This window comes from Rhinoderma darwinii, chromosome 4, assembly GCF_050947455.1.
Source record: "Rhinoderma darwinii isolate aRhiDar2 chromosome 4, aRhiDar2.hap1, whole genome shotgun sequence".
In the NCBI taxonomy this organism is placed as follows: Eukaryota; Metazoa; Chordata; class Amphibia; order Anura; family Rhinodermatidae; genus Rhinoderma; species Rhinoderma darwinii.
In genome coordinates, this window is record NC_134690.1 from 227376270 (window position 1) to 227448358 (window position 72089).

The 72089-nt window shown below is 42.7% G+C and overlaps 1 protein-coding gene across 2 annotated transcripts; it reads left to right on the forward strand.

Annotated features, from left to right (window-relative positions):
• The first annotated feature begins 27741 nt into the window (after positions 1-27741).
• MTRES1 (mitochondrial transcription rescue factor 1) lies at positions 27742-55053 on the forward strand. 2 transcript variants are annotated; one of them, XM_075862228.1, is made up of 4 exons: positions 27742-27846; positions 32660-33129; positions 34405-34477; positions 54777-55053. In XM_075862228.1, exons 1-4 carry the CDS (start codon positions 27817-27819, stop codon positions 54990-54992), a joined length of 789 nt encoding a protein of 262 aa, XP_075718343.1. In that variant the 5' UTR covers positions 27742-27816; the 3' UTR covers positions 54993-55053. The 2 variants fall into 2 exon arrangements, with proteins under 2 accessions (XP_075718343.1, XP_075718344.1); XM_075862229.1 differs by having other exon boundaries at positions 27755-27887.
• The last annotated feature ends 17036 nt before the right edge of the window (positions 55054-72089 follow it).

Consider the following 72089-nt stretch of genomic DNA (forward strand, 5'->3'; position numbering starts at 1 on the left):
CTATTTATACCTGCCTTTCCTGTTCCTCCTTTGCTTGTGATTCTTCTCTGTTTCCTGGCCCTGCTGCAGCTTCTTGAACTACTGATCCTCTGCTTGTGATTGACCTTGGCTTTTCTGACCACTCTTCTGCTTTGCGTTTTTGTACCTCGCTCATCTCCTGGTTTGACTCGGCTCGTTCACCTCGGTTGTTGCTCACGGTGTTCCCGTGGGCAACTTCCCCATTTCCCTGGCTTCTTTGTACCCTTGTCTGTTTGTCTATCGTGCACCTGTTGAGTGTAGGGACCGTCGCCCAGTTGTACCCCGTCGCCTAGGGCGGGTCGTTGCAAATAGGCAGGGACTGAGTGGCGGGTAGATTAGGGCTCACTTGTCTGTTTCTCTACCCCGACATTACATAATCACAAGCCCATATACCTAGTCTACCCTGGTCCCTGACACTACTATGGACCCCCTTGAGACCCTGGCTCAGCAAATGCAGGGCCTCTCCCTACAGGTCCAGGCCGTGGCTCAGAGGGACAACCAGCCTGATGCTACCCTGGTAGTGCCCCTCACCTCACCTCTTGAACCCCACCTCAAGTTGCCTGACCGGTTCTCAGGGGACCGGAAGACTTTTTTCTCCTTTCGGGAGAGTTGTAGGCTCTATTTTCGCTTAAAGCCCCACTCCTCTGGTTCTGAGAGCCAGCGGGTGGGTATAATTAAGTCCCGGCTCCAGGACGGGCCCCAAGAATGGGCCTTCTCCTTGGCTCCTGACGCCCCGTTGATCTTTTCTTTTCTGCTCTCGGGCTCATTTATGACGAGACTGACAAGACTGCCTTTGCCGAGAGTCAGCTGGTGAAATTACGTCAGGGTAAGAGACCTGTTGAGGAGTATTGTTCTGACTTTAGGAAGTGGTGCGTAGCTTCTCGGTGGAATGACCCTGCCTTAAGGTGCCAGTTTAGATTGGGTCTGTCGAACGCCCTGAAAGACCTGCTAGTTAGCTATCCCTCTTCTGACTCCCTAGATCAGGTTATGGCTTTAGCGGTACGACTTGACCGACGTCTCAGGGAACGACGACTTGAACATGTTTGTGTTTTCTCCTCTGACTCCCCCATGATGCCTCCTGAGGTTCCGTTGCTTCGTTCTTCCACGGAAGACTTGGAGGTACCTATGCAACTCGGCGCCTCCGTGTCCCCCCAACAGCGTCGAGAGTTCCGCAGGAAGAATAGTCTCTGCTTCTACTGTGGGGATGACAAGCATCAAGTGAACAACTGTCCTAGGCTTAAGAATAAGCAGCCGGAAGAACTTCCGCGCCTAAGTAACCATCGGGGAGGTCACGTGGGCGCACAGGTATTTCCCGTAAATATGAAACGTAATAAAATCTTGCTTCCCTTTCAGGTCTCTTTTGGTGGTAGGTCTGCTACCGGCAGTGCCTTCGTGGATTCAGGGTCTTCTGCTAATATTATGTCTGTGGAATTTGCTATGTCTCTAGCTATGCCATTGATTGATTTGCCTAAACCTGTCCCGGTAGTGGGTATCGACTCCACTCCTCTTTCTAATGGTTATTTTACACAGCATACCCCTGTTTTTGAACTCCTTGTGGGCTCCATGCATTTGGAGCAGTGCTCTGTACTGGTGATGCAGGGATTATCGTCCGATTTGGTTTTAGGCCTTCCCTGGTTGCAGTTGCATAATCCCACTTTTGACTGGAATACTGGGGATCTTACTAAATGGGGTAATGAATGCATGACGTCATGTTTTCCTGTTAATTCTATTTCTCTCCCTGAGGAGGTGAACACTCTACCTGAATTTGTTCAGGACTTCGCTGATGTTTTCTCTAAAGAGGCCTCCGAAGTGTTACCACCTCATAGAGAATATGATTGCGCAATTGAATTGGTACCAGGAGCTAAGCTCCCTAAGGGTAGGATATTTAATCTCTCTTGTCCCGAACGTGAAGCCATGAGAGAGTATATCCAGGAATGCCTGGCCAAGGGTTACATTCGCCCCTCTACTTCTCCGGTAGGTGCTGGCTTCTTCTTCGTAGGGAAGAAGGATGGTGGTCTTAGGCCATGCATTGACTACCGAAACTTGAATAAGGTCACTGTAAGGAACCAGGATCCCCTTCCTTTGATTCCTGATCTCTTCAATCAGGTTCAGGGGGCCCAATGGTTCTCTAAGTTTGATCTACGGGGGGCTTATAACCTTATCCGCATCAAAGAGGGGGATGAGTGGAAGACTGCGTTTAACACGCCCGAAGGTAATTTCGAATACCTCGTCATGCCCTTTGGGTTGTGTAATGCTCCCGCGGTCTTCCATAATTTCATAAATGAGGTTTTAAGAGACTACTTGGGGGTATTTCTTGTAGTGTACCTTGATGACATACTTGTGTTTTCCAAGGACTGGTCCTCCCACATTGAGCATGTCAGGATGGTGCTCCAGGCCCTTCGGGAAAACAAACTGTTTGCTAAGACCGAAAAATGTGTGTTTGGGGTGCAGGAGATACCGTTTTTTGGGTCAAATCCTCACTCCTCATGAATTCCGCATGGACCCCGCCAAGGTCCAGGCTGTGGCAGAATAGGTCCAACCTGCCTCCCTGAAGGCGTTACAGTGCTTCCTGGGGTTCGCTAATTATTACAGGAGATTTATTGCTAACTTCTCGGTCATCGCTAAGCCTCTTACGGACCTCACTCGCAAAGGTGCTGATCTCCTCCACTGGCCTCCTGAGGCTGTCCAGGCTTTTGAGGTCCTTAAGAAGTGCTTTACCTCGGCCCCAGTGCTGGTTCAGCCCAACCAAATGGAGCCATTTATCGTGGAGGTTGACGCGTCCGAGGTGGGAGTGGGGGCTGTCTTGTCCCAGGGTACCAGCTCCCTCACCCATCTCCGCCCCTGTGCCTACTTCTCCAGGAAGTTTTCGCCCACTGAGAGTAACTATGATATTGGCAACCGCTAACTCTTAGCCATTAAATGGGCATTTGAAGAGTGGCGCCACTTCCTGGAGGGGGCCAGGCACCAGGTTACGGTCCTTACCGACCACAAGAATCTGGTTTTCCTAGAATCTGGCCGGAGGCTAAACCCGAGACAAGCTCGATGGGCGTTATTTTTTACCAGATTCAACTTTTTGGTCACCTATAGGGCTGGGTCTAAAAATATTAAGGCTGATGCACTGTCGCGTAGCTTCATGGCCAGCCCTCCTTCGGAGGAAGATCCTGCTTGTGTTTTGCCTCCAGGTATAATCATTTCCTCTATTGATTCTGGTTTAGTCTCTGAAATTGCGGCTGATCAAGGTTCAGCTCCCGGGAACCTTCCAGAGAACAAGCTGTTTGTTCCCCTGCAATTCAAGCTAAGGGTACTTAGGGAAAATCATGACTCTGCACTATCTGGCCATCCAGGCATCCTGGGTACCAAGCACCTCATTGCCAGAAACTATTGGTGGCCTGGGTTGCTCAAAGACATTAAGGCCTACGTCGCCGCTTGTGAAGTTTGTGCTAGGTCCAAGACTCCCAGGTCCCGACCAGCGGGCTTACTATGTTCTTTGCCTGTTCCCCAGAGACCTTGGACCCATATCTCCATGGATTTCATCATCGATTTGCCTCCATCTCAAGGCAAGTCGGTGGTGTGGGTTGTAGTAGACCGCTTCAGTAAGATGTGCCACTTTGTGCCCCTCAAGAAACTACCCAATGCTAAGACGTTAGCTACCTTGTTTGTCAAACACATCCTGCGTCTCCATGGGGTCCCTGCAATATTGTTTCTGACAGAGGGGTACAATTTGTTTCATTGTTTTGGAGAGCCTTCTGTATAAAGTTGGAGATTGATCTGTCCTTCTCCTCTGCCTTCCATCCTGAAACTAATGGCCAAACTGAGAGGACTAATCAGTCTCTAGAACAATATTTAAGGTGTTTTATCTCTGACTGTCAATATGATTGGGTCTCATTCATTCCCCTCACTGAATTTTCCCTTAATAACCGGGTCAGTAACTCGTCAGGGGTCTCCCCCTTTTTCTGTAATTTTGGGTTTAATCCACGGTTCTCCTCCGTTTCACCTGGTAGTTCCAACAATCCCGAAGTAGATGTCGTTCATCGGGAACTGTGCACAGTCTGGGCCCAGGTTCAGAAGAACCTAGAGGAGTCCCAGAGCATACAGAAAACTCAGGCAGATAGAAGACGTTCTGCTAACCCCTTGTTTGTGGTCGGGGATCTGGTGTGGCTATCGTCAAAGAATTTGCGCCTTAAAGTCCCATCCAAGATTTTTGCTCCCCGGTTTATAGGGCCATACAAGGTCATTGAAGTCCTTAACCCTGTCTCCTTCCGACTGGAGTTGCCCCGTCTTTTCGAGTACACTACGTGTTTCATGCCTCCCTCCTTAAACGCTGCTCCCCGTCCTTGGCTCCCTCGAGGAAACCTCCGGTCCCTGTTCTCACCCCTGAGGGGGTAGAATTCGAGGTGGCCAAGATTGTGGACAGCAGGATAGTCCAAGGCTCCAAGGAGGGGATACGGGCCTGAGGAGAGGACTTGGGTACCTGCCCAGGATGTTCACGCTGGGGTATTGCTCAGGAGGTTCCACCTTCATTTCCCCAATAAACCAGGTCCACCTAGAAAGGGTCCGGTGGCCCCTCATAAAAGGGGGGGGTAGTGTAAAGGATCTGCCAGACACAACTTCTGTGTCGACGCCCATAGGTAATCAGTCTGCACCTGCTTCTATGTCTGTGAGACTGACTCCATCTTCCACCACTCAGGATGGCAGGCTTAGGAGTGGGAGAGTCTATCACAGCCTGGCCAGACGGAGCTAGCTCCCGCCCTCTGTCTATTTATACCTGCCTTTCCTGTTCCTCCTTTGCTTGTGATTCTTCTCGGTTTGTTTCCTAGCCCTGCTGCAGCTTCTTGAACTACTGATCCTCTGCTTGTGATTGACCTTGGCTTTTCTGACCACTCTTCTGCTCTGCGTTTTTGTACCTCGCTCATCTCCTGGTTTGACTCGGCTCGTTCACCTCGCTTGTTGCTCACGGTGTTCCCGTGGGCAACTTCCCCATTTCCCTGGCTTCTTTGTACCCTTGTCTGTTTGTCTGTCGTGCACCTATTGAGTGTAGGGACTGTCGCCCAGTTGTACCCCGTCGCCTAGGGCGGGTCGTTGCAAGTAGGCAGGGACTGAGTGGCGGGTAGATTAGGGCTCACTTGTCTGTTTCCCTACGCCGACATTACACGCGCATCATACACTGATGACACACGCAGCTGTTAAGTGCCTTTTGCGCACGCAAAACGCTGCATTTTTTGCGTGCACAAAACGCACACGCTCGTGTAAATCAGGCCTAAGAGTGTAGTGCTTGGGGTGCCCTGAGTAAATTTTATTTTTCCAGTCGTGTCTCGAGTCTGAAAAGGTTGGGAAACTCTGTACTAGGCTACAGGATCACGTCGGCCTATGCAAGGATACTGTGTGGGCACAATTAGAGGACAAAATACTGTGTCCTTTAAGGGGTTATAATATATTATATGATTACATATTATTATTATACTGTATGGGGGGGCACTAAAGGGGCATTATACTGTGTGGATGCATTATATAGGGCATTATACTGTGGGGGGCATTATACTTTTTTTATGGGGCATTTTATTTATGAAGGTGGTGGGGTGCCAAAACATAATTTTGCACGGGGCGCCATCTATCCAAAGGCTGGCCCTGGACCCAATTGACTTCGGATTGGCAGTTCAGTCATCGTCACAGGTAAAATAACGCTGCGTACATCATTATCTGTTTAATAATTGTAACTGGAAGTTTTGACGGAGCCTCTAACCCAAATGTTACCTGAGTCTTACCCATTTATAACTAAAAGTCTGTTCACATGTGTATCGGACACTCATTGTAGAGGATCTGTCCCCAGTTCTAAGTACCCAAATGCCATATCTCATCTAACGTCACCCTAAGTCTTTGTTCACATCTGCGTCAGGGCTCCGCTCAGGCGTTCCGTCTGAGCTTTCTGTCAGAACGGAACCCTGACTGAAACAAACGAAAACCATAGGTTTCCGTTTGCAACACCATTGATTTCAATGGTGACGGGTCCGGTGGAAATGGTTTCCGTTTTTGATGGAAGCAATACCATAGTCTACTGCGCTATTCATTCCGTCAAAATGACAGAACCCTTGCACAAAGGAGACAAACAAAAAACATTTGAACAACAAGATGCCAGAGGCAGAAACTACCTTATTTCCCAACTACCAATAAATTGTATTTATAATCTTTAATGTGCTATTACAGCAAACGGATAGACGGATACAGCAAACACCGACACCACTAGCGGACTTCTAGGCAGTTAAATTGTTAAATTGCTAGATTTCCCTAATGCCAGCATGTATTAAAATGTAACAGAGAGGGGGGGCTCTCTGTTACATTTTAATACATGCTGGCATTAGGGAAATCTAGCAATTTAACAATTTAACTGCCTAGAAGTCCGCTAGTGGTGTCGGTGTTTGCTGTATCCGTCTATCTGCAGACACAGACGATAGACACACGTGTTCACTGCTGCATATATTGCTTATACAATCGGCACACTGTTACCAACAGGGACTATTCAAACGGCATGCACTTGTGCACATTGGTATAACTACTAACGGCTATTTGACCCTATCCATGCATTGAAAATTTTACCATTTATGTTGGTTTTGTCTGTATGTCTGTTTGCTGTAATAGCACATTAAAGATTATAAATACAATTTATTGGTAGTTGGGAAATAAGGTAGTTTCTGCCTCTGGCATCTTGTTGTTCATTTGTTGTATTAGACCTGTCAACTACCAAGGGTCCAAACCTTCTTCATTAAACAAAAAACATTGGCACCGGATCCGTCACCATTGAAATCAATAGTGATGCAAACGGAAACCTTTTGTTTCCGTTTGTTTCAGTCAGGGTTCTGTTTATGGGTTCCCCTGACGGAAAGGTCAGATGGAACGCCTAAACAGAGCCCTGACGCAGATGTGAATGAAGCCTTAGCATTTTGGTGTTTGTTTTGTCAAAATCGTTTCATCCGTTCCAGAGATTAAGCCCCATTAGTTATATACAGCCACGGGGGCAGTAACAACATTCTTTCTGGGGCGGTGGTCTTCCTGTGTGCAGAGAGAGAATATTGCTACCGCCCCATGGCTTATATATATATATATATATATATATATATATATACATACACATACCAAATATGACATATGGCATTGTGGTTACTTAAAACTAGTGACAGATCCTCTTTAGAGACAACTCTGTGTGTTGTAGATTTCTGTCATAAATTGTAGAAATCTAGCTCAACATGCCGCTCTAATCCAGTAAAATATTGGACACACCAAAGAAAGCATGATATACTTCATTATAGTAAAATGTAGTGCATCTGGCATAGGTCGTGTCCTTCATGTGACAAATTTGGAACCGCTGTCATTTTAACTAATCTGTGCCTATGGGGAACAAAAAAAAAAAAGTAAATGAGAACACAGATGAGACCCAGTCAAACTTATTCAAATCAATGAAAAGTGTCCGTCTTCACAATTTGTTACCAGCCTTGATGCCCACAACATGTTCAGGCCAGTCTGAACGATAGTGAATATGATGAGGGGCATCCCCCTCTGTATGTTGGCAGTGTCAGATCAGTGACCCAAAGTAATTTAACCCTTTAAACATACCACTTACTTATTGAATATTAGAAAAATTGTCAATTTGCCCACTTTGATGCCAGTTTTCATGCCCAGAACCTGTTTGTGCCAGGCTGATCTCAACTGATTTTGATGTGGGGCATTCCTCTCTGTATGTTGGCAGTGTGAGATCAGTGGCCCAAAGTCATTTAACCCTTAAAAAATACCAGTTACTTATTCAAATCCGGAAATGTATCTGTCTAAACACTTTGATGCCAGCTTTCATGCCCAGAACATGTTCGGGCCAGGCTGATCTCTACTAATTTTGATACGGTGCATTCCTCAATGTATTGTGCAACATGTAGAGGGAATGATGGTTGGCACTACCTTTATCTTGCGGCATCACAGGTTCCTGTGCTAACTGGGACTTGTGGTACGAGAGCCTTTATATAGTGGTGCTCAGTGCGTATGAAAGAAAGTCTTTGGCAAATGTCAACATGTAGAAGAATAGACAGCACGGCACTCACCACTTGCAAAAAAAGGTTTATTTTTATTCTATGTTGAGGCAGGCATAACACGGAATTTGAAGACAATAGAGCCTACGACCGTTTCACGTCCTCCAGACGCTTTATCAAGGCATACTGGGCTTCAGTGCACACACACTTAAATACCCACACCTTGCCCCATCAACCACTTCCGCTTCTCACGGCAATGTATCAAAATACAAATATTTGTAGAAGATGCATATTATGAACAGCAGGTTTATATACTGAGTATAAAGTAGAAAACATACCTATTTAGAGGTTTTATTTTAAAAAAAGCAGATAGGTCGTTCCTATCATTCAAACCCAGAGGTCCTAGAGCCTCCGTTTTTATTATACAATTGGCTTCACACAACGTAATAATTTTACATGTCGATCACCACCATCCCGTGGGGTGAACACACGCTGTATGCCCGCAAAAGACAAACACTTGGGATTCCCCCCATGTACTTCATGTATATGGGTTATCAATTTTGGGGATCCCTTTCCTGTACCAATAGAATAAATGTGTTCTCGAACACGTTTAAATAATGGTCGTATTGTCTTTCCTATATAAAGGAATTGACAAGGACAAAACATGGCATGGGCCAGATAATTGGATTTACACGCAATAAGATTGCTGACAATGTTTTATTGCGCCCATTCGGACTATTTTGCCTATGTTCATCTGTCCGCAAAATGAACAATTGCCACATCTATGGTTACCTATTGGGGCTATATCTTTAAGCCAATTACTTATTTTATTTTGAATTGACGAAAAACGGCTTGTAACTAATTCATCTCTCAGATTTTTGCATCGTCTGAACGAGACCACAGGGGGGTGACATGCTTTCTCCGCTAAATCCACATCTGCCTCTATAATGTGCCAATGTTTCCTAATGGCACTATTTATGCGATCTGCTACTGGACTATATTGAAAGTAAAACACAAACCCTATACGTCTATCTTTTTGTCTCCTTTTGAAGAGCAGTGTATTGCGATCCCACTGAAGTGCTCTAGAAAAGGATTCTGATAATATTGCATACCCTCTAGCTCTCAATCTCTTCATTAGTTCCATATATTGTTCTAAGAAAACATTGTGATCACTATTTATTCTTTTTAACCTAAGGAATTGTCCATAGGGTAATGATCTTTTTATATGAGGTGGATGGAAGCTCTTAGGCCTCATGCACACTTCCATCACCGTTTTCTCGGCCGTTTTTGACGGATCCGTGTGTCCGTTTTTGTTTTCGTGTGCACTCCGTCTCCGTTCCGTGTTTCCGTTTTACACGGACGTTTTGCTTCCGTTTTTCCGTTTAAAAAACTGATGTGAACTTCATTTGAACCTGTCACATGTCCCAGGAAACACCCATAGAAAGTTTACAAGAAGTTTTTGGTGCTGTTTTCTGTAGCTTTCAGAGCATAGAGAACAGTTTGAGATGACTCTGCTTGGCTTACTTTGGTTTTTTGGGTGTTTTGGAGTGAAAATATGAGCCTATCTTCAGGAATGAATGTTTACTGTAGTCTGTGAACTTTTGCTCACCCAGCCGTTGCTATGGCAACGGATCCGTCAAAAACGGACGGCACACGGAAGCCTTCCGTGTGCCATCCATTTTTTTCACTGACCCATTGACTTCTATGGGCCACACGGTCATGGAATCACTGAGCAAAGTAGGACATGCTCTACTTTGCACGGAACGGAACAACGGATCCGTTTAAATAACTGAAGTGTGCATGGGCCCATTGAAATGAATGGGTTCAGGGTGCTATCAGTGACAAAAACGGATAGCACCATTAAGGAAAAAAATGAACTGTGCATGAGGCCTTATGGTGTAAGAGGGCATTAGTGGCTGTGGGCTTAGGGAATCCACTTGTGTGCAAACCTCTCTCATCTACTGTGATTTTAACATCAAGGAACTCTATAGTAGCGCCACCAAAATTAGCTGTGAATTCCATATTCAAATCGTTGACATTAATGTAATTAACAAAATTTACGAACTGTGTTTGGGTACCTGACCACACTATTATAACGTCATCAATACATCTAGACCAGTGTCTTATATATTGAATGTAAGGATTATTATTAACATTGTATATTTTTCTTCCCATATGGCCAAAAATAGATTTGCATATGATGGAGCAACGGGGCTCCCCATTGCTATGCCGGTTCACTGATCCCCAAAGCAAAAGGCATTGTGGGTCAGCAAAAAATCAAGTGCCTCACAAATGAAGTTTATATTTTCCTCGCTTTTACCTGTTCTCTCCAAGAAAGATCTGCTAGCACCTAGGCCATCAGTGTGGCAAATTCTGGTGTATAGGCTTGTCACATCAATAGTGGCAAGACTATCACCTTCATCCCACTGGAAATCAATAAGGTTTTGTAAAAGAGATTTAGTGTCTAACAGGTATGATGGAACACTTTGCAATAGGGGGTGTAAATACCAATCTACATAGCTCGATATTGGTTCAGTTACCGAACCTCTGCCCGCCACAATGGGCCTACCTGGGGGATTGACATAGGTCTTATGAATTTTGGGCAGAAAGTACCAGTATGGTTTAACTAGTTTATCTGGTATTAATCTTTGGACGTTGCAAACGACAGCAGGTGCAGTAGGACACGACTCCAACACTAATAGGCTCAGGAATAAGAACACAGCATGGGATACAGGTAGCGGGGCATGGGTAAAAACAGGAATGGGAAAATACTAAGGGACCATTTGCAAGACTGACATGGGATACACTAAAAACGCTCAGGCAAGGATCAGAAGGGCAGGGCTCTTTTTACAGTCCTGGGAATCATGGGCAGTTGATGATGATGTTTGTGCGCACGCTGGCCCCCATGGACGCTACACATACATATCTATAGGACCAGAACCAATCTCAGTGCATATATACAGCCCCAGAACAAAGCTCAGTACATGTATACAGCATCAGAACCAACCTCAGTGCATATATACAGCCCCAGAACAAAGCTCAGTACATATATACAACACCAGAACCAAGTGCAGTAAATATATACAGCACCAGAACTAAGCTCAGTACATAAATATAGCACCAGAACCATGCTCAATACATATTGTGAGACAGTGACAGGTAAAGTCATTGAGGGAAGGTACATTTCCCCTAGAATCCTGTCATATGTATCCTAGGCTCCAGGGAATGAGTAGTTCTTGCAATAGAAAGCTCTAGCTTTCCAATCTCGGCTTAAGGAAAAGCCGGAAAAAGGGCCTGGAGTTGGATTGGAGAAGAGCAGGGCGGGTTCCCCAATCCCTAGTCCATCTCTGTTTGTAGGACAAGGCTGCTGCTCAATTAGCTGCACCTGTAGCCTGTGTATAAAAAGGTGCAGACACAGTGTGTGGGAGTCTCACCCCTGACTCAGACTGGAGACTACTAAGGCTGGAGTAGCCTGTATTCTATGTGAGTAAAGACCTGTGTTACTTTGTGTCCAGTGCCTGGTAGGAAGGCACTCGGTATAGTTAGATAATATCTTGTTTAGTTAGTGTTCAGACGAGCAGGATTTATTTTGTATTTTGCCTTGTTGTACAAGAGGCTGTTTCTTTGACAAGAATAAAAACACAGGCAAAGCCCTGTTATGACTTTTAATGCACGGTGTCCCTGTCTCTGGCTACAAAGAAACCGCTGTACCAACCTCTCCTGATGCTAAACCCTCACATATGGTGGCCGATGCGGGCGTGGTCTTAAAGAGACATAAACCTATTTAAAAGGACTTTTGCTGCTCCAAGTGGAAAATTTCTTGCTAGATGGCAAGGGCCGTATGAGATAATTGAAAAGGTGGGGGATGTAAATGATAAAGTTTACCAACCAGGTAAAAGGAAGACAGTGCAGTTATACCATGTAAACTTAATTAAGCCATGGAAAGAAAGAGAGACCCTCGTGGCAGTAAGTACCCCCTATAGTCCTAACCCAGATGTGTATGTGTCAGAATCCCTCGCAAAGCCACAGAAACAGGAGACAAAAGAGTTTGTGCAGAGAAACACAGACGTGTTTTCAGAACTGCCAGGACAGATCAGTATAATAAAACATGACATTGTGACCGAGCCTCAGGTTCGGGTCCACTTGAAACCCTACAGAGTCCCTGAAGCTCGTAGACAAGCCATATCTGAGGAGGTCAAGAAAATGCTAGACCTTGGGATTATTGAAGAGTCAAAAAGTGAATGGTCAAGTCCCATTGTATTGATTCCGAAACCAGATGGGTCATTGCGTTTCTGTAACGACTTCCGCAAGTTAAATGAGATGTCAAAGTTTGACGCATACACAATGCCAAGAGTTGACGAGTTAATAGAGAGACTGGGCCATTCAAGGTATTTTTCAACACTTGATTTAACCAAAGGCTATTGGCAAGTACCCCTCACGGAGGGCGCCAAAGAGAAAACTGCGTTCATCACCCCGGATGGTCTGTTTCAATATATTTGTTTACCATTTGGGCTACATGGGGCTCCAGCGACCTTTCAAAGGTTAATGGACATACTCCTCAAACCCCATCGTCGGTATGCTTCGGCATATCTGGACGACATTATAATCTTTAGTGATGACTGGGAAAGCCACTTACCAAAAGTACAAGCAGTACTAAACTCCCTCAGAGCCGCGGGGTTAACAGCAAACCCAAAGAAATGTTCCTTAGGCTTGGAGGAAGCACGGTATCTGGGGTACATAATTGGGAGAGGGGTGATAAAGCCACAGGTCAACAAAGTTGAGGCTATCCAAAACTGGCCCCAGCCCTCAACCAAAAAGCAGGTCAGAGCTTTTCTAGGAATTGTAGGTTATTACCGCAGGTTCATTCCAAACTTTGCCAGCACAGCAGCGCCCCTGACAGATCTTACCAAGGGAAGTAAGTCTGTCATGGTCAAGTGGGACACGAAGGCTGAAAGCGCCTTTCAAGAGTTGAAACTGGCCCTGTGTAACCAACCAGTCTTAGTCACTCCTGACTTCAAAAAGGAGTTTGTTGTCCAAACTGATGCTTCTAATGTGGGGCTCGGAGCAGTTCTGTCACAAGAGGTGGGTGGTGAGGAACATCCTGTGACCTATTTGAGCAGAAAACTTACCCCGGCTGAGAAAAACTATAGCATAGTTGAACGGGAGTGCTTGGCAATTAAGTGGGCACTTAAGTCCCTGAGATATTATTTATTGGGTCGTCGGTTTAGGTTGGTTACAGACCACTCTCCTCTTACGTGGATGTGTCAAGCTAAAGAGAGAAATGCAAGAGTTTCACGGTGGTTTCTTACTTTGCAGAACTTCAAATATACTGTGGAACACAGAGCAGGAAAACTGCAGGGCAATGCTGACGCTTTGTCTAGGACACACTGCCTTGTAGCTAAATGTGTCCGATCCCACGGGCTCGAACAGAGGAAGAGGGTATGTGAGACAGTGACAGGTAAAGTCATTGAGGGAAGGTACATTTCCCCTAGAATCCTGTCATATGTATCCTAGGCTCCAGGGAATGAGTAGTTCTTGCAATAGAAAGCTCTAGCTTTCCAATCTCGGCTTAAGGAAAAGCCGGAAAAAGGGCCTGGAGTTGGATTGGAGAAGAGCAGGGCGGGTTCCCCAATCCCTAGTCCATCTCTGTTTGTAGGACAAGGCTGCTGCTCAATTAGCTGCACCTGTAGCCTGTGTATAAAAAGGTGCAGACACAGTGTGTGGGAGTCTCACCCCTGACTCAGACTGGAGACTACTAAGGCTGGAGTAGCCTGTATTCTATGTGAGTAAAGACCTGTGTTACTTTGTGTCCAGTGCCTGGTAGGAAGGCACTCGGTATAGTTAGATAATATCTTGTTTAGTTAGTGCTCAGACGAGCAGGATTTATTTTGTATTTTGCCTTGTTGTACAAGAGGCTGTTTCTTTGACAAGAATAAAAACACAGGCAAAGCCCTGTTATGACTTTTAATGCACGGTGTCCCTGTCTCTGGCTACAAAGAAACCGCTGTACCAACCTCTCCTGATGCTAAACCCTCACATATGGTGGCCGATGCGGGCGTGGTCTTAAAGAGACATAAACCTATTTAAAAGGACTTTTGCTGCTCCAAGTGGAAAATTTCTTGCTAGATGGCAAGGGCCGTATGAGATAATTGAAAAGGTGGGGGATGTAAATGATAAAGTTTACCAACCAGGTAAAAGGAAGACAGTGCAGTTATACCATGTAAACTTAATTAAGCCATGGAAAGAAAGAGAGACCCTCGTGGCAGTAAGTACCCCCTATAGTCCTAACCCAGATGTGTATGTGTCAGAATCCCTCGCAAAGCCACAGAAACAGGAGACAAAAGAGTTTGTGCAGAGAAACACAGACGTGTTTTCAGAACTGCCAGGACAGATCAGTATAATAAAACATGACATTGTGACCGAGCCTCAGGTTCGGGTCCACTTGAAACCCTACAGAGTCCCTGAAGCTCGTAGACAAGCCATATCTGAGGTGGTCAAGAAAATGCTAGACCTTGGGATTATTGAAGAGTCAAAAAGTGAATGGTCAAGTCCCATTGTATTGATTCCGAAACCAGATGGGTCATTGCGTTTCTGTAACGACTTCCGCAAGTTAAATGAGATGTCAAAGTTTGACGCATACCCAATGCCAAGAGTTGACGAGTTAATAGAGAGACTGGGCCATTCAAGGTATTTTTCAACACTTGATTTAACCAAAGGCTATTGGCAAGTACCCCTCACGGAGGGCGCCAAAGAGAAAACTGCGTTCATCACCCCGGATGGTCTGTTTCAATATATTTGTTTACCATTTGGGCTACATGGGGCTCCAGCGACCTTTCAAAGGTTAATGGACATACTCCTCAAACCCCATCGTCGGTATGCTTCGGCATATCTGGACGACATTATAATCTTTAGTGATGACTGGGAAAGCCACTTACCAAAAGTACAAGCAGTACTAAACTCCCTCAGAGCCGCGGGGTTAACAGCAAACCCAAAGAAATGTTCCTTAGGCTTGGAGGAAGCACGGTATCTGGGGTACATAATTGGGAGAGGGGTGATAAAGCCACAGGTCAACAAAGTTGAGGCTATCCAAAACTGGCCCCAGCCCTCAACCAAAAAGCAGGTCAGAGCTTTTCTAGGAATTGTAGGTTATTACCGCAGGTTCATTCCAAACTTTGCCAGCACAGCAGCGCCCCTGACAGATCTTACCAAGGGAAGTAAGTCTGTCATGGTCAAGTGGGACACGAAGGCTGAAAGCGCCTTTCAAGAGTTGAAACTGGCCCTGTGTAACCAACCAGTCTTAGTCACTCCTGACTTCAAAAAGGAGTTTGTTGTCCAAACTGATGCTTCTAATGTGGGGCTCGGAGCAGTTCTGTCACAAGAGGTGGGTGGTGAGGAACATCCTGTGACCTATTTGAGCAGAAAACTTACCCCGGCTGAGAAAAACTATAGCATAGTTGAACGGGAGTGCTTGGCAATTAAGTGGGCACTTAAGTCCCTGAGATATTATTTATTGGGTCGTCGGTTTAGGTTGGTTACAGACCACTCTCCTCTTACGTGGATGTGTCAAGCTAAAGAGAGAAATGCAAGAGTTTCACGGTGGTTTCTTACTTTGCAGAACTTCAAATATACTGTGGAACACAGAGCAGGAAAACTGCAGGGCAATGCTGACGCTTTGTCTAGGACACACTGCCTTGTAGCTAAATGTGTCCGATCCCACGGGCTCGAACAGAGGAAGAGGGTATGTGAGACAGTGACAGGTAAAGTCATTGAGGGAAGGTACATTTCCCCTAGAATCCTGTCATATGTATCCTAGGCTCCAGGGAATGAGTAGTTCTTGCAATAGAAAGCTCTAGCTTTCCAATCTCGGCTTAAGGAAAAGCCGGAAAAAGGGCCTGGAGTTGGATTGGAGAAGAGCAGGGCGGGTTCCCCAATCCCTAGTCCATCTCTGTTTGTAGGACAAGGCTGCTGCTCAATTAGCTGCACCTGTAGCCTGTGTATAAAAAGGTGCAGACACAGTGTGTGGGAGTCTCACCCCTGACTCAGACTGGAGACTACTAAGGCTGGAGTAGCCTGTATTCTATGTGAGTAAAGACCTGTGTTACTTTGTGTCCAGTGCCTGGTAGGAAGGCACTCGGTATAGTTAGATAATATCTTGTTTAGTTAGTGCTCAGACGAGCAGGATTTATTTTGTATTTTGCCTTGTTGTACAAGAGGCTGTTTCTTTGACAAGAATAAAAACACAGGCAAAGCCCTGTTATGACTTTTAATGCACGGTGTCCCTGTCTCTGGCTACAAAGAAACCGCTGTACCAACCTCTCCTGATGCTAAACCCTCACATATGGTGGCCGATGCGGGCGTGGTCTTAAAGAGACATAAACCTATTTAAAAGGACTTTTGCTGCTCCAAGTGGAAAATTTCTTGCTAGATGGCAAGGGCCGTATGAGATAATTGAAAAGGTGGGGGATGTAAATGATAAAGTTTACCAACCAGGTAAAAGGAAGACAGTGCAGTTATACCATGTAAACTTAATTAAGCCATGGAAAGAAAGAGAGACCCTCGTGGCAGTAAGTACCCCCTATAGTCCTAACCCAGATGTGTATGTGTCAGAATCCCTCGCAAAGCCACAGAAACAGGAGACAAAAGAGTTTGTGCAGAGAAACACAGACGTGTTTTCAGAACTGCCAGGACAGATCAGTATAATAAAACATGACATTGTGACCGAGCCTCAGGTTCGGGTCCACTTGAAACCCTACAGAGTCCCTGAAGCTCGTAGACAAGCCATATCTGAGGTGGTCAAGAAAATGCTAGACCTTGGGATTATTGAAGAGTCAAAAAGTGAATGGTCAAGTCCCATTGTATTGATTCCGAAACCAGATGGGTCATTGCGTTTCTGTAACGACTTCCGCAAGTTAAATGAGATGTCAAAGTTTGACGCATACCCAATGCCAAGAGTTGACGAGTTAATAGAGAGACTGGGCCATTCAAGGTATTTTTCAACACTTGATTTAACCAAAGGCTATTGGCAAGTACCCCTCACGGAGGGCGCCAAAGAGAAAACTGCGTTCATCACCCCGGATGGTCTGTTTCAATATATTTGTTTACCATTTGGGCTACATGGGGCTCCAGCGACCTTTCAAAGGTTAATGGACATACTCCTCAAACCCCATCGTCGGTATGCTTCGGCATATCTGGACGACATTATAATCTTTAGTGATGACTGGGAAAGCCACTTACCAAAAGTACAAGCAGTACTAAACTCCCTCAGAGCCGCGGGGTTAACAGCAAACCCAAAGAAATGTTCCTTAGGCTTGGAGGAAGCACGGTATCTGGGGTACATAATTGGGAGAGGGGTGATAAAGCCACAGGTCAACAAAGTTGAGGCTATCCAAAACTGGCCCCAGCCCTCAACCAAAAAGCAGGTCAGAGCTTTTCTAGGAATTGTAGGTTATTACCGCAGGTTCATTCCAAACTTTGCCAGCACAGCAGCGCCCCTGACAGATCTTACCAAGGGAAGTAAGTCTGTCATGGTCAAGTGGGACACGAAGGCTGAAAGCGCCTTTCAAGAGTTGAAACTGGCCCTGTGTAACCAACCAGTCTTAGTCACTCCTGACTTCAAAAAGGAGTTTGTTGTCCAAACTGATGCTTCTAATGTGGGGCTCGGAGCAGTTCTGTCACAAGAGGTGGGTGGTGAGGAACATCCTGTGACCTATTTGAGCAGAAAACTTACCCCGGCTGAGAAAAACTATAGCATAGTTGAACGGGAGTGCTTGGCAATTAAGTGGGCACTTAAGTCCCTGAGATATTATTTATTGGGTCGTCGGTTTAGGTTGGTTACAGACCACTCTCCTCTTACGTGGATGTGTCAAGCTAAAGAGAGAAATGCAAGAGTTTCACGGTGGTTTCTTACTTTGCAGAACTTCAAATATACTGTGGAACACAGAGCAGGAAAACTGCAGGGCAATGCTGACGCTTTGTCTAGGACACACTGCCTTGTAGCTAAATGTGTCCGATCCCACGGGCTCGAACAGAGGAAGAGGGTATGTGAGACAGTGACAGGTAAAGTCATTGAGGGAAGGTACATTTCCCCTAGAATCCTGTCATATGTATCCTAGGCTCCAGGGAATGAGTAGTTCTTGCAATAGAAAGCTCTAGCTTTCCAATCTTGGCTTAAGGAAAAGCCGGAAAAAGGGCCTGGAGTTGGATTGGAGAAGAGCAGGGCGGGTTCCCCAATCCCTAGTCCATCTCTGTTTGTAGGACAAGGCTGCTGCTCAATTAGCTGCACCTGTAGCCTGTGTATAAAAAGGTGCAGACACAGTGTGTGGGAGTCTCACCCCTGACTCAGACTGGAGACTACTAAGGCTGGAGTAGCCTGTATTCTATGTGAGTAAAGACCTGTGTTACTTTGTGTCCAGTGCCTGGTAGGAAGGCACTCGGTATAGTTAGATAATATCTTGTTTAGTTAGTGCTCAGACGAGCAGGATTTATTTTGTATTTTGCCTTGTTGTACAAGAGGCTGTTTCTTTGACAAGAATAAAAACACAGGCAAAGCCCTGTTATGACTTTTAATGCACGGTGTCCCTGTCTCTGGCTACAAAGAAACCGCTGTACCAACCTCTCCTGATGCTAAACCCTCACAATATATACAGCACCAGACCCAAGCTTAGTATATATATAGCACCAGAACCAAGCTCAGTACATATATGCAACACCAGAACCAAGCTCAGTACATAAATACAGCACCAGCAGAATTACAGATCAATTTAGTGCAACCCGTCGTATAGGTTTGTACGGCGTACAACTACAGCTCCCAGCATGGACTGAACAATGGTAAGGAAAAAAATCATACCACCCATCATCTCGCTGTAGATCATACAGTCACTATAGTACTGATTAGAGGCAGAACAAACATTTATATTAAGTGACTCACCGGTGCCTATCTCAGATTCTAGTTGTACTTTTTCTCTTTTCTTCTCTATCCAGTCCTCTATGATGACTTCTCCCGGCCACAGCCCATTTCTGCAGTTTGCCGCTCAGATGTCTTCAGCTTCTCACTATTCAAATATTTCTGCACCTATAAACGAAGATAAAATTCTCATGATGCCACACACTGTACCCCTAAATATAACAGTTCCATACACTGTGTCCCTGATTATAATAGCACCAAACACTGTGTCCCTGATTATAATTGCACCATACACTGTGTCCCTGATTATAATAGCACCATACACTGTGTCCCTGATTATAATAGAACCATACACTGTCATACACACACACACACACACACACACACACAGTGCTCCCCGTAGATAGTGCCCCATAGAGCCCCTTGTAGATTGTGCCCCACATATGGCCCCCCTGTAGATAGCTCCCCACATATAGCGCCCCTTGTATATAGTGCCCCACATATAGCCCCCCTGTAGATGGTGCCACACATATAGCCCCCCTGTATATGGTGTCCCACATATAGCCCCCACTGTAGATAGTGACCCACATATAGCCTCCCCTCTAGATTGTGCCCCACATATAGGCTCCCCTGTAGTTTTCCACATATAGCTCCCCTGTAGATAGTGCTCCACATATAGCCCCCCTGTATATTGTGTCCCACATATAGCCCCCCTGTAGTGACCCACATATAGTCTCCCCTGCAGATTGTGCCCCACATATAGCTCCTGTATATAGTGCCCCACATATAGCACTCCTTAGTGTCCCACCTATAGCCCCCCTAAGTGTCCCCCATATAGCCTCCCCTGTAGACTGTGGCCCACAAATAGCCTCCACTGTAGTGTCCCAAACATAGATTCCCCCCCCCCCATAGATAATGCCACTCACACTTTTAAGTGGACAAAAAAATCTACTTTACATACTCACATTGATCCCGCTCCCACGCCGTCCTGTGTCAATGCAGGCCTGCTCTCTTCTGAGCATGTCTGCTGGGGCTGAACGATGGCACTGACAGGCAGGGCAAAATGACTTGCCCCATCAATCAGTGCCTTTCAACAAAGGAAGCAGCGCGATTTTGTCATCACGCCGCTAGCATCGTTGAAAGGCGCTGATTGGCCGGACAGAATGACTTGCCCTGCCAATCAGTGACTTTCAACAATGGAGGTAGTGCGATGACGTCATCGCGCCGCTAGCATAGTTGAAAGGCGCCAATTGGCGGGGCAAGTCATTCTGCCCTGGCAATCAGCGTCATTGTAAGACAGGTACAATTAGTGCAGTAGGGGGCGGCGGCGGCTGGTTTCAGTGGCGCAGCCGCCCCCTCAGAGAGGCAGCAGGTCGCCGACACTGATTGTTTGGGTGGCCAGCAGGCGGCCCACTGTTCACCGGCCAATCTGGAATTTGCTAGAACTGCCAGATGGCAAGTCCGGCCCTGGCCGGAAATTCCGCTCATAGAGAGAGCCCTGACTTCACTGTCCATATAAGGGCAGTGACGTCAATGGCACCTCCTGCAGCAGAATCCCCGGCAGGACTTCGGCAACGCTTTAGCCGGGGATTTCGCTCCAGGAGGAGTGAATGGCAGAGCAGGAAGCGGAAAGTTTCCTGCTCTGCCATAGTATTCAATTGTAATTGTGTCCTGAGGACCCAGATACAATTGACTGTAGTAGTTGCTGGGGCAAGTCCCGGGACAGTAATTTGCCTGGACTCTGTAAATTTAGGACAGTCCCGGCAAATTCTGGACAGTTGGCAAGTATGCCTTAAGGGTTGTGTGACCTATGCGGTTGCATTCACTCTTCACTTTGAGGGGGGCCCTGCATGGCTGTCCTATTCAATTGCTTTCCTTATTGGATTTTTATTCTTCTATTCCGTATCTGCTCACAGCCTAGGAGGCATTATTGTCAAGCAGCACCGCGCTGGTGTAACATAGCAAAAGCAAAACCACAATGCAGAGGCCCTCTGCCTCTTACCCATGCTACCCTGCTGGGCTCCGGTGCTCTGAGCAGTGTCAGACAGGGACCTGCTGCAATGTTGTAAACAGTGCAGCATAACCAGCCAGCCTAGAAACTGTTGACAGTGTAAGGCCAGGACAGAGTCTAGTAAAGCCATTTCAACTGCCCACTGCTACTCAGTTGTCCGAAGAGAACCCCTCACACCTCGTAAAATCGCTGTAAAACTGCTGGATTTTACAAGTATTTTTCCAAATATGGTGGCAAAACTACATTAACCCCTTAGTGACCGACCTATTTTAGGCCCTAATGACCAAACAATTTTTTTTCATTTTTCTATAGTCGCATTCAAAGAGCTATAACTTTTTTATTCTTTTGTCAACAGCTGTATGAGGACTTGTTTTTTGCGGGATTAGTTGTACTTTTTAATGGCACCATTTTGGGGTAGATATCATTTTTAGATGAACTTTTATTAACTTTTTTTTGGTGCGAATAGAAAAAAAAACCTGAAATTCCACAATTGTTCTATGCGTTTTAAATTGACGCCGTTCACTGAGCGGCGTAAATAACACGTTACCTTTATTCTATGGGTCGGTATGATTACGGCGATACCACATATGTAGAGTTTTTTTATGTTTTACGGCTTTTGCACAATAAAAACACTTTTGAACTAAAATTATTTATTTTTGCATCGTCGCTATCCAAGAGCTGTAATTTTCTTATTTTTCTGACAATGTAGTTATATGAGGACTTGTTTTTTTGCGTGACGAGATGTATTTTTGATTGGTACTGTTTTGGGGTACGTGGGACTTATTAATTAACTTTTACTATGACTTCTTTGGGGGGCAATGGAAAAAAATAGCAATTTTGCCATTGTTTTTTGTGTGGTTTTTTTACGGTGTTCACCTTGTGGTTTAAATTACATATTAACTTTATTGTTTGGGTCATTACGGTTGCGGCGATACCATATATGTGTACTTTTATTTATTTTTTTACACTTTTACTAAATAAAACCACTTTTTATGGAAAAAAATTGATTTATTTTTTTGCTGTCATTTTTATTAATAATTTTTATTTCACATTTATTACTTATTTTATTAGTCTTACTAGGGTACAGAAAACTGAAATAACAGCCTGAGATTACTCTCTATATATCTAATAAAAGACCCATGTTTCAATCCCATTTGGGCGAAATTTCTACAAAAACAGCACAAAATAAAAATATCCCACATTTAGGTTACACCAGGCTTGGTGTAAATTTGCGTTAAAAATTACTGGTCACTGACCAAATTTGAATCATCAAAAGTGGTGATGCAATCGCTGGGTTGCTATGGCAACCGGAGGCCAAATAATGGCCTCCGAGTCTGCCTTGTACCGAAGCAGATGAGGATCCGACTGCGGCGGGTCCTCATAGGCTTGCTATCAGTGAATAACTGACAGCTCTAATACACTTCACTATTTATGTAGTGCAGTGTATTTCAATAGCGATTGGGGCCTCAGGCCTTCAAGCCCCCTAGTGGGACAAATAAAAAAAAAAGTAAAAAAAGTAAATATGTTGTCAAAAATAATTAAAAAAGCAAGTTTCAAGTAAAAAAATAAGCCAAACTGCCTTTTTTCCCATAATAAGTCTTTTATTATTGGAAGAAAACGTAAAAAATAAAAAAATATATACATAATTCATATCGCCGCATCCGTAACGACCCAAACTATAAAACTATTATGTAATTTATCCCGCACGGTAAAAAAAAAACAAAAGAGAAACAACGCCAGAATCTTTGTTTTTAGGTCACATCTCCTCCCAAAAAATTGAATAAAAATTGATCAAAAAGTCACATTTACTCCAAAATAGTACCAATAAAAAGGACAACCCATCCAGAAAAAAAAATCCCTTACACAGCTTTGTCCACGCAAAAAAACCAAAACGTTATAGGTCTTAGGGCGGATTTACACGAACGTGTAATACGTCCGTGCAACGCGCGTGCTTTTCACGCGCGTGGCACGGACCTATATTAGTCTATGGGGCCGTGCAGACAGTCCGTGATTTTTGCGCAGCGTTGGCCTGCTGCATAAAAGTCACGACATGTCCTTTATTTCTGCGTTTTACGCGCATCACGCACCCTTTGAAGTCAATGGGTGCGTGAAAATCACGCATGCCACACGGAGGCACCTCCGCGGGAAGTGCGTGATTCGCGCTACAGTTGTTAACCCCTTAACGCACCATGACGTAACTGTACGTCAAGGTGAGCAGTAAGTTCGCGCACCTTGACGTACAGTAACGTCAGTGCTTTGACAGTTAACCGCCGCGCGGCGCTACACCGCAGCGGCGGTTAACTGTGCAGGGTGTCAGCCCTGCTCTCCCCGTTACCGATCAGCGGCCTGTCGCCGCTGATATCGGCAGTTAACCCCTTAATTGCGGCGCTCGATTTCGAACGCCACAATTAAGGTCTTTAGCGACGATCGGCAGCCCCCATGTGAAATCACGGGGGCTGGGAATGGTACCCATGGCAACCGGACGCCAGACAATGGCTTCCGGGTTGCCATGTACAGAAGCCTATGACGACCACCCCGAGGGTGGTCGTCGTAGGCTTCCTGTCAGTGTGACTGTCACGTCACAATGACAGTTGGAATGCATTACACTACGTGTGTAGTGTAATGTATTCCAGCAGCGATCAGAGCTGCAAGTCTAAGTGTCCCCTAGTGGGACAAGTAAAAAAAGTAAAAAAAAGAATAAAAATGTTTTAAAAAAAGTGTAAAAATAAAAGTTATAAGTGACATAAACAAGAACTGCTTTTTTTCCTATTATAAGTCTTTTATTATAGGAAAAAAAATGAATACGTAAAAAAAATTACACATATTTGGTATCACCGCGTTCGTAACGACCCCAACTATAAAACTATAATATTATTTTTCCCGCACGGTGAACGCCGCATAAAAAATAAACGAAAAACAATGCCAGAATCACTATTTTTTGGTCACCACCCCTCCCAAAATATACAATAAAAAGTGATCAAAAAGTCGCCTGTACGCCAAAATAGTACCGATACAAACTACAACCCGTCCCGCAAAAAACAAGCCCTTACACAGCTTTTTTGACTGAAAAATAAAAAAGTTATGGCTCTCAGAATACAGTGACACAAAAAATAAATTATTTTCTAAATAAGTTATTTTATTGCGCAAACGCTGCAAAACATAAAAAAAGTATATACATGTGGTATCGCCGTAATCGTACCGACCCGCAGAATAAAGTATAAGGGTATGTGCACACACACTAATTACGTCCATAATTCACGGACGTATTTCGGCCGCAAGTACCGGACCGAACACAGTGCAGGGAGCCGGGCTCCTAGCATCATACTTATGTACGATGCTAGGAGTCCCTGCCTCGCTGCAGGACAACTGTCCCGTACTGAAAACATGATTACAGTACGTGACAGTTGTCCTGCAGCGAGGCAGGGACTCCTAGCATCGTACATAAGTATGATGCTAGGAGCCCGGCTCCCTGCAGTGTGTTCGGTCCGGTACTTGCGGCCGAAATACGTCCGTCAATTACGGACGTAATTAGTGTGTGTGCACATACCCTAATAGTCATTTATTGCCCAGGGTAAACGCCGTCAAAAATAAATAAAAATCATTGTCAGAATTGATGGTTTTTGGTCACCTGGCTTGCCGAAAAATTGAATAAAAAGTGATCAACAAAATTGCATGTACCCCAAAATGGTACCAATAAAAACTACAGCTCGTCCCGCCAAAAATATGCCCTCACACCACTCTATTGACAGAAAAATAAAAAAGTAGTGGCTCTCGGAAAGCGGGGAGGAAAAACGAAAAAGCAAAACATGAATCAGTTCGTAAAGGGTTAATTACTTTCGAATGAAAAAACATTTATGACCACATGTGGGGTATAGCCGTACTTGGGAGAAATTGCTTTACAAATGTTGGGGTGCATTTTCTCCTTTATCCTTTGTGAAATTGAAAAAAATCAAAATTTTAGTGGAAATAATGTTGATATTAATTTTCACGCCCTAATTCTAATAAATTCTGCAAAAGACGTGTGGGGCCTAAATGCTCACTATACCCCTAGATACCTTAAGTGGTGTAGTTTCCAAAATGGGGTTACTTTTGGGGGGCTTCCACTGTTTCGGTCTCTCAGGGGCTTTGCAAATTCGACATGACACCCAAAAACTATTCCAGCTAAATTTGAGCTCCAAAAGCCAAATAGCGCTCCTTCCCTTCTAAGCCCCGGTGTGGGTCCAAACAGGAGTTTATTACCACATATGGGGTATTTACGTAATCAGGAGAAATTGTTTTACAAATGTTGCGGTGCTTTTTCTCCTTTATTCCTTGTAAAAATTAAAAATGGTTACCTTTTTTCAGAAAAAAAGTAGATTTTTACCTTTACAGACTAATTCCAATGAATTCAGCAAAACAACTGTGGGGTCAAAATGCTAACTTTACCCCTAGAAAAATGCCCTGAGGGGTGTAGCTTCCAAAATGGGGTCACTATTGGGGGGTTTCCACGGTTTTCATCCCTCCAGTGCATTGCAAACGCGACACGGCACTGAAAACTATACCAGCAAAATCAGAAATCCAAAATCCAAATGGTGCTCCTTCTCTTCTGAGGCCTGCTGTGGGTCCAAACAGCAGTTTATTACCACATATGGGGTATTGCTATAATCGGAAGAAATTGCTTTACATATGTTGGGGTGTTTTTTCTACTTTATTCCTTGTAAAAGTTTAAAATTTCTACGTTTTTTCACAAAAAAAAGTAGATTTTCACCTTCACATACTAATTCAAATAAATTTAGCAAAAAAACTGTGGGTTCCAAATGCTAACTATACCCATAGATAAATTCATTGAGGGGTATAGTTTCCAAAATGGGGTCACTTTTGGGGGGTTTCCACTGTTTTGGCAGCACAAGACCTCCTCAAACCTGACATGGTACCTAAAATATATTCTAAAAAAAGGAGGCCCAAAATCCACTAAGTGCTCCTTTGCTTCTGAGGCCGGTGTTTCAGTCCATTATCACACTAGGGCCACATGTGGGATATTTCTAAAAACTGCAGAATCTGGGCAATAACCTTCTGTGGTACATAAAAAATTTATTAGAAATGAATTTTTGAAGAAAAAAAATGAAATTTGTAAATTTCACCTCTACTTTGCTTTAATTCCTGTGAAACGCCTAAAGGGCTAAAACACTTTGTGAATGCTGTTTTGAATACTTTGATGGGTGCAGTTTTCAAAATGGGGTGACTTCTGGGGACTTTCTAATATATAAGGCCCTCAAAGCCATTTCAGAACTGAACTGGTCCCTGAAAAAATAGCCTTTTGAAATTTTCTTAAAAATATGAGAAATTGCTGCTAAAGTTCTAAGCCTTGTAACGTCCTAGAAAAATAAAAGAATGTTCAAAAAACGACACAAACATAAAGTAGACATATGGGAAATATAAACTAGTAAGTATTTTGTGTGGTATTACTATCTGTTTTACAAGTAAATACATTAAAATTTAGAAAAATGCAAATTTTTGATAATTTTCTCTAAATCTTGGCGTTTCTTACAAATAAATATTGAATTTAACGCCGAAATTTTTACAGTATCATAAAGTACAACATGTCACGAGAAAACTATCTCAGAATCGCTTGGATAGGTAAAAGCATTCCGGAGTTATTACCACATAAAGTGATTTGCAAAAATGGGGCTGGTCCTGAAGGCCAAAACAGGCTTAGACACTAAGGGGTTAAACTCTGAATGTAAACAGAAAAGCATCACGTGCTTTTCTGTTTACAAACATAGAGTGTCATAATGATGGCGGCTGCGCGAAAAGCACGCAGCCGCGCACCATATGATGATGACACACGGAGCTGTCAAGTACCTTTTGCACGCGCAAAAACTATTCCAGAATTGCTTTTTTGGTAATTTCCTCTTCCAAAAAATTAAATAAAAAATGTATCAAAAAGTCATGTCCCAAAATGGTACCAATAAAATCTATAGAGTGTCTCGCAAAAAAATGAAAAACCGTAAACGGACGAAAAATCGGAAGCAGAACGCCTCCAAACATCTGCCCATTAATTTCAATGGGAAAAACAGTGTTCTGTTCCTACGGGCTGATTTTTTAAGCGGCCGTCTTGAAAAACGAGCGCATAAAAAAACGGTCGCGAAAAACAAGTGCAGGCCACTTCTTTAGCTGTTTTTGGAGCCGTTTTTCATAGACTCTATTGAAAACAGCTCCAAAAACTGAGCTGTTTTCCCTTGAAAATAGCTCAGTATTTTCAGACGTTGGTGAGCTTGCGTGTGAGCATACCCTGAGAAATGTGACTCTCACCAATTACTGGAAGAAAGGTGTTAATACGATCGGCAAGCCATTTTATGCGCGCTTCCCACACAATTTTGCACAGGTTCCTATCGTACCTAGGGCCGCTACTGGGTGCGGGTTCAACTCCTGTGCCTCCTGCTGATCCCTAGAACACAGTGGCAGCAAAGATAGAATAGTGCCATGACACTTCAGATTTCCTGGCTTTTTTCGCATGCCATATGTTGGCTCTCCGAGCATTTATTGGGTTGTTTTTTTTGTGTTTTTTTGGGTAGGTGCAATAGCACTTATTATCTTCACTTAAAAAAAAATTCAATTATTTTCCAAAATGTGGCCTTTTCTGTGACGAATTCTTCTACAAAATTAAGACGAACTATAACAAACATCAAATATCATGAATTCACCTACCACGTGACATCTACTCTACGTTCACATGCAACGCAAAAGCGCGGTAGAATAATCTGTCACAGACGGGAGCTCTAGGCTGTAGTGATAACGTAGAGACTTCAGTAGGTGGCGCACGCGGGCATGTCTGCGAAGTAGAACTGTAAGGTTGGAGAACGGAACAGGAAGGAGTTCGGAAAAGGAGGCTTGGGATGCAAAGCAGCGGGGAGGTCAACACTCAGGCAAGTGTGTGCGGATTTCTGGCTCTTCCCCGACCAGTGAGGTGAGTGGAAGTGCTGGTGCGGGAGAGCGCAGTGTTGTAAAGCAGCGCTAGTCTTGTCAGCTGCCTGTCGTATGCGTGATGGCAGCATGGCTGGGTAGCATGGCCCCTCTGCTGCTGCCACTTGCTTCCTCTGATGACAGTCCGTACAGTGTGCAATACACAGGGCTATTTTTGCAGCATCGCACGGAGAGCTGTGTGTTTGCTCAGGTTTCTGTGTTTTATAACAAGGCTGGGAATGGACCTTGCTTTGTATTTTATAATGACGGTCTGCTAGCTATGTCCCTCATATGCCATGTGTCCCTACCTGCTCCGTTTGGTTGGAGATGTTTCTGCTTGCAATGTGTGACTTCCATGGCACCGCTTTCTTTATATCCCCCCATTGCACAGAAGCGTGGGATAGCTGCCTGGACAAGATAACCGCATGCAGCGCTATTATGTCCAGCAAAATGATGGAATCCCCATGGTACCTGTTAATGGTTCCTGTCGGGTGCCATTGGTGTCTGTCATGTGCTGGCGCTTCTATTCTGTTTGTATTTCTGCTCCTATGACATAAGAAAAACGTAAATAGCGATGCAAGTTTGAAGAGCGCCTTAGGGCTCGTTCACATGTTTGTTTTTTTTGCATGAGCCGGACACAATGGATAAAAAAAAGTTGGACACCAGGCTGGCGTCTATAGCTGGACAAAGAAACGTTGCCTGCAACATCAAAACTGATGGCACGGGACACAACTGGCCCCATAGAAACCTATGGGGTCTGATCGTCATCAGTTTCCCTCGTTTGGCATTTTTGTTTTGTGTCAAAGGAAAAAAGGTCATATGTGAACTATAGACTCGCCACCAGTGGCATCCGTAAACTATATCCATCAATAAATAAAATTGGTTCCCAGGTTTCAATTAATGTAATATTCTTGAATCGCGTAGACCAGTGGAAGTCAATCTACCACAGGTCTAGCGGCCTCTGATGTACAGCCCATGGATGGTATTAAGGACCACTATGTGCCCCCTATTTTAGGAGACAAAGTGGCCGCACATGTACATTTACTCCATCATGGGAGATGCAGAAAACGTATCTACGTATTAACCGTAAAGCGGTGTTCCCATCTAAGACATTTCTAGCAGATCGACATCCTATGTCATCAATGTCGGGTAGGTGGAGGTTCCTTGCTCCCGTTTGGCACTCCAGAGAAGAGAAGGTAGTCGCTCATACATGACGTTATCCCGTTGTAGTTCGTATGTGCGTTATAGTTTATAGGAGTTACGAAGACAGCTGAGCATATCAGACATCTATGATATATCATTTGGATATGCCATAAATATTTCAGGTGGGAATACCATTGTGTTATGCCTAGTCCTGAGGGGGCAGTGCATGGCATGGATTCAAAGAGCACTAAAGGGAGAATACTATAGAAGTAGCCCCACCGTTGCCCCATATCACTGCCAGCCACACAGTACCGCAATAACTGTGCCAGACACAGTATCCCCCATAAGTGTCTTTCTAAACCACCAGGACACACCGATATTTGTCTGTGTCCTGATGGTTGGGGGCCGCAGGATGTGCGCCCCTCTAGTGAAGGGTGTAGTTTGTATTACAAATATGGACTGCACGGCCAAAAGGATATGGACACTAGAGCATTGCATCCCTATTTATTTGTTGAAAATTTTAACACTTTCAGCATAAGGCTAGGGCTACACGGTGACTTTGGCTGCCACACAGGTTGCCTGTCCAAAGATCGCGATGTTGCGCTGCGTACATTGCGGTAATGTAAGTGAATGTGGCCGCGACTTAACAGTTGCAAGAAATCCATCAAGTTTGGATTTCTTGGGTCGGTCGCGGCCACTTTCATTACTGTAATGTATGCAGCGCGACACGGCGATCTTTGGAATCGCGTCCTGTGTTGCAGCAAGCGTTTTCGTGTAGCTCTAGCCTTAGTAAGGAGTTCTTACCCCCTCCTCTGCTTTAGCAGCCTCTACTTTTTTTCTGCAGGCTTCCTGACAGATTTTTGAATATGGTTTTCCATTTAGCGACGAGCATTAGTGAGCTCACGCATGGATGTTAGGAGTGAAGGACTGGCGCTCTACTTTATCCAAGATGATCGTTGGGGTCGAGGTCAGGGCTCAGTACAGGCCAATCAAACGGTCCCACAACAGACATTGGGGAAAATGTATTAAAACTAGTGCAAAGGAAAAGTGGAATAGTCGCTTGTGGCAACCAATCGGATTCAATTTTTCAGAGGCCCTTTTGGTGAATCAAAGCAGCAACCTGATGGGCAACTACTCCACTTTTCATGTGTACCAATTTTCATACATTTCTCCCATTGTGTGACTGATTTTATTTATTTTTTTCTTACAATCTATAATGCTGCCTACAAATAGTTTTTGTGTTGACTTTGTCTTCGTCAGTTTGGAACCTGGGAGTATTGCAACTAAGTATGCGACTATTTTTACACACCGAGCTTCATCACTTGGTAGACCTGTTCTTTCAGCTTCTATGACCTACTTCTTCATGGCTGAGCTTTCATTTTTTTTTTCTTGTTTTCTCCTCCCTCCTTTTCAAAAGCCATAATATTTATATTTTTACGCTGATGTAGCTGTATGAGGGCTTGTTTTTTTGCAAGACGAGTTGTAGTTTTTAATGCCACCATATAATGTACTGGCAAACAGAAAAGAAAATGCTTTGTTTGGTGGAATTGAAGACACTTTATTTCCTTTTTTTAGGGGGGGGGGGGGCGAGGTGACTAAAAAAACAGCAATCCTGGCATTGTGAATTTTTTGTTTGCTACGGCATTCATATGGCAAGTTAAATAACGTGATATTTTATTAGTTCAGACTTTTAAAAACTCGTGATATTAATAGTTTACTTTTTTTGTATTTTTTTTAATTTTATACAGGGCTTAACCCCTTAAGGACACAGCCAATTTTTTTTTACATTTCCCTCTTTGCATCCCGACGCTCATAACTCTTTTATTTTTTGTACGACGTAGTTGTATGAGACTTTGTTTTTTGCGGGACGAGTTGTACTTTATGTACGTACCATTTTTTGGTACAAATACATTATCGTTAAATTTCTATAAATTTTTAATTAGATTAAAATGCAGAAAAAAAAGCAGTTGCGCAGCAGTTTTTTACACCGATCATCATAAATAATGTTATACATTTGTTGTACAGGTTGTTACGGTCGTGGCGATACCAAATATGTCTATATTATTTCATGTTTTGGGACTTATATTTTAAAAAGTTTATTTATTATAAAAAATTTGTGTTTCTGTGTATTTTATTTACTTTTTATTTATTTTATTTACCATTATTTATTTTTTTACATTTGTTTAACTTTTTTTTTAATCCCATAAAGGGATTTATCATTTTGATTTTGTAACTGCAATGTACTGGCATAGATCTATATGCCAGTACATTAATCTGTTACTGATTGTACACAGGCAGTTGTTAGGGCATACTTCAGTATGCCCTAACAACAAGAAATATGTTCAGACAGCCCTGGGGTCCTTCACTGGACCCTGGGCTGTCTGGCCATACGAGTTGTGGGCTTTGATCGCGTCACAGTTATCTTCTGTACGCGATCAATGTGCAGTCCCCTCTCTTTGAACGCCGCGATCAGCTGTCATTGCGGCGTTCAAAGGGTTAACAGCGGAGAGAAGATGTTTCTCTCCTCTCCGCTGTCAGAGCGGGGCCGTGGCTGTGTATTACAGCCGTTGCCCCGCTCTCGATCGCACACACAGAGACGGCTGTCACACAGGATGAGTATGTTCGTCCTAATGCGCGAAGTGCTCGCCGCTCAGGACGAGCATACTCGTCCTGTGTCGGCAACCAGTTAATAGGAGCAGAAAGATGGCAGACTTAGGGGGCCTTTATTAGGCCCCCACGCTGCTATGACAACCATTGCCACCCGGTGACTGCTTAAGGGGGGACATGAAAGCCTGACAGAGAGGGCCGCCCCCACTTTTCTAATGGCTTAGATGCCACGGTCGCTATTGACCACGGCATCTGAATAATTAAGCTGCCAGTATCTGAGTTATCTCCGATCCTGGTCGTTGCAGTGAGGTGTCAGCTGTAACATTTTTAACCTAGAAGGTACTCTCATACTTTTAGTAATATGTGCATATTATGGGGTATGCACCAGTCATAACCTGTCAAGTTATATGTCAGGAGTCTTGTGCATGGTATATAGGTTATATTTTCTGATTTAGAGGAGAATCTAAGCAAACTCTACTATTGCCTAAAATAACATATTGTACGGCCTCATTGACACTGCTGTGTTGGACAGATCTGTAATATGGCACCAATAGAATTTGCATGGATAAAACTAAATTAACAATTTGTCAAGCAAAATCCGTCTCTAGTTACAGAGCAGAGGAGACAGACTGCAGGAAGTGGCAGTGTCTCTTCACAGCCTTCCTTTACAAGTCTTTGGAGGGGGAAGGGGGAGGAGGGAGCAGAGAAAGTGAGTCAGACATAGACAGCCTTCCCATAGAAATGTATGGAGAAGGGAGTGGAGCGGACACACAAATCTTAGCAGCAGCCTATCTCACCCGTGCTGGATTCTGCCTCCCATTGAAATCAATGGAGGAGGTTTCGGACGTTTTTTGGCGCTGATTTTGATTTTGGCATCAAAATCTTCTAAAAAAACACAGAATACAAGTAATTTAATGGCCAGAAATAGTTTTGTTCCTCATTCACACACAAATGACAGCTTATTCTGAAAAGTTAGGTGAGCTTTAACCATATATAAAAAAATTTTTTAATGTTTTATTCTACTAGACAAGTTATGAAATGACCGGAATCCGACTATCCATCAGAGCCTTCAAAAACTTGCACTTCTATTCAAGGTTTTGTCAGAGATCAAGTTCAATCCTCACATACAGCTCTGCTCAATGCATCACATGTTGGACACACTGTCGACATCTGTCAAACTGTTTAGACTACAGGCAGCCGATCACTGGTTTACTTCACACGAACTCCAATGGATTTTTGACTACTTCACCTGTGAAACCATTTCTATATGCTGTGAGACATAAAGGTAAGAAAAGTCAAAAACACAACAAGATGCGTTCATCTCAAGATGATGATGATGATGATGATGAAGAGTTGGATCTAGAAAATATCAGTGATTATGAAGATGGGCCGGTGGAAGACCCCAGCACACCAAAGGACTATAAAGACGTAGAAAAAGCTGTGCAGTCATTTCGTTTTGATGTGGTACTCACTGCTGGATTAGACATGTCACGGAAGTAAGTGGTGCAATGTCTTTTTTCATATACATAAAGGATTTGTCTGGTATCAACAAAAAAATGCACTAAAGGGGGGGGATGGCATAAAATAAAAAGAACCATTACTTGCCTGTTAAATCCTCGGACACGCCAGCGCCGGTGCTCCCCGCCGGTCTTATTGCAGCGATTATGTACCTGTCAACATACAGGACCGCTGCAGCCTGTCACCGGATTTAGCGGTCTCTTGCTGTAACCCTTGAGTCCAGTAAAGGGCTACAACTGTCACGTGTCATCGGGCACGTCATCGCTACAGCACAGCAACCAAAGACCAGCGGGGAGCACCAGGGGATTTAACAGGTAAGTAATGGTTCTTCTATTATTTTGTGCCATTTATGCCCCTAGGTTTTTTGTGTTTTTTTTTTTTTATCCCAGACTACCCCATTAATATTTTCTTATTCTGAAATCCAGTAGTTCTGCAATTCTGATCACACACTTTATACTGACCATGAACTGCCTGGTAACTTAGAAATGTGATACAATGGAATTAGAAAATATGTGGAAGTAATTATGTAAACTCTCCAATTAAATAGCAAAGTGATGGCTTTTAAATTACTTGTATTTCAAAAACAAAATCCCTCCCTGCGGCATCCACAGAGTTGAGCACCGCTGCGTGTAAACATTGCAGCAGCACCGGGTCAGTACATAGCCAACCCCCACTCCATCTAATAACATATATTACAAAGTTTTATGCAAAAAAAATTACTACCACCAATTGGGTAATCTACTGTAATGTGTGTAAGTTTATTTAGTGAAGGATCACTTAATAAAAATATCTAGTGCTTAGGATTGTGTATTCTTGTTTTTGGCACATGCATTCCCCGGTCATGTACGTGCGTAGCTGTACAAGTCTGCACGTTCGTCAAGAGCATCTTGTAATAAAAGAATTTGACGGCAAAAAGTTATTTTGCTGATATTAGCCGGTTTTGTATCAACCTAATTTTGTCAAAAGTATCATGCCATGTAGAGAATAAAGTGATAGCCTATTCGTATAAACAGATTACCTAGACCATGCTGAAGGTTTTCTCCATCATCTTGGCTCTAGCACGTGGGGCGTGTTCTCCTCTTGAGGAAAATTAAGGTCTCAAATTTTACAGGAAAAACTGCTGATTATTTTATTTTTAACTTTGCATAGAAAAACAAATTATGAAGAAAATCTAAATCAATATATGACCGTTGTGACCTCAATTAAATATTTTCTGTTCTATTTTGCCATTCTATTTTTTGTTTTTCTTGCAGCAAAATTGAGGAAGCATTTTATGACGGCATGCTACGTCTTAATGGAGAAAAACTATGGAAGAAAAGCAGAGCGGTAGGTAATGTTTGTATACTGTATACATGGGAAGAATTTTGGGGATTAAATTCCATCTCCATGACCTTTTGTATTCCGTTTATTCTAGTTGCCACATAAAAGTTGTAGAAACCCATAGAAAGCTCAGGTACAGGGTAAAACTGCTCGGCCACATAACATTTGTTGTTCGAGCTGTGCTGGATCTGGTTCGTTGCTTGAATAGTGAGCATGTCACTGTCTCTATTGTATAGACAGCACTTAATGGGGTTAAATTTACTAAATAAAGTGCTCTCAGGGCCTGTTCACATCAGCGTTGGCTTTCCGTTCCTGGGTTCTGTCGGAGGTTTCCGTCGGGTGAACCCCGCAACGGAAAGTGAAACTGAAACCACAGCTTCCGTTTCAGTCACCATTGATATCGATGGTGCCGGAAACATCGCTAATGGTTTCCGTTCGTCACCATTCCGGCAGGTTTACGTCTTATCTACGGAATCAATAGCGGAGTCGACTGCGCTATTGCTGCGCTATTGATTCTGTCGGAAAAACGGAAACCTGCCGGAATGGTGACGAACGGAAACCATTAGCGATGTCACCGTTATCAATGGTGACTGAAACGGAAGCTGTGGTTTCAGTTTCACTTTCCGTTGCGGTGTTCACCCGACGGAAACCTCAGACGGAACACCGGAACGGAAAGCTAACGGTGATGTTAACAGGCCCTCAGTTTGTTTTGTGGTGTTAGATTTTTATGCCTACCTTGAAAGTTTTGTGAAGTATTTAGCCAAACGTGCGCAGCTAAGAGGAGATAAAATGTGCCAAGTTTATTAAACGTGCAACATTTTGTGGCGCAAAATATTGATATGTATGAAAATTGGGCACCATGATCAAAATGAATTCGAGCTTACAAGTGATTTATAGAGGCGTAACATTACACTTCATTTTTAGCTTTCTTTTTGCGCACCCTAAGGCCCCATGCACACGACCGTAAAAACTCACGTATTTACGGGCCCATAGACTTCTATTGGCCACGGGTACCTCCCCGTATGCTTACGGGAAGGTGCCCGTGCTGTTGAAAAAGATAGAACATGTCCTATTTCAGGCCGTAATTACGGCACGGGCAGCCCATAGAAGTCTATGGCGCTCCCGTAATTACGGGTGACTACGTATGTGCACCCGTAATTACGGGAGCGTTGCTAGGCGACGTCAGTAAATAGTCACTGTCCAGGGTGCTGAAAGAGTTAAATGATCGGTAGTAACTGTTTCAGCACCCTGGACAGTGGCTACCGATCACAATATAGATAAAGCTGTAAAAAAAAAAAAAAGACGTTCATACTTACCCAGAACTCCCTGCTTCTTCCTCCAGTCTCCAGTCCGGCCTCCTGGGATGACGTTACAGCCCATGTGACCGCTGCAGCCAATCACAGGCCAATCACTGGCTGCAGCGGTCACATGGACTGCCGCGTCATCCAGGGAGGTCGGACTGGATGTCAAGAGAGGGACGCGTCGCCAAGACAACGGACGGGTAAGTATGAATTTCTTTTACTTTTATTACGGAAAGGGCTGTCCCTTCTCTCTATCCTGCAGTGATAAAGAGAAGGGCTGCCGATTAGTGCAGTGCAATTTTGCAGCCAAAAACGCACCCCTAAATACGGGTGACACTTGACCCGTATTTACGGGCACGGGTCCGTAAATACTGGTGCAATACGGGTCGAATACGTGTGACCAAGGACCCGTATTTACGGGTGGACAAAAATACGGTCGTGTGCATGAGGCCTAAAATTGTATTTGCTATCGCAGCTGCTACTTAGCTTACTGAGAACCAGTATACACAAGTCCTTTTGCTTTTCATTCTCTACCTGTCTAAGGGCCGGTTCACATCAGCGTTGGCATTCCGTTCAGGGGTTCCGTCGGAGGTTTCCTTCGTGAAACCCCGCAACGGAAAGTCAAACAGAAACCACAGCTTCCATTGATATCAATGGTGACAGAAACATTGCTAATGGTTTCTGTTTCTCACCGTTCCAGCAGGTTTCCATTTTTGTGACGGAATCAATAGCGCAACTGGTGACAGTTTTTATTTTAAATGGTCACAAGAAACTTTGCATATATCAATAGTAAAGTGAATATAAGAAATTTTGGAATATATCTTATTAGAGAAAAATGAATTTACTACTAAATCCGTCTCCTCAAGACTAGATATACTATCCGCTCCCTGAAGGATCAGGTTATATGCTGCCCATAGAAGTCTATGGACAGCGGTTAGGAGGAAGGAGCATAGTAAGAGGGAGACGCAGAGACGATGCTGCAAACAAGTGTTTTATCTCACCCCAGTGTGGGATTCACAGCTACACTGCTCATAACTGCAGTATCCTCCATGTGGCTGCTGTTTTCTGAGGGTGTGCTACAGAGAGATAGGAAAGCAGTATGTTCTCTTCTCTGTATGCAGTGTATCGGAGAAATGGTAGCAGTTAAGCTATACCCACTAACTCAGAGAGAACTGCAGCCTGCAGAGGAGAAAACTGCTAAAAAATGCCATATACAAGTTATATAATGGTAAGAAAGTGTTGTTTCGTATGTACACACATGACAGCTTTCAAATAATTTACAGAAGGCATAAGTTAAATTTACTTATCTCTATCTGGTTCTATATTCTTTACCTTTCTTAAATATTGGCGCATGCGTGCATCACACAAGATTAGACGTGCCTGATGTTCGCTCTGTACCGACCGTGATGAACAGCACTGATTTTCAGAAATGTTGCGGTGACCACTTCATAACTATTCCAGGGATTTCTTTTGTCCGGCCCAGATGCCATACAGCTAGGCCTATACGGAAGAGAAGCCACCTGATGAATGGAGTCTTTCTGCTCCCCAGGAGGACATCCTGAATCCTGCAGAAATGTTTCACAACATCCACACGCAACATTCTTTGTAATTCACTCAAGTTCTTGCTGAAGACTTGCTTATAGATCTTCTAAGTGGGCCCGTCTCCAGGCATACTACAATTCCGATCGCAGCCAAAGAGGTATTAGCGTTCGGGTGAGCACTTCTACCTGTTTTAGCAATCAGTGGGGAGGGGGGTTTGGCACCCGGATCTTCACCGATCAAAACTTCTATAATGTCATTATGACGTGTCAAAAGTTTTCTGAAACAACAGTTACTCTTTAAATGCCCCAATTATTGATGGAGTAGGGGACCTAAAAAAAAAACATCTTAAATTGGGTAAAGCCCCAGGTCTGGATGGACTATCAGCACCCTACTATATAAAAAAAATTCTCATCCATTTTGATTCCTCATATAGTGAAATATTGCAGTCATCTCCTTCATGGCAAATGGATGCCTTCTGACTTTCTGGAAGTTGTGATTACAGTAATCCCTTAACTCAATAAAGACTCCTCCTTTACCTGCAAACTATTGTCCCGTATCAATTTAAATGGTGGGATTTTCCACATCTTTCCTGGACAGGTAAAATACATGCAATAAAAATGGTAATTCTCCTATGGTTACTTTACCTATTTCGCACAATCCTGATATCCATACAGACTACTGCTCTCCTTGCACAACAGAAGGATGTTTCCAAATTTGTTTGGGGTTCGCAACGTCCACGCAATGCGCATCTGATCTAGTCTCCTCTTAGATCTAAATGGGATCTAAAGCCCCAGTTGTGAATTTGGTCCTATCCTCTTCTAAAATCACCTTGTATACACTGTACCTGTGGAGAGAGCTCCATTTTAAATACAGGTTGCAATCCCCAATATACCATAAAACCCCTATATTTGCGAATCCCATGTTTCCACCAGGCCTACGCACACAACTTTCTATGGCATCGATCTAAAGGGCTACTAAGATTGCCAGACTTTCTCATCCATAAGAAAGTAATGTCCATCTCTAACTTTTTAAGTCACGATTTCAACCCCTAGTGTCTTTAGGATGAATTAAATATCTTTATATTTCAGTTTTTAATTTGACACCATGAATGAAGTCTTCTATGTGTTTTGAATTTTTTTTTTTTACATTCAATACCTTTTTATTTGTTCCATTGAGACGGTTTATTATAGTGTTATAAACCGTCACCCTCTGGATACTAAATTAACTTTTTATGTTACAATGGGAGGAGGACATTCATTGCACTTTATCACCCCAGAAATGGCAGGTATATTAACCCCTGTAGGACGCAGCCTGTTTTGGCCTTGTGGACACAGATGATTTTTTTCAAATCTGATATGTTGCTTTATGTGGTAATAAGTTTGGCATGCTTTAACCCCTTAAGGACGCAGCCTAGTTTTGGCCTTAAAGAGGCTCTGTCACCAGATTTTGCAACCCCTATCTGCTATTGCAGCAGATAGGCGCTGCAATGTAGATTACAGTAACGTTTTTATTTTAAAAAAACGAGCATTTTTGGCCAAGTTATGACCATTTTTGTAGTTATGCAAATGAGGCTTGCAAAAGTCCAAGTGGGTGTGTTTAAAAGTACAAGTCCAAGTGGGTGTGTATTATGTGCGTACATCGGGGCGTTTTTAATACTTTCACTAGCTGGGCGCTCTGATGAGAAGTAACATCCTCTTCTCTTCAGAACGCCCAGCTTGTGACAGTGCAGATCTGTGACGTCACTCACAGGTCCTGCATCGTGACGGCCACATCGGCACCAGAGGCTACAGTTGATTCTGCAGCAGCATCAGCGTTTGCAGGTAAGTCGATCTTACCTGCAAACGCTGATGCTGCTGCAGAATCAACTGTAGCCTCTGCTGCCGATGTGGCCGTCACGATGCAGGACCTGTGAGTGACGTCACAGATCTGCACTGTCACAAGCTGGGCGTTCTGAAGAGAAGAGGATGTTACTTCTCATCAGAGCGCCCAGCTAGTGAAAGTATTAAAAACGCCCCGACGTACGCACATAATACACACCCACTTGGACTTGTACTTTTAAACACACCCACTTGGACTTTTGCAAGCCTCATTTGCATAATTACAAAAATGGTCATAACTTGGCCAAAAATGCTCGTTTTTTTTAAAATAAAAACGTTACTGTAATCTACATTGCAGCGCCTATCTGCTGCAATAGCAGATAGGGGTTGCAAAATCTGGTGACAGAGCCTCTTTAAGGCTCAGAGCCCATTTTTCAAATCTGACATATTTCACTTTATGTGGTAATAACGTCGGAATGCTTAAACCTACCCAAGCGATTCTGAGATTGTTTTCTCGTGACACATTGGGCTTCATGTTCGTGGTAAAATTTGGTCGATATATTCAGTGTTTATTGGTGAAAAATTGCAAAATTTAGAGAAAATTTTGAAAAAATTGCATTTTTCAGAATTTAAATGCATCTGCTTGTAAAACAGACGGTTATACCACCCCAAATAGTTACTAGTTCACATTTCCCATATGTCTACTTTAGATTGGCATCGTTTTTTGAACATTCTTTTATTTTTCTTGGACGTTACAAGGCTTAGAACATAAACAGCAATTTCTCATATTTTTAAGAAAATTTCAAAAGCCTTTTTTTAAGGTACCTCTTGAGTTCTGAAGTGGCTTTGTGGGGCCTATGTATTAGAAACCCTGATAAAACACCCCATTTTAAAAACTAGACCCCTCAAAGTATTCAAAACAGCAGTTATAAAGTTTTTTAACCCTTCAGGCATTTCACAGGAATTAAAGCAAAGTGGAGGTGAAATTTGCAAATTTCATTTTTCTTGCTGAATTTCAATTTTATTCATTTTTTTTTTCTGTAACACAGAAGGTTTTACCAGAGAAACACTACTAAATATGTATTTCCCAGATTCTGCAGTTTTTAGAAATGTCCCACATGTGGCCCTACTGCGCTCGTGGACTAAAAGACAAGCCCTAGAAGCAAAGAAGCACCTAGTGCATTTTGAGTCCTCTTTTTTATTAGAATATATTTTAGGCAGCATGCCAGGTTTGAAGAGGTGTTGAGGTGTCAAAACAGTAGGAATCCCCCAATAGTGACCCCATTTTGTAAACTACACCCCTCAAGGAATTCATTTAGGGTTGTTGTTACCATTTTGACCGCACATTTTTTTCACAGCACGTATTTGAATTGGGCTCTGAAATGAAAAAAATGTCATTTTTTCCAATAAAATGTCATTTGTGATCAAAATTTCTTATTTTCACAGGGAACAAAATACCCCATTTTGTTGCCCAATTTGTCCTTAGTGTGGCAGTACCCCATTTGTGGTGATAAACTGCCGTTTGGGCCCATGGGAGGGCTCAGAAGGAAAGGAGCGCTATATGTTTGTTGGAGTCCAGATTTTGTTGGATTGGTTTTCGGGTGCCATGTCGCATTTGCAGAGCCTCAGAGGTATCAAAGCAATGGAAACCCACCAGAAGTGACCCCATTTTGGAAACTACACCCCTCAAGGAATTCATTTATGGGTAATGTGACCATTTAGACCCCATAGTTTCTTCACAGAACTTATTTGAATTGGGCTGGGAATGAAAACAAAATTATTTTTGTCAAATAATATGTAGTTTTGTCTGAAAATTTCTTATTTTCACAAGAAACAAAATACCCCATTCTGTTGCGCAATTTGTTCTGAGTGCCGCAATACCCCATTTGTTGTGATAAACTGCCGTTTGGGCCCATGGGAGGGCTCAGAAGGAAAGGACCACCATTTGGCCTACTCGGGATTTTCTAGTGCGAAGTCATGTATGCAGAAGCCCCTGAGGTACCAGTACAGTTGAAACCCGCAAGAAGTGACCCCGTTTTAAAAACTACACCCTTAAGGCATTCATCTAGAGGTGTAGTGACCATTTTGACCGGAGACCTACACCCCATAAACTGTAATGTGGGTTCTCCCGGGTATGGCAATACCCTACATGTGGCTGTTATCAGCTGCCTGGACACACAGCAGGGCCCAGAGGGGAAAGACGAGGGGGGATAAGCTGTGCGGAGTGCATCAGGGTAAGTAAAATTGGGGTAAATTATAAACCAAGGGATGTATGATAAATTTTAAAACACTTTCATACAGAGCTCTGGTTATTCGGGACACGTGTCACATTGATATATTGTGTCCTCCCTTATCCCCCTCTTATAGCAGACTTTGCACCTCTTTTGACTTTTTCCCTTCTTGCCAGTTTGGGGAACTTCCCCTGGAAAGTGTTGCCCTGGTACGATGCGTGTGGCCCCGCTTCCAGAAGTACTGGGTGCCCCCCCTTCTTGGTCCCTAAAGATTAGGTTCTTGATAATCACCTCTTGAAATTCCAGGAAAGTTCGCGTCTGGCCTGCACATCGACGTAGCACGTACGCATTGTACAAAGCCATCTATATGATGTTCCCGGCCAGCTACTTATACAACACCGCATGGCGCTGTAGGGCTTCAGGGCTTGATCTTACAAGTCCATCACTCCCATGTACCTATTGTAGTCCAGGATGCAGTCTGGTTTGGGGGTGGCCTTTCCTTCATATATCCTAAACCTGTAGGTATACCCTGATGCACTCTCACAGCTTATACATCTTCACGCCATACCTTGCCCTCTTACCCGGCAGGTACTCGCGGAATTGAACCCTCCCTTTAAAATGTACCAGGGACTCATCAATAGAAATACACTTCTCGGGGGTGTATGCTTGGGAAAACCGGGCACTGGAACGGTCTAATAGGGGTCTCCGTTTAGACAAACGGTCAAAACTGGGGTAATCTCGGGGTGGGCACGGCTCATTATCAGTATAATGTAAGAAGCGAAGTATTGCCTCATTTATTTATTTTTTTAGGTTCCAGTTCAGTTCTGAAGTTGCTTTGAGGGGCCCATATATTAGAAACCCCAATCAAATACCCCATTTTAGAAACTAGACCCCTCAAAGTATTCACAACAGCATGTAGAAAGTTTATGAACCCTTTAGGTGTTTCACAAAAATTTAGAGCAAAGTAGAGGTGAAATTTACATTTTTTTTTGTCAGAAAATCCTCTTTATACCATTTTTTTTATAACACAAAAGGATTTATCAGAGAAACGCAACTTAATACGTATTACCCAGATTCTGCAGTTTAGAGAAATATCCCACATGTGGCCCTAGTGCGGTAATGGACTGAAGCACCGGCCTCCGAAGCAAAGGAGCACCTAGTGGATTATGAGACCTCTTTTTTATTAGGCACCATGTCCGGTTTGAAGAGGTCTTGTGGTGCCAAAACATTGGGAACCCCCCAAAAGTGACCCCAATTTGGAAACTAGACCCCTTGAGGAATCCATTGTAGTTTTCTTGGGGTGCATGCGGCTTTTTGATCAGTTTTTATTCTATTTTTAGGTGGCGTGGTGACTAAAAAACAGCAATTCTACTATTGTTTTTTTTTACAGCGTTCACCGTGCGCTATAAATGACATATTCACTTTATTCTGCGGGGCGATACGATTACGGCGATACCAGATGTTTATAGTTTTATTTTATGTCTTATGGCGTTTGCACAATAAAATACGTTTTGTAAACAATCATTCACTTTTTGTGTTACCTTATTCTAAGAGCCATAACGTTTTTATTTTTCAATCAATAAAGCCGTGCGAGGACTTATTTTTTGCGTAACGAACTGTAGTTTTGATCAGCACCATTTTTCGGTACATGCGACTTTTTGATCTCTTTTTATTCCATTTTTTGGGAGGTGAAGTGACCAAAGAATTGTGATTGTGGTACGGTTTATTATTTTATTTTACGGCGTTCACCGTGCGGGATAAATAATGAAATTTTGTAGTTCAGGCCGTTACGGACGCGGCGATACCAATTATTATGTATAGTTTATTTGTTTGTTTATATATTTTTATTAATAATAAAGGACTGATAAGGGAAAAGGGGGGATTTTTACTTTTAATACTTTTAAATCTTTTATTTTCTTATTTTTACACATCTTTTTTTTTTAACTTTTTTTTTACTTTATTACTTTGTCCCACTAGGGGACATGAGGGCAGGAGGCCCTGATCGCTATTCTAATACACTGCACTACATGCGTAGTGCAGTGTATTAGAACTGTCAGCTACTCACTGACAGCAAGCATAGTGGGTCCTGACGTTGTCAGGACCCACTAGGCTTCCGTCTATGGCATAGCCGGACGCCATTGTTTGGTGTCCGGTTGCCATAGTCACCATCGCCGGCCGCTATCGCGTAGCAGGCCGGCGATGGCAGCTTAACCCCTAAAAAGCCGCGATCTCTATAGAACGCGGCTTTTAAGGGGTTAATCAGCGGGGACACAGCGATCGGTCCCCGCTGTAGGAGCTGTGACAGCTGCTGAACAAGACAGCAGCGTCACAGCTCCTGTATGTGTCGGGAGGACGGCCGAAACGGCCGTTACTCCCGAGACGTACTATTACGGCATGGAGCGCGAACGATACAGCTGCCATGACGTAATAGTACGTCAAGAAGCGGGAAGGGGTTAACCTATCCAAGTGATTCTGAGATTGTTTCCTCGTGACGTATTGTACTTTGTTAGTGAAAAAATTTGGACGATAACTTTAATATTTATTTGTGAAAAACGTCAAATTTTAGAGAAAATTTGCAAAAAGTAGCATTTTTCTAAATCTACCACACAAAATAGTTACTAGTTAACATTTCCCATATGTCTACTTTGTGTTTGCATCGTATTTTTTCACGTTCTTTTACTTTTCTAGGATGTTACAAGGCTTAGAGCTTTTAGCAGCAATTTTTCACATTTTCAAGAAAATTTCAAGTCTATTTTTTCAGGGACCAGTTCAGTTGTGAAGTGGCTTTGAGGGCCTTATATATTAGAAAGTTCCCATAAATCACCACATTTTGAAACCTGCACCCCTCAAAGTATTCAAAACAGCATTCAGAAAGTATTTTAACCCTTTAGGCTTTTTTTTTTTTTTTTCTGAAATTCATTTGTAATACTTTTCTGTAACACAGAAGGTTTTACCAGCGAAACGCACCTCAATATTTCTTTCCCAGATTCTGCAGTTTTTAGAAATATCCCACATGTGGCCCTAGTATGCTTATAGACTGAAGCACCGGCCTCAGAAGCAAAGGAACACCTAGTGGATTTTGTGCCTCCTTTTTTTTTTTTTTTTTTTTTTTTTTATGAATATATACATGTCCAGTTTGAAGAGGTCTTGTGGTGCCTAAACAATCGAAACACCCCCCCATTTTGGAAACTACACCCCTCAAGGTGTTTTTCTAGGGGTATAGTTAATATTTAGTGCCCACAGTTTGTTTTGGTTTTTTTGCAGAATTTAGTGGAATTGGTCTGTGAAGATGAAAATCTACTTTTTTTTTTTTTTTTTTTTTTTTTACCTGCTATAACATATTTTTTTCATTTTTACAAGGAATAAAGGAGAAAAAAACACCCCAATATTTGTAAAGGTATTTCTCCTGATTACGGCAATACCCGATATGTGGTCATAAACTGTTGTTTGGACCCACGGCAGGGCTCAAAAGGGAAGGAGCGCCTTTTGGATTTTGGAGCTCAGATTTTGGTGCCATGTGGCGTTTGCAACGCCCTGGAGGGACAAACCGTGGAAACCCCCCAAAAGTAACCCCATTTTGTAAACAACACCCCTCAAGGAATTTTTCTAGAGATATAGTTGGCATTTTGACCCCACAGGTTTTTTTGTAGAATTTAATGGAATTAGGCTGTGAAAATGTAATATCAACATTTTTGTCCACTAAAATGTTGCATTTGTTTAATTTTCACAAGGGATAAAAGAGAAAAACCACACCAACATTTGAAAAGCAATTTCTCCCGAGTACGGCAATATCCCATACGTGGTCATAAATGTTTTATTTTATTAGAAATTAACCCTTTCAGGACTGATCCTTTTTTGCTTTTTAATTTTTCACTCCACGCTTTCCAAGTGCCATAACTTTAAAAATGTTCTGTTAATAGAGTGGTGTGGGGGCTCATTTTTTGCGGGAGGAGTTGTAGTTTCTATGGACACCATTTTAAAGTACCATATAATGTACTGGGAAACGGGGTAAAAAATATATTTGCGGGCTGAAATTGGAAAAAAGCGGATTCTTCCATTGTTTTTGGGGTGTTGTTTTTACGTCTTTCACCGTGCGTGAAAAGGACAACTTAATTTTATTCTGTGTCACAATACAATTACGGCGATACCAAATTGATATAGGTTTTTTTATATTTGACTACTTTTACAAAGAAAAGACTATTTATTATTAAAAAAATAATGATTGTTTTCGATCATCACATTCTGAGAGGCATAACATTTTTATTTTCTGGTCGATTGAGCGGAGTGAGGGCTTATTTTTGGCAGGACGAGCTGTAGCTTTTATATTAACTCCTTCTTCTTTTTTTTTTTTTTTTTTTACTTTTTCACACTTTCTTTTTTGACCTGCAGCACTGATCGCTGCTAGAATACATTACACTACCTAGTAGTGTAATGTATTTCAACGGTCAGTGTGATGCCACAGTCACTCTGACAGTAAGCCTATGCGGACCAGCCAGATACTGGGATGTGCTACAAACCCCCCTAAATGCGGCAAACACATTTAAGGGGTTAATTGCCGAAATCAGCGGCGATGAGCTGCTGATTGGCAACACTGGACTGTCAGCTGTCAGGGACAGCTGACCTCCCGGTTCCCGATGTACACTGTCCCAGACAGTGTGCATTGGGAACGACACAGTGCCTTCCTTTCACTCTGACAGGAAGCCTAAGGCCCCATGCACACGAACGTGCTTTTGCGGTCGCAATTCCCCCTGAAAATCCACGGGAGAATTGTGGCCCCATTCATTCCTATGGGGCCATGCACACGACCGTGATTTTCACAGTCCGGGCTCATTGAAAATAATGGCCGCGGCCATGTGCACAGCCCACGATTTGCGGGCGACTCGCGGCTGTCACTCTGTGGCCGGCCGACCTGGAAATCACGGCCGTGCACATGGCTACGTTCGTGTGCATGAGGCCTAAGGCTGGGTTTACACATGGAGTTTTTTTGCAGGAGGAAATTATGCCTCAAAATTTTGTTTGGAATTTTGAGGCAGATTTTCCTCTGACTGCTCTCCGATTTTTCGCTGCATTTGGGCGCCACGGGCATAAAACGTTGCGAAATACGCTTTCTCTGCCTCCCATGTTAATGGGAGGTCAGAGGCCTAAACACCTGAAGATAGGGCTCGCGGGAAAAAACGCCTCCGCCTCCCATTGAAATCAATGGGAGGCATTTTCGGCCGTTTTGCGTCGCGGTTTCCACGTAAAAAAACTCATTGTGAACTGGCCCTAGCAGGACCAGCCTCTGGCTGGTCTTGATAGGCTTCCGTCCATGGCAGACACGGAGGCCATTGTTTGGCATGCTAACCATTGGCAAACCCCGCGATTTCAGACCAGGGTCTGCCAATGTGCTAGAAACCCCTAAAATGCGGCGATCGCAACCGATTGCTGCATTTAAGGGGTTAATTGCCAAAATCAGCGGCAAAGGACCGCTGGCCGGCAAAAGTGGAGTGTCGGCTGTCTGAGACAGCTGACCTCCCAGTGCACACTACCGGGAACCACTCAGTAACTATACGTCCTCGTGCGGGAAGTAACCTCCCGTGACAACTAATAGTTACTTAGTGGTGCGGCTAGGGGTTTAGAATCTCTAACACAGATGGATGGCAGGTGTCATTGAGACCTCTCTAAAGATTCTTTAACGATCGTATTACGTTCCGACCAAGTTACGCACCATACACCCATCAGTGTTTCTCTTTTTTCTTTTCTTTCAGAGGCTGTTCATCCAGAGGTTTAACCCCTTAACGCTCAGCGACGTAATATTCCGTCGCGCTGAACATGCTGTTCGCGCTTAGCGACGGAATATTACATCGCGGGAGTAACGGCCATTTCGGCCGTCTTCCCGACATGCAGGACCTGTGACAGCTGCTGTCTCGCACAGCAGCTGCCGCAGCTCCTACAGCGGGGACCGATCGCTGTGTCCCCGCTGATTAGCCCCTTAAAAGCCGCGTTCAATACCGAACGCGGCTTTTTAGGGGTTAAGCTACAATCGCCGGCCTGCTACACGATAGTGGCCGGCGATGGTGACTATGGCAACCGGACACCTAACAATGGCGTCTGGCTATGCCATCGACTGAAGCCTAGTGGGTCCTGACAAAGTCAGGACCCACTGTGCTTGCTGTCAGTGAGTAGCTGACAGTTCTAATACACTGCACTACGCATGTAGTGCATTGTATTAGAATAGCGATCAGGGCCTCCTGTCCTCAAGTCCCCTAGTGGGACAAAGTAATAAAGTTTAAAAAAAAGTGTAAAAATAAGAAAAGTTTTAAAAGTAAAAATCCCCCTTTTTCCCTTTATCAGTCCTTTTATTTTTAATACAAATATATAAACAAACAAACTATACATAATTGGTATCGCCACGTCCGTAACGGCCTGAACTACAAAATTATTTTGTTATTTATCACGCGGTGAACGCCGTAAAAGAAAATAATAATAAACCATACCAGAATCACAATTGTTTGGTCACTTCACCACCCAAAAAATGGAATAAAAAGAGATCAAAAAGTCGCATGTAACTAAAAAAGGTCCTGATCGAAACTGCAGTTCGTTACGCAAAAAATAAGTCCTCGCACGGCTTTATTGATGGAAAAATAAAAACGTTATGGAAGTATTTTATTGTGCAAACGCCATAAGACATAAAAAAAACTATGAACATCTGGTATCGCCGTAATCGTATCGCCCCGCAGAATAAAGTGAATGTCATTTATAGCGCACGGTGAACGCTGTAAAAAAAATAGAATGAAAAAACAATAGTAGAATTGCCACTTAAAAATAGAATAAAAACGGATCAAAAAGTCGCATGCACCCCATGAAAACTACAATGAATTCCTCAAGGGGTCTAGTTTCCAAAATGGGGTCACTTTTGGGGGGTTTCCACTGTTTTGGCACCACAAGACCTCTTCAAACCGGACATGGTGCCTAATAAAAAAGAGGCCTCTAAATCCACTAGGTGCTCCTTTGCTTCGGAGGCCGGTGCTTTAGTCCATTACCGCACTAGGGCCACATGTGGGATATTTCTCAAAACTGCAGAATCTGGGTATTAAGTATTGAGTTGCGTTTCTCTGGTAAAACCTTTTGTGTTATAAAAAAAATGGTATAAAAAGGATTTTCTGACAAAAATAAATAAATGTCAATTTCACCTCTACTTTGCTCTAAATTCCCGTGAAACAACTAAAGGGTTCATAAACTTTCTAAATGCTGTTGTGAATACTTTGAGGGGTCTAGTTTCTAAAATGGGGTGTTTGATAGGGGTTTCTAATATATGGGCCCCTCAAAGCAACTTCAGAACTGAACTGGAACCTAAAAAATAAATAAAAATGAGGCAATACTTCGCTTCTTACATTATACTGATAATGAGCCGTGCCCACCCTGAGATGACCCCAGTTTTGACCGTTTGTATAAACTGAGACCCCTATTAGACTGTTTCAGTGCCCGGTTTTCCCAAGCATTCACCCCCGAGAATTGTATTTTCATTGATGTGTCCTTGGTACATTTTAAAGGGAGGCTTCAATTCCGCCAGTACCTGCCGGGTAAGAAAGAGGGCAAGGTATAGTGGGAAGATGTATAAGCTGTGCGAGAGTGCATCAGTGTATACCTACAGGTTTAGGATATATGAAGGGAAGGACACCAGTGCTCAGCCCCCAGAATGCCCCCCCACTCCCTTACTGGGAGTTAATACAAAAATAGTTTGGGATTTGGTGCACCCACTGCTGGACCAGGGTTACCACCTCTACCTGGATCATTTTTATACCAGCTTCCCACTCTTCAACTGCCTCGCTTCCAGAAGTACTGCGGCATGTGGCACTGCTAGAAGAAATATGAGAGGCCTCCCTAAGACTCTGCTTGGGCAAACACTCAGAAGGGGTGAGAGCAGGGCACAATCCAGCAGCAACATATTGTGTGTAAAGTACAAGGACAAGAGAGATGTCCTTGTATTAACAACAATACATGGCCACACCAGTACCCATGTACCAGGACGAGGTACCAGTACAGAGACCCACAAACCAGACTGCATACTGGACTACAATAGGTACATGGGAGGGGTGGACTTGTCAGATCAAGTGCTGAAGCCCTACAGCGCCATGCGGTGTGGTATAAGAAGCTGGCCGTGCACATCATACAGATGGCATTGTACAATGCGTATGTGCTACGTCTATGTGCAGGCCAGAGGGGAACTTTCCTTGAATTTCAAGAGGTGGTTATCAAGAAACTAATTTTAAGGGACCAGGAAGGGGGGGCTCCCAGTACTTCTGGAAGCGAGGCCACACGCATCGCACCAGGGCAACACTTTCCAGGAGAAGTTCCCCAAGCTGGCAAGAAGGGAAAAAGTCAAAAGAGGTGCAAAGTCTGCTATAAGAGGGGGATAATGGAGGACACAATATATCAATGTGATACGTTTTCTGAAAAACTAAGGCTCTGTATGAAAGTGTGTTGACATTTATCATACATCCCTTGATTTTTAATCTACCCCAGTTTTACTTACCCTGATGCACTCTGCACAGCTTATCCCCCTCATCTTTCCCTTCTGAGCCCTGCTGTGTGCCCAGGCAGCTGATAACAGCCACATGTAGGGTATTGCCATACCCGTGAGAACCCACATTACAGTTTATGGGGTGTATGTCTCCGGTCAAAATGCTCACTACACCTCTAGATGAATGCCTTAAGGGGTGTAGTTTTAAAACGGGGTCACTCAGGGGTTTCAACTGTACTGGTAACTCATGGGCTTCTGCATACATGACTTTGCATGAGGAAAATGCCCAGTAGGCCAAATGGTGGTCCTTTCCTTCTGAGCCCTCCCATGGGCCCAAACGGCAGTTTATCACCACAAATGGAGTATTTCCGCACTCATGACAAATTGGGCAAAAAAAATGGGGTATTTTGTTCCCTGTGAAAATAAGAAATTTTGATGAAAAATTACATTTTATTGGAAAAAAATGTCATTTTTTAAATTTCACAGCCCAATTCAAATACGTGCCATGTAAAAACTGGGGTCAAAATGGTAACAACCATAAATTAATTCCTTGAGGGGTGTAGTTTCCGAAATGGGGTCACTTTTGGGGGATTCCTACTGTTTTGACACCTCAACACCTCTTCAAACCTGGCATGCTGCCTAAAATATATTTTAATAAAAAAGAGGCCTCAAAATGCACTAGGTGCTTGTTTGCTTCTGGGGCTTGTGTTTTAGTCCACGGGTGCAGTAGGGCCACATGTGGGACATTTCTAAAAACTCCAGAATCTGGACAATACATATTTAGTAGCGTTTCTCTGGTAAAATCTTCTGTTACAGAAAAAAATTAATACAATTGAAATTCAGCAAGAAAAATGAAATTTGCAAATTTCTCCACTTTGCTTTAATTCCTGTGAAATGCCTAAAGGGTTAAATAAACTTTCGAAATGCTGTTTTAATTACTTTGAGGGGTCTAGTCTTCAAAATGGGGTGTTTTATGGTGGTTTCTAATACATAGGCCCCTCAAAGCCACTTTGGAGCCGAACAGGTACCTTTAAAAAAAAAGGCTTTTGAAATTTTCTTAAAAATATGAGAAATTGCTGTTTATGTTCTAAGCCTTGTAACGTCCAAGAAAAATAAAAGATTGTTCAAAAAATGATGCCAATCTAAAGTAGACTTATGGGAAATGTGAACTAGTAACTATTTTGGGTGGTATAACCATCTGTTTTACAAGCAGATACATTTAAATTCTGAAAAATGCTATTTTTTTCAAAATTTTCTCTACATTTTGCAATTTTTCACCAATAAACACTGAATATATCGTCCAAATTTCACCACTAACATAAAGCCCAATGTCTCACGAGAAAACAATCTCAGAATCGCTTGGATAGGTTTAAGCATTCCGACGTTATTACCACATAAAGTGAAATATGTCAGATTTGAAAAATGGGCTCTGAGTCTTAAAGGAACAGTGTCATCACAAATTTTGTTTTTAATATGTTAAAGATGTTAGTGCTGTATTAAAAACGTTTATATTTATTTGTGTGTTTTGTGTTTTACTTTTTCTTATTTTTACACTTTTTCTTCCCTATGGGGGCTGCCATTTTTTTGTCCATTTCTGTATGTGTCGATTAACGACACATACAGACATGGAATACGGCACCCACAGTCCCATAGGGACTGCGAACGGGTCCCGTCCCATCCACTTCTGTGTACGCCGTCTGTGTGGGAACTGCGCATGCACCGCTCCCACACAGTCCAATTTGAAATGCGTGCCGTCCGGCGCCATTTTCCTGTGGACCGGAAGTCACGGCCGGACAGTAAGATTACTACTTCCGGTCGCGGCTTCCGGACTTGTGCACTTGGACCAGCGGCAGCAGACGGAGCGGACTGGCCGGAGGGAGCCGCGGCGGCAGGAGCAGGTAAGAGATTTCTATGTATGTTCGTGTTTGTGTGTGTTTACTACTGTATGTAAACCTTCTACACTGTGTGTTAGCTCAAAAAATGGCGACACACAGTGTAGGAGGTTAGACCGTTCAAACCCCTCGTTTATCCCGGCACTAGCCAGGATAAAGGAGGGGGGATTCTCAGAGCTCACTAGAGCGAGTGCTTTTTTTCCCAATTTTGCAGCAAAAAGCAATGTGGTTGCTTTACCACATGCAATGCTGCAATTTTGGGAATAGCTCCATCTAGTGACCAGCAATGGGAAATATTATAAATTAGAATCTAATTTATAATATTTCCTGACTCGTGAAAAAAAGAAAAAAAATTTGAACAATGTTTAATCACCTACACACTAAATGTTTAATTAAAAAAATATATATATGTTTTGCTGGCAACACATTCCCTTTAAGGCCCAAACTAGGCTGCGTCCTTAAGGGGTTAATGCACTATACCTGGCAGTCCTGCCCTATGGTTGCAAATTTTTGGACGTGTCCATTTTTAATTGAGGAAGTGACTGGACGTTCATGCCCAAAATTGCCTACTGTTTGTTTTACTAGGGGGCAAGCCTATGAACATGTCTAATTTGTTATTCCGACTCTCCCAGGTAATTTTACTGGCAGCGGGAATAAATTATAGCATCGAAATATACGCCCCCCCCCCCTCCACTTTACAATTCTCAATGGTAATTTTGAGAATTGATGACCGTAGGCCAGGATCAAACACACCATTTTAAAAGCGCTTTTTGTGGCAGTTTTTGGCTCGGTTTGACACCGAAAGAAAAGACTGATGCGTCTCCTTTCTTTTGCACTCATTTCTACCTTTTCATTTCTTTTGGATTCTGGCTTTGGCTCAAAAAACTGCCATAAAAACGGCTTCAAAACTCTGTGTATGATCCTGCTCTTAGCACTGATCCACTTGATCGATTTAAGAAAATGTGGTCTTTTTGGCTGTCCTACTCTCTTGCCCCTGAAGTAAAGTATTATTTAGCATTGTAGTTTCACGTGATTTTAGTATGGTTATGTCATAGGGAATACCGCCACCATAGAAAACACTTATTTCTGTTTGCCTTCAGAATATGTATGTCTGATTATTTATCACTTTTTTTTTCCTCTATGTGCTATATTGTTTGCCTCAAACTTGACAAGTCAATTTTGATCTGTTTTCACTTGCTTTTAATTGCATCTCTCTGATATCAATTGTATGTGTTTTATACTAAATATTAGCGAAAAGTCAGCCTTTAGCCCATCCTGTGCAACTAAGGCTTCGTTCACATCTGCGTCGGGGCTCTGTTCATTGGTTCCGTCAGAGCTTTCCTTCAGGCGAACCGATGAACGGAAGCCAAACGGAAACCATAGGTTTTATCACCATTGACTTCAATGGTGACTGATTCGTTGCAAATGGTTTCCGTTTGTCACCATTGTGTACGGGTTCCGTTGTTTTTTTAACATTCAATTTTTATAGAAAATTTTTCAAATACAATAACAGTTGAAACAAATAGTCAGCACATCGAAAAGCCTTTGTTACATTAGTACTGATATCAGTGGTCCGGGCTCCGTTGTTTTGACGGAATCAATATCGTAGTCTACTTTCCTATTCATTTTGTCAGATCAACGGAGCCCTTATTCAAAGTTCATGGGTTCCCCTGACGGAAAGCTCCGACAGATCCCATGAACAGCCCCGACGCAGATGTGAGCGAAGCCTTACCTGGATAAATGGGAATCTAATATTAATAAGAATAAATACATTGATTTTATGATTTATTTATTTTTTACAAATAGCTTTGATCCAAAATATTCTGACGCATGGTTACAGACTGAAAACAAAATATGCAGTCATGATGACACAAGTCTTTATAGGAGTTGTATTCACAAAACAGACATGTTTAATCACAATCAATTGCAGAGTTGCTTCATTTGTTGTAGTTGATGCAAAGGTGAACAGATCCTTTAGTACAACACTAATAGTTGCTGGATAGTTGTTTTATTGATCTTCACATAGCTAGTTACAGAAAGACATATGTCCATCATGTTCAAGAAGAGGGGATTTATTTTACCCTACCTGAGAGAAGCTGAGGATAGAGGTAGGGTCCCCAAGTACAGTTATTAGTTTATATGATTTAGTGTGGTATAGTTGGGGTTTGTCCACACGTAACGGAATTGCTGCTGGAAAATACGCAGCAGAATACAGTAGCAGCAAAGTGGGTGAGATTTAACAAATATACACTGCGGAAAGTGGACTGAATTGCTGCATTTTTCAGACGATGTATCACCATCACCTACCATTGAAAAAGACGAAGCAAAATCTGCACCATTTTCTGCAGTAAAATAGTCAGGAAATGGTGCGGAATTTCTACTAGTTTCTGAGGGAATGCTGCATAAAATTTCTGCAGCCATTCCATTACGTGTGGACAAGCTCTTAGCGTAAAAAGCAGAGTTAGGCCTCGTGCACACGACCGTGCCCGTAACTACGACCCGTAGTTATGGGCACGGGCAGCCGGCCGTTTTTACGGGCCGTGCTCCCATTATAAAGTATAGTAGCATGGCCCGTAAAATAAAAAAATAGGACATGTTCTTTATTTTTCAACGGCACGGGTACCTTCCCGTAAGCAAACGGGAAGGTACCCGTGGCCAATAGAAGTCTATGGGCCTGTAGTTACGGGCGTTTTTACGTTTGTGTGCATGGGGCCTAAGGCTGCTTTCTGACGTGTTATACAGGTGCATTTTTGCAGCCATATTTTGACCACAAATCTTGGCCTGACAGCGGGCATCATAGGGATCTATCATGTTAATTCGGACCCTTAGATCTACACAAAACGTGCCCATTACGCTTGTCTGAAACTGTCGTAATTCCTGCTCAGTTCTATGGAGTGAGTTCCACCTCTTCTGCCCACTCCCCACTGATACAATATATATAAGGATTACCATCATATATATGCCTTAATATATTAAATAGATGAATATTCAGTATATACATTTTTTTATTATTTTTAAGGTGAAAGTTGGAGACACTTTGGACTTAATTGTTGAAGAAAACCGTGATGCGGGGACTGTGACGGTGATGAGAACGATGTTGAAATGTGTGCTAAAGGATAAAACTTCAACAGACAAATTCAAAGTTCTGCTGAGACGATGGAAAAAGCTGACTGTCCCAAAGGCTTCCGACGCTCCCAAAATAACTGGCATGCAAACGGCTGATTTAGACAAGTGACATTTATATTGAAAAGAACAAATTCTACAGAAAGCCAACAGATGTTATTTTTACTATACACATGCATGGCGTTTGGAGGGCAATATTCATATCCTGCTGCAAGAGCTTGGGTGTCTCTTGGATCCTGTCTAGCTTTCACATACTGTGCAGATCATGTCTTTGTTTTCATAAAAATACCTTAAGTAGTTGTTTTGGTTTGTATGTTGTCAATTCTGTCCTGTGTACAATAAGGGCCAGTTCACACAGAGTTTGACGCGGAAACCGCGCTGCAAAACGCGCCAAAAAACGGCCGAATATGGCTCCCATTGATTTCAATGGGAGGCGGTTTTTCCCCGAAAGCGGAAGAACCGGCTTGCGGGAAAAAGAAGGGACATGCCCTATCTTCGGGCGTTTACGCCTCTGACCTCCCATTGACATTAATGGGAGGCAGAGAAAGCGTATTTAGCTGTTTTATGGCCGTGGGCAAAAAAACGCAGCGAAAATCGGCGTGCAGGCAGGGGAAAATCTGCCTCAAAATTCCAAACGTAATTTTGAGGCAGATTTTCCTCCTGAAAAAAACTCCGTGAACCCAGCCTAACAGAGATGAGTAAGCTCTGTTCACACTTGTCATGGTTTTCGTTCATATTGAAAACCATGACATGTTGCTGGATCTGACGTACCAAAGGCATCCAGTGGAACCCATTGAGTTAAAATGGGTTCCGTTGAGGTGTCAATCATTTTGATGTGAAATATAGCACTACATGCAGCTCTGTTCTTCCTGTCAAATCTGACAGCACAGAGGCTCCTAACTGAGCCTTTAACAACAGTGTGAACAGAACCTGTGAGATAACATTACACTAGATCAGGGGCACTTAACTACATTTAGTGAAGGCATTCAGGTAATTGAACCAACAGTAAGGCTAATCTGACCCATGGATTTGCGGCAGGAATCTGAGACTTCTCATATTTCTACAGTGGATCAGCACACAGATCACCTCCATCCAATGGTGCTAACACGGTTGTGGAAATCCCCTGGTTTTTCTGAAACGTGTTCTAAATATGCTGTCTTGCTAACTTGTGGCCCTATCTACAGATTCATTGCAAACTACAGGGGAGGTATCCAACATACACACATGCTGCACCCCATTCAAATAAAGCACCACACACTGTTTAAAATGCCACATAGGGCCCCCAAACAAATGTACTTGTACTCATCCCGCCGTGTTCTCATGACTAATGGAGCTGCACAACCTCCTCAGCCTGCAGCCTATGAGATCTGGAGTCTGGACCCTTGCGTACACCAGCGTGATGCCCAGTGCTAGTGACACCACTGGTCTAGACAACTGGCGTCTGCCAGTTGACAGCCCCTGTACTAGAAGTTTCTTTGGTATATACCAGAAGGTGCACAGGTTATCATAACCATGTAAAAAAAAAAAAAAGAATTACTCTTGTAACAAATTGACAATACAGTAGATAGTAAAACTCAAGCCTTCTATGGGTATGTTCACGCTGGGCTCTGTCGGAATCCGCATCAAAAACCCCTCTTCACTCTCTGATCGGCCAACAGAAGTGCGGGGGGAAGCAGCTTATGTCAGCCCATCATAAGTGGAGTTGAGTTAAAAGCAGCACAGCCAGTTATCTACAGGAGCTGAACATGCTTTGCAGTGCAAAGGTTGCAACAACCTTTAAGTCAGGGTGATGTAATCCTCAAACTTATTGGGCCACCCCATATTTTTATACTTGTAATGATTTGCTTTTTGGTCCAAATTCAGAAGGAAGCCACTAAAATGGGGAAAAAAAAAGAGCTTGCGCATTACTGTTATTAGATAGTAAGATATTTACTGCCAAATACAAGATCCAATAAGTATAAGGCTGGGATCACACGACCATGTTACGTCCGTAATGAACGGAACGTATTTCGGCCGCAAGTCCCGGACCGAACACACTGCAGAGAGCCGGGCTCCTAGCATCATACTTCTGTACGATGCAAGGAGTCCCTGCCTCGCTGCCGGACAACTGTCCCGTACTGTAATCATGTTTTCAGTACGGGACAGTAGTTCCACGGAGAGGCAGGGACTCCTAGCGTCGTACATAAGTATGATGCTAGGAGCCCAGCTCTGCAGTGTGTTTGGTCCAGGACTTCCAGCCGAAATACATCCGTCCATTACGGACATAACATGGTCGTGTGAATCCAGCCTTATAATAAACACCTACAGGTCAAACATTTTTATTTATTTTTTTACATTAACTCCTAATAAATATGAAAACACCACACATTCTCCCATTAGTATCGCTAAACTATATTTAAACCTTACCTGACCAACAGCAACATCGTTATTTCCATACATCCAACGCTGAACTCCAGCTCCACTGCTGAACAATGGTCACAGATATGGCCGCCTTCCTCCATATCCTTCCTGAATACCCTCTTAAATCAAAACAAACTACAACTTACTAATGTGTTGGTACCTAACTCCCTCCCAGGTGCCAAGAGCAGTTCTTGGCTATTCCCCATATTGTTTCCGGGGGCTGTCAGCTACCAGGCAACATGCTCCACACCTGCTGGACCTGCTAAAAGTTACTCTCACTCTGGATACGCCCCTATACCCTGATTCTAACTCTTAGGGCTTATTCAGACGAACGTATAATACGTCCGTGCTACGCGCGTGATTTTCACACGCGTTGCACGGACCTATGTTAGTCAATGGGGCCGTTCAGACTGTCCGTGATTTTCACGCAGCGTATGTCCACCGCGTAAAACTCACGACATGTCCTATATTTGCCTGTTTTTCGCGCATCACGCACCCATTGAAGTCAATGGGTGGGTGAAAACCGCGCACGGACGCACTTCCGTGTGATGCGCGCTACAGTAGTCAAAACTATGACATGTGCTTTTCAGTTTACAAACATAAAAACGGTGTCATAATGATGGCGGCTGCGCGAAAATCACGCAGCCACGCATCATATGCTGCTGACACACGGAGCTTTTATGGACTTTTTGCGCGAGCAAAACGCACACGCTCATGTGAATCCGGCCTTAGGGTATGTTCACACGACCTATTTTCAGGCGTTTTACGCCTCGAATTACGCTTGAAAATACGGCTCCATTACGTCTGCAAACATCTGCTCATTGCTTGCAATGGGTTTTACGATGTTCTGTTCAGACGAGGTGTAATTTTACGCATCGCTGTCAAAAGACAGCACGTAAAAATACGCCCGTGTCAAAGTGCAGGACATTTCTTGGGACTTTTTGGAGACGTTTTTCATTGACTCCATTGAAAAACAGCTCCAATTACGTCCGTAATGGACGCCGCGAAAAACGCGAGTACTTGCAAAAACGCCTGAAATTCAGGAGCTGTTTTCACCTGAAAACAGCTCCATAATTTCAGACGTAATTTGTTAAGACGTGTGAACATACCCTCAGGCCCTATGCACACAAACGTGCTTTTGCGGCCCCAATTCCCCAGAAAATCCACGGGAGAATTGCAGCCCCATTCATTTCTATGGGCCCATGCACACGACCGTGGTTTACACGGTCCGTGCATGGCCTAGGAGACTGGCTCATAGAAAATAATGGACGCGGCCATGTGCACGGCCCGCGATTTGCGGCCGGCTCGTGGGTGACACTCCGCGGCCGGCTGACCCGAAAATCACGGCCGTGCACATGGCTACAGTCGTGTGCATGGGGCCTTAGGGTATGTTCACACGCAGATATAACGGATGAAAATTACTAAGCTGTTTTTAGAGGAAAAAGCCTTTTTTTCAGCCGTTTTTTGAAGCTGAAAAAACTCTTTTGGAGCTGTTTTTCTATTGACACAATGAAAAAACGCTCCAAAAACAGCTCCAGAAGTGACATGCTCGTTTTTATGGTGCGGTTTTTTTTTTTAAAGCAGCGGTGTAAAAAAAATGCCCTGTCTTGAACTAAACGCAGTTTCTCCTCTTGAATTCAATGGGAAGATGTTTGCAAGCGTTCGGCTACCATTTTATCAGGGCCTATTTCGGTGGGGGGGGGGAGCATTTACCCCCCAAAATTTGTGTGAACATTCCCTCAGGCCGCTTTCACATGGCAGTATTTTGCATTTGCATTTAGAAACTAAAACCAGGAGTGGGTCCTACACAACGAAGTATAATGGAAAGATTTTCACCTTTTGGACCCACTCCTGGTTTTGGATTCCAAATACGGATCCAAAATACACTCACACAGCAGTATTTGTAAACGTCCACAATATGGACGTATTACAGATATTTCATCAGTATTCCAGACCCATAATACTGATGGGCTATGTTTTAGGGAGATAATTGAATTACATAAGACTGCCCATTTGAAAAATGGATGCAATATCGATGACATACGGATCACATACAGACAAACTATAGATGCATTCGTATTTTAATCACTCCATAGACTTCAATAGGTGTTTTCCATCCATAATACGGGAGAAAATAGCGTATGCTGCGTTTTTAAAATAACCAGCAAAAAAGAAACCATGTATACTAAACCGCACCTCTGAAATGGAAAAAGTATCTTTATTGTAACGTCTAAAAAACATGACAATAGGTTAAAAATGCATGTGCAGGACCCAAGTCCTAACCCCTGGTTGGGCTTAAGGACGAACCGCACCTGGAGAAAGTAGATAACATACCATAGGTCTCAAAAGAATTTTTGTGTATATGAGAAATCTGAGAGCTGCCAATGCATGAACATAAAAGCAAAGAGGATGAAAATAAGGCATTATCAATTAAATACATATATACTGATCGGGAATAAAGGATCTCACAATGGCAATCAATATGCTTATGTCTCCATGTGGGTGGGGTTAGTGGTGCTTATCTCCTATAGACCCCAATAGGTTTTTTTTTTTTTTTTTCCCTCTCCAAAAAAAAAAAAAAAGCCGCACGTATTGCGCTTTTCAGAATACATCTGGTTGCAAAGAGGAATATTTGTATAATTTGATGCTTGAATCACAAAATTAACAATGTGAAAAACGGCACATAAAAAAAAAACCTCAGGTAGTAAAACTTTAAAAAAAACTACATGTACCATTTTACTTAATAGATGTTTTTTTGGGCAAAAAAACCCCCCGTTGCACAAAAAGTGTGTGAAGAAAGACAAAGGGTGCAGTCACACGTGGCGTATTTTTCCGCAGCATAAAAATACACGACGGAAAACTTTAATGGAATGTTGGACTTGGAATATTTTTCCCATTGAACACTGTAAAGTTTTCTGCAGCGTAAAAATACAAGGCAAATACGCAACATGTAACTGCACCCTTAGGGTATGTTCACACGCAAACGCCAAATACGTCTGAAATTACGGAGCTGTTTTCAGGAGAATACAGCTCCTGAATTTCAGACGTTTTTACAAGTGCACCTGTTTTTCGCGGCGTCCATTAGACGTAATTGGAGCTGTTTTTCAATGGAGTCAATGAAAAACGGCTCCAATTACGTCCCAAGAAGTGTCATGCACTTCTTTGACCCGGGCGTAATTTTACGTGCCGTCTTTTGACAGCGACGCGTAAAATTACAGCTCGTCTGCACAGAACATCTTAAGACCCATTGCAAGCAATGGGCAGATGTTTGCCGACGTATTGGAGCCGTCTTTTCAGGCGTAATTCGAGGCGTAAAACGCCTCCATTACGTCTGAAAATAGGTCGTGTGCACATACCCTTAGGGTATGTTCACACAACCTATTTTCAGCCGTTTTTCGGGCCATAAACGTCCCAAAAAACGGCTAAGAATGCGGGGGCTGAATGCCTCCAAACATCTGCCTATTGATTTCAATGGGAAAAACGGCATTCCATTCCCACGTGGCGTCTTTTACGCGGCCGCGTAAATAACCGCCTCGTAAAAAGAAGTGCATGTCACTTCTTGAGCCGTCCGGTGGATAGGGGATACATGTGTTTTGTGGGACAACCCCTTTAATCATGTCTGATTTTGGTCCGATATGCATTCTAATCGCTTTTCGAAGAGAAAAAAAAAAATTATCACAGTTGCGTCATCAACATAGTTCATATTGAAGTTGCTATCGAACCGAGTCCGCACTACATAAAGAAAAGAGCCTTGGACTAAGACAGCATACTTGTGGCCCACCTAAGCTGGATATCTTCTCATCTGAAACAATAACACGCGACTGTATTTTGCATCAGTATTTGTAAGCCAAAAATAGTGAGTACAAAACACGGAAGAGGTGCAATCTTTCTATTATACTTTTTGGCTTACAATTACTAACGAAAAATACTGAAGTTTTAACGAAGCATGAATTTGTGTAATAGGTTAGAATTTTCAATAGCGTTAAAAGCCTAATGCCCCATGCACACAGCTGTGACCGTAGTCACGTCCCCCGATTGCGGGCACTGCCGGCCACATTTTCGGGAGCACGGCCGGTAAAATGCAAAAGAACGGACATGTTCCATAATTTACAGAACATTTCTACCACCCGGACACCTATCCGTAGCGATACGGAAAGGTGTCCTCGGCCAATAGAACAGAATAGGTCCAATTACGGATAATTTTTACGGTCGTGTGCATGGGGCCTAACTAAAATCCATAAAATGTAGTCGGAAGTGCACATCCTGCTTCTCCAACAGCTCTAAAAGATGCATGTGAATGTCTTGACTACTTTTTATTGGTTTAATTTTGGCTTTTAAACACTATTGTGCCATTATGTGCAAGCGGTGGGCAGAGAAAGGAAGTCTGTGTAGTGCAGCTAATACCAGTAGCTGCAGAACACTACTCAATGTCACAGAAGGGGGTGTCATTTTGGCAACGTCTCCTGTACAACGCAATAACATGCAGCAGTTTTGTTATTGCCTGTGGTGTTAAGGATCTATAGCAGGTGAACTCAAGTAGTTTTAGTAAAGGTTCGCTTACCTGGGTCTGTGGTCAGGTGAAGGTTTCAGCTGACTACCAACAGTAAGGGCCTGTTCACATCTGCATCAATGTTTCCGTTGCTCTGCTCCGTCAGAGGAGCAGAGCAACGAAAACGCCGGTTCTGTTACATGACGGACACCGTCGGCGCTCGACAGAACCTATTGACATTAATGGAACCTCCAACGCAGATGTGAACAGGCCCTAAAGAGGTGGTCTTGTTTACGTTCATTTTTAGTGGGAAAATCGGACTAAATAATTCAGACTAGAACCCTAAATAAAGACCCCAGACCCCTAAACTTATTCAGACCCTGAAAATTAATTTAGACCCCAGGCTAGCCCCTAAAAGTCATTCAGACCCCGCATCACCCCCCTAAACAATGGAAGCGAGCCCTTAAAATTCATTTAGAGCAGACACAAAATATATATACTTAGCGCTACCAGGTCCTTAGCACTTCCAGGCGAAGCCATAGACAACGTCCGGACGCCAGCATTAGGACCTTGTACGCCGATCTTTGGCGGTAGTTCCGCTCCTCTAATTCATTTATGACGGCAGGTCTGTTAGGTCCTCGCAGCTGGCGTCCCCGGTCCGCCAGTTGAGGACCACTGACCTATAATGTACAGAACTTGGAATTAACATCCCAGTTATGTCTAATTACACGAATACTGTATGTCCATTTTACTTTATCAAAATGTGTCCTGAGTTTCACTTTAATGTTATTTTCACATGCACCATTCTGTTTGTAATTTCCAACCATGCATTGCATTGAAATATAAACTTTTATTTCAAACTGCAGTCTGCCCTATCACTCATGGCTTTATACCTACAAAGTTTACTTTTTTTACCAGATGAACTACAGTGAAAACTACAAGCAAGTGTTTCTAGAAATTTATTTTATGGGGACACGATTCTAAAATACTTGTGTGCTGCAATCCTGTAATAAACCGTATTCATATTGAAAATTGGCCCCCAAGTGGACAGCTCATAAACAAGGGCTAAAGTAATGTTCATTTACAAAAGTATACGAGTATGAAGCGTTTCTTGTCTTCAGGTCCCACTGCTGCTTTTGGTCTAATCAGAAAATCTATTAAAAAACAGCACAAAAATTGGAAACAGAGTTTGGAGAAAGTAACAAGTAAATACATTAAAAAATAATAATGATAAAGTAAAAAGTATGCAATAAATTCACAAAGACATTTTCCTTAGGTAAAAATTATATTTACTTAACCCTAGTATAGGCTAAAAACAACATTGGTGCATTACACGTTACCACGAACACATTAAAATAAAAGTTTATATTAAATGTTAGATGACAAAAAGATGACACGAAAACAGGTGAAACTATAAAACTTAAAAAAAAATAAAAAATAATAATAATAATGGTGGCTGTATATCGTATATCTAACCTGAGATGTAGAACAGCATTCAGTGCAAATATCACAACTGCATCAGTATTTGCCTTATGACATTTTTAAAAACAAAATGTGTTTGTACGGAGACGTAAATATGACATCTCATTATAACATTTTGCACAATAGTAACTCAGTAGAAATCACACTAATACAACAGGAATGTCAGTCCACAGCCAATCCAAGATGTGCTGCTTCCTTCAACTAGAAGTCGGTTGAATAAAATGGGCAACTTAAATCTAAAACACAGACTAAATAAGATTGTACCAAAAATATCATACATCTAAATGTAACACTGTATTGGTTCCAGAACATGAAAATAAAGCATCAGAATTGTTAACGCAAAAATATGATGTATTAGGGAAAAATAGATGTCATATTCTGTCAGATTCAGCCTTTACATGTATAACGTGGTCAGTAATTCATTTGAATGGCCGCCATGTAATACTACTACATTTCTTCTGCAACTCTTTAAAGCAGATTTTGCATACATTTATATAATAAAAAAAAAACAAAAAAACACAATGGTCCACAGAATTATTTTTGCGATTTCAACTTGTAGAACAACACTGTGGATGGTTTGGGCAACTGTTCTTTTCCTTTACAACAGTTTTGCTAAATCTCCCCCAATCAGCTTCGAGCTCTCGTTTTTCAGATGTTCTTTTTAACTTAAAGCTGCAAGCGGATTGGTTGCGATGGGCATCTGCTCCACTTTTCTTTTGCACCAGTTGTGATAAATCTCCCCCGATGGAAGTCTACGAAGAATGGACGGTTCTAAAGACATGAGCTAAATTAATTCCACTTGTTTCACTAAAGGAAAATTTTACTAAATATTAGGGCGCTATAACATGTGCAGGTTTATCCGGGTTTTTGAAAGCAGTTTTTGAAGTCAAAATCTGGATGGCATTGAAATATGCTTTCTCTCCCTTTACGATCCATACGTGGGTTGGCTTAAAGAATAACTGACATATCAAAAGTTTTGCAAAAGTGCAGAAACACATCAGAAGTTTTGATCGGTGTGGGTCCTGGTGCTGAGACCCCCATCAACGGTGAACCGAAAGCGCAGAAGTCCTTAGCTGAGCGTAATGCACCTTCTGCTGTGATCGGCGCTCCTCATTAGGCTGAAGAACGTCTATGTGAGCCGTCTGCAGTCTAACAGGAAGCACCAATCAAAGATGAAGATGCAGGCGCTCAGCTGAGCACTTCTGCACCTTCGTGCCTGCAACAGTGGGGGTCTTAGCACCCAGACCCTGACCGATCAAAATTTCTGATATGTCTTGATATATTTTTGCTAAAAGTTTTGTAAAAAGCAGTTACTCTTCAAAAAACTGCATCAAACCTGAACAAAACTTGCATTTTGACAGCACATGTTTTGCTTAATGTTCAAATGACATGTTTTCCTACCTTGTTCAATGTGACTTATATGGAACCTGTCACATTGAACATGCAAGTCAGATCTTTCTCATCATGTTATATAGCAGGAGCAGCTGAGCAGATTGATACAATGAAACCTCTTTGAGACGTCCACCCAAAATTGCATTGAAAAGTGGTGTTCCGTGACGGTGGTCTTCTCAAAGAAAATGGGCAGCATGCATAGAATATGGTCGAACTGAAAATCTGCCACAGGAAATCTCATCTATATAAGGGGGTGGTCTTTTCAAAGGGGTGGTCTTTGGAGAGGTTTCATTGTATATAGCTTTGTGGAAAAAGATTCAGTATAACTTGTATTTTATACATCTAAATCCCTGCTTATGAGTCGAGTGGGCGGGTTTACTCAAACATTAACGGTTATCTCCATATATACACTCAGAGAGAGACCACCCACTAGACTCCCAGAGTAAGGCCTCATTTACACAAGCGTGTGCGTTTTGCGCGCGCAAAAAAACGCAGCGTTTTGCGTGCGCAAAAGGCACTTGACAGCTCCGTGTCATCCGTGTATGATGCGCGGCTGCGTGATTTTCGCGCAGCCGCCATCATAGAGATGAGGCTAGTCGACGTCAGTCACTGTCCATGGTGCTGAAAGAGTTAACTGATCGGCAGTAACTCTTTCAGCACCCTCGACAGTGCATTCCGATCACCATATCGAGTAACCTGTTTAAAAAAAAAAATAGGTTCGTACTTACCGATAACTTCCCGGCCGTTGCCTTGGTGACACGTCCTTGGTGACGCGTCCTTGGTGACGCGCCTCTCTTGACATCTGGCCCCACCTCCCAGGATGACGCGGCAGTCCATGTGACCGCTGCAGCCTGTGCTTGGCTGCAGCTGTCACTTGGACTGAATTGTCATCCCGGGAGGTCAGACTGGAGGAAGAAGCCGGGAGTTATCGGTAAGTCAGAACTTTTTTTTTTTTTTTTACACGTTCACATATATTGGAATCGGAAGTCACTGTCCAGGGTGCTGAAACAGTTTAACTCTTTCAGCACCCTGCACAGTGACTGTCTCCTGCCGGGTTCGGTCAAAACGAGTTTGGCCGGATTCGGTAAAGTTTGGTTCGCTCATGTCTAAGACACTCCGTTCGGATGTTTGTAAACAGAAAAGCACGTGGTGCTTTTCTGTTTACATTCAGTTTGACAGCTCTTGCGCGAATCACGCAGTTCGCACGGAAGTGCTTCCGTGCGACCTTCGTGGTTTTCACGCACCCATTGACTTCAATGGGTTCGTGATGCGCGAAAAACGCACGATTATAGAACATGTCGTGAGTTTTACGCAACGCACTCGCGCTGCGCAAAATTCACGCATCGTCTGCACTGCCCCATAGAGTAATATAGGTGCGTACGACACGCGTGAAAAGCACACGCGTATATTACGCTCGTGTAAATGAGGCCTAAAGGATTTAAAGGGGTTGTCCACTTTAATTTGTTTTATTAATTTAATTAATAGAATAGCAAATAAAACATATGTAAAATTCAGATCACATACCAGTGTAGTTGCCTTTGTCTAAAAAAAAAATCTAATAAAAAAAATAAATGGTATAGCCTACATATTAATGCACCCATAAGATAACTGAATGGACTAAATATGGCGGCAGTAATGTGACCCACATCATGTGAGCCCTGGCATTCAGGTGACACTGTCCAGGTATCGAACAGGTGAATAATAGATTAATGAGGAGCAGAAGTTATAAAGTATTTCTACCTACAGCAACATCTCATCATCATGTCTGTCAGTGTCTGTGAGGAGCAGCTCTTATTCTTCTCCCGGTCTCCTCTGTGTTGTTGTTTTTTTTTTATATTTAACAACGGCAGCCATTTTAAAAAAATCATCTAGATACATTAACCCCTTAATGACCAGCCTATTTTAAACCATAATGACCAAGCTATTTTTAAAGTTTTTTCCATCATCGCTTTCCAAGTGCTATAACTTTTTTATTTTTGTGTTGACATATCTGTATAAAGTCTTGTCTTTTGCGGGACAAGTTGAATTTTTTAATAGCACCATTTTGGGGTACATATAATTTATTGATTAACTTTTATTAATTTTTTTGGGCGGTAATGGAAAAAAAACCCATACATTTTGCCACTCTTTTTTGTGTCTTAGATTTACGCTGTTTACTGTATGGTATAAATAACATAATAACTTTATTCAGTGGGTCATTACGATTGTAGCGATACCAAATTTATAAAGATTTTGTATGTTTTACTACTTTTACACAGTAAAATCACTTTTTCCCCAAAATTATTTGTTTTTGTATTGCCATGTTTTAAGAGCCATAATAGTTTTATTTTTACGCAGATTCAGCTGTATGGGGGCTGTTTTTTTGTGGGACTACTTCTAGTTTTTATTGGTACCGTTTTGGAGTACATGCGACCTTTTGATCACTTTTTATGAAATTTTTTTGAAGGCAGGATGAACAGAAAACAGCAATTCTGGCATTGTTTAATTAATTTTTTACAGCGTTCACCGTGCAGGTTAAATAACGTAATATCTTTATAGGTGGGGTTGTTACGGATGTGGCGATACCAAATTTGTGTAATGTTTTAAAAAAAAAAATTGTTTTTACATATTAAAGTGTTTTAGAAGGGAAAAAGTGGGTTTGTCATTTTTTTTTATTTTGGATTTTTATTTATTTATTATAAACTTTATTAAACTTATTGATAACTTTATTTTTAGTCCGACCAGGGAAGTTCACTATGCGATCTTCTGATCGCTTTTATAATACACTTCTGTATTGCAGCGTATTATTACCAGTCAGTGTAAGGGTATGTTCACACGCTTACTAAAGCAACGTCTGAAAATACAGAGCTGTTTTCAATGTAAACAGCTCCTGATTTTCAGCCGTTATTTTAGCAGCTCGCATTTTTCACTGCGTTTTTTATGGCCGTTTTTGGAGCCGTTTTTCTAGAGTCAATTAAAAACGGCTCAAGAAATGACATGCACTTCTTTTTCACGGGAGTTTTTTTACACGGCCGCGTAAAAAAACGGCCCGTTGGAACAGAACGCCGTTTTTCCCATTGAAATCAATGGGCAGATGTTTGGAGGTGTTCTGCTTCCAATTTTTCAGCCGTTTTTCGGGGCGTTTACGGCCCGAAAAACGGCTGAAAATAGCCCGGGTGAACATACCCTAAAACATAGAAGCCATCGGCACCCTGCGATTACAATTGCAGGGTGCCGATGGGGTGAAAAAGAGAGCACCCTCCCTCCAAAACCACTTGGATGCGGCGCTCACTATTGCGGCGCTCACTCGATGTCTTTAGGCCACCCGACACCCGCTTTAGCTGGCACCGGACACCCGTGCCGGGCTTATGACATAGCGTCGTGAAAAGGCAGTGCTCTGGCATAAGTACCCTTAACGGCTGCCGGCGTATTGGCAGTCGGTAAGCGGTTAAATTACATGCACAGCGAAGTAGTTGCTCCTCATTATTCCACCATTAGTCCTATTCGCTTAGCCCATGGATGTCCTCTATGTGGCCCCAATACATGTAGTGTGTGTGTGTGTGTGTGTGTGTGTGTGTGTGTGTGTGTGTGTGTGTGTGTGTGTGCGTGCGTTCATATGACTGACGCCATATTTAGTCACATTCAGTTAGCCTGTGGGTGTTTTACACAGGACTAATCTGTGGGCTGTACCATTCCACTGTGACAGGGGACTCACGCACTATAATAAATGTATGTGAGCAGAATTTCTAATACATGTATATTAGAAAACTTTATGATTTCCTATTTTTCAAATAAAAAAAAAAAAGACCTGGACAACCGCTTTAAACGAGTAGAGTACAGAAGTACAGGTTATGCTGAATTGTTTCCAAGAGAACTATATTTCAGTCTGCTCAGCTCTTCCTGCCCTATAACAGAAGGCCTGCAAATCAGACCTGTATATTCAACGTAACAGATTCCCTTAATGAACGACTTAAATTAGACCTATTTTAACAAAATTAATACTTTTACGACAGTAGTTCCAATGTCTTAAAGAATGTCGACCGTTGCAACTCTTAATTGCTATAGTAAAAAATAAATAAATAAAACTATGTGTCTCCATAGTAACTGACTACAAGAGAAGACAAACCTGTGTATTAGTCAATGTCAAAGTCATGGGAGCTTGTCCCATCTGCATTGTGGCATCCGTTTTAGCGGATCCGTTGAAAAAAAACGGACAGACTGACTGATGCTGGACTGAATGGAACGGAAGGTAAAATATGTTGGTTTTTGACGGATCAGTTTACCGGATTTTTCATCAGTGTTAACGGATCAGTTTTTATCTTTGCATCTTTCATTTTTATTCTACGCATGTGCAGAAAAAAAATAAACCAGTTAAACGTAATGCAGAACGGATACAAACGGATGGCATATCAGTTTGTATCTATCATTCATTGACTTCAATGTTAAAAAAAGACCCGGAAAGCTCCTGGTTCCGTCAGGTTTCCATCAAACTATAGCGCAGAAGACTACGGTATTTCTTCTGTCAAAAAACTTAAACCTAACGGAACGGAGCCTAACTGAGTACAACTGATGCAAAAATAAAACCCATTGAAATCAATAGGTTTTTTGACGGAAACGTTAACTTCTGTTCTTGTGGTCCTCTGACAGATCCGCTAGAACGAAAGCCACAACGCAGATCTGAACGCAGCCTAAGCAATCCACTTACCGGTGAACACAGCTCCTATTGAACTCAATAGAATTCATATACACATGCAAGCAGATCACACCGCCCTAGCAGCATTTTCAGGGTGCAGAGATTTTACCATTTAACCGTGTGGAGCAACAGTAGAATTCATTTCTAAATTTATGTGTAACAGTAAGTAAATTTTTAAGAGGTAAAAGGTCTGTTCTCTTGAGGCCAGGATCACACACACACAGAGTTTTCTAATTAGTTTTTGGATCAGTTTTTTTTTTAAGCCAAAGCCAGAAGTGGATCCAAAAGGATGGAAAAGTATAAAGAAAAGACATACATCTGCTTTATTTTGTGTCCAATCCTGTGCTTGGCTAAAATAAAACAAGTCAAAACAGTGTGTTATCCTGGCCTAAGTGAACATAGATTTAGGTTACTTACTGGCGCATTGCAGTAAGACAAAAGAAAATGTAACATATTTCACTATTGTCATGGCAATATAAGACACAGGGTGTTAACAATAATATGAATACTAATATATGTGCTGATGGATAGGATATTACACTATAACCAAACATCTTGCTGACCCAAACCCAATGCAAGATCTGCTATGGTGCCTAGTCTAGAGCCATTGAGATAATTATCCATATTGAAAAAGATCACGTTTCTACAGATGGGCATCACTGGTATTATGTGTACTCATCTAATCTCTTTATCAGGCACAACTGACACGATATAGTGTTTCTTGGCTTCCACCTAAGGCTTCGTTCACATCTGCATCAGGGTCCCGTTTTGATGTTCAGTCGGAGCTTCCCGTCAGAACGGGACCCTGACTGAAACAAACGGAAACTATAGGTTTCCGTTTGTATCACCATTTATTTCAATGGTGACTGATCCGGTGCCAACGGTTTCCATTTGTCATCGTTGTTTAAGGGTTCCGTCATTTTGATGGAATCAATAGTGTAGTCGACTACGGTATTGATCCTGCCAAAACGATGGAACCCTTGCACAACTGGGACAATCAAAAAGCATTGGCACCGGATCCGCCACTATTGAAATCAATGGCGATGCAAACGAAAACCTATGGTTTCCGTTTGTTCCAGTCAGGGCTCCATTCCAATTGAAATCTCCAAAGGGATGTCAGAATAGAGCCCTGACGCATATGTAAACGAAGCCTAAAGTCATCATAATCATTTGACAGTACTGTATCAACAAGAAATTGCTTTAATAATTAATTTAGCCCATTTTTAGTAGATGCGCTAGTTCTCATTAGGGTCCATCCAGACAGCATTATCATGCACGTTAAGCATATACAGGGGCACACAAATTCCCAATGGGTCTCTATTGTGGGCCTATGGCGCTCTGTGTGTTGCAATATGGCATCTCCATGGGGCACTGCATTCTCTGCATGTGAACGGGGCACTTCACATTGTTTTTTTTCCGTACAGTACAAAAAAAAAAGAAAAAAAAGAAAAGGACCTTCATGTACAATATTAGGCAAAAAGAGTTACAGCATGGCCCAACAGAATTCTATGGGCATCATTTTACAGATCCGTACAAACAGATCCACATTACAGCCATGGGTATGATCCTTAACTTGCAAAATCCGCCTTTTTACTAGTACAACCTGACAATGTTGGGCTGTGTTGGCAAGACCCACTCCATTCTTTGCAAGTCTTATAAAAAGAGGGGCTAAATTTATTAGATTACATTCCAAGTGTACCTCTAGTTATTAAAAAAATAAATTATATATATATATATATATATATATATATATATATATATATATATATATACATATATATATATATATATATATACACACACACGCACGCACACACACCGAAATGTAACCATTTCTACCTCCTTTCTAAGATAATACAGCACAGACCTCCGATGGTCTGTGCTGTACTCTCCAGGCTCCTGTTAGATTGTGCCCATTGTGGAAAGAGAGAAGCCCTCTGCCTTTTTTTTCGCAGCCGGGCAGCACAGGGTACAAGATGTTTGTGCTGGAAAAAAAAACCGCTATGGAAATTTCATGCATACACATACAATTAAAACCCAAGCTCAGTGAGAAAACAACATGGAACTAATGTACATGACACGTAACATGATTGCAGAGTCCAGCCTCCTAACAGTCGTGTTTACAGACAGCAATTCAAATAGAGGCCTGGGAGAGAAATGCAGATAGATAGAAAATAAAAAAGGTGATAATGGGACTAGAGCTGGGGGTTTTGAGACTGGTAAAGGGTTGTTTATGTGGAAGAATTTGTATATATTATACACACACACACACACACACACACACACACATACACACACACACACACACACGTACACTAAATTAATTAATTAGAAAACTAGGTTTTTGTGGATAAAATCTAGCTTTTTATGACTTGAAGATGGAAATTTCCCTTACGTGGGGCTAATCTGCACCCCAATGTAGTCACCAAGCACTTGGGTCAAACAGAAGGAACAGTTCATAACATAAAAACTGGTAAAATATCGTCCCATAACTGTGGTATTAAAATAAATTTGGCATATCAGATAAGTCACCTTTTCTTTACAAGGATAGCTATTACTAGGATGTTCACATATAGGAAGATGGCAAGTAATTAATATGAACATTTTCAAAGTCAACAGAATATTTCAGGAGAATCATGCGAATAGCTAGCCATAATAATAATAATAATAATAATGAATTAACAAAACAGATTGCCAATAGCAGTGATTTCAGCGCATGTACCCACAATTTCTCTGGGATGGACCCCGCTTGTCTGGTTTAAAAATACCTTATT

Excerpts from the sequence above, each read along its gene's own strand:
- MTRES1 (XM_075862228.1), top strand. The coding sequence starts at position 27,817 with ATGCAAAGCAGCGGGGAGGTCAACACTCAG. Across the intron at positions 27,847-32,659 it reads GCGGGGAGGTCAACACTCAG|ACAAGTTATGAAATGACCGG; the intron begins GCAAGTGTGTGC and ends TTATTCTACTAG. Across the intron at positions 34,478-54,776 it reads TATGGAAGAAAAGCAGAGCG|GTGAAAGTTGGAGACACTTT; the intron begins GTAGGTAATGTT and ends ATTATTTTTAAG.